General features: G+C 35.1%; 1 protein-coding gene and 1 long non-coding RNA gene across 3 annotated transcripts; both read right to left on the bottom strand.

Moving 5' to 3' along the window:
* Nucleotides 1–11,502: 11,502 nt before the first annotated feature.
* Nucleotides 11,503–12,323, bottom strand: LOC141680997 (uncharacterized). Its single transcript, XR_012558466.1, has 3 exons — nucleotides 12,229–12,323; nucleotides 12,052–12,123; nucleotides 11,503–11,725 (listed from the first exon to the last, which is right to left on the bottom strand). It is a non-coding gene; the product is annotated as an uncharacterized LOC141680997 (long non-coding RNA).
* Nucleotides 12,324–32,654: 20,331 nt separating this feature from the next.
* LOC141678807 (aberrant root formation protein 4-like) lies at nucleotides 32,655–34,665 on the bottom strand. Of its 2 annotated transcripts, XM_074485210.1 has the most exons (6): nucleotides 34,357–34,665; nucleotides 33,784–33,933; nucleotides 33,612–33,684; nucleotides 33,094–33,452; nucleotides 32,934–32,999; nucleotides 32,655–32,808 (listed from the first exon to the last, which is right to left on the bottom strand). In XM_074485210.1, exons 1-4 carry the CDS (start codon nucleotides 34,438–34,440, stop codon nucleotides 33,439–33,441), a joined length of 321 nt encoding a protein of 106 aa, XP_074341311.1. In that variant the 5' UTR covers nucleotides 34,441–34,665; the 3' UTR covers nucleotides 32,655–32,808; nucleotides 32,934–32,999; nucleotides 33,094–33,438. The 2 variants fall into 2 exon arrangements, with proteins under 2 accessions (XP_074341311.1, XP_074341309.1); XM_074485208.1 differs by having other exon boundaries at nucleotides 33,094–33,684.
* Between the last annotated feature and the right edge of the window lie 37,424 nt (nucleotides 34,666–72,089).

The raw sequence follows: 72,089 nt of genomic DNA on the forward strand, positions 1-72,089 counted from the left end.
TCGGGATGACAGAATTCTGTTTCTACTTGGAGTTTGAGATTTTGAAGCCTTGGTTGATTCTATAGCATATATATTAATAACTTATGATTGTTTTTTATATCAAGACGTACCAAAGCTTAAGGATAAGGTGTAAGAAGACCGTATAGCATAATTTAACCAAGACGAAGAGGATCTAGTTTATTCTTGTGATTCTTTGTTTTAAGTTGTAATCTTGGATGCTAGTTTTCTTATTTTTTGAACCTATACTCTTATTTAACGTACTTGGTTTTATTATTTATTCAGTATAAAGACTACGTTTATTATACCATGCTTTCATTGGAACCCACCTTCGTGATGAGTCCAACTATGGGCTAATCATTGTCGTGGGGTTCTAGCGGATTTACTTATGTATTTATTTAGTTAAATTGTTTTGATGCCTTAGTGTGTGGTGATTGTATGATATCCTAGTATTGGTTGTGCTTATTCGTCTTATGAGGATTACGAACTTATAAGATAGCGTGTTAATCTCTATTGAAGTGAAAGTGAATTTAGGGGTTTAGAACTTACCATGCTAGCATAGGTTCATGTATTTGATATGCATGATTCATAGGTAATTTTAACCATCTTACTTGCCCAATATAGTCATGATAGATAACTTGTGAATTAAGCCGTTATGTTGTCAAATTCTATAGACATATAGGGTCTCAATATACATGGTGTATATTCAAGTTCTGTCTATTTTGTGAATGTGTGGTAGTAGGGTATTCGTACAATGAAAGTTGGCGTTTACTAGTTTCGTGTTATCTGATTAGTGTCATCACCATTGCATGCTAAGGTTAAGAACAAAAAGGCTATTGAATGAAGTAGTAATGAAGTTAGAATCCCATCTTTGTGTCATATAGTAAAACAATTCCTTTTAAATCTCTTATTTAATATTCTTTAGTATAATCTCTTAGTTAATCATAGTTATAAAAATTCTCAATTTGTTAATCGTCTTAGCATTGAATAATAACTATATCATTGTTGCATAAGTGCATTGATTAAAATTAACATAAACCAGTCTATTTGGGAATGAACTAAAAATAATTATATATTACTTGCGATCGTATATACTTGCATGAATATTAGCGCATGTTTTCGTCCTAACACCTGACTGCATCATCTTTCTAAAATTGCAGAGGGTTCCATCTAATTTTATTGATAGATTTCGGAGTAAACTTCATTCCCAATTACATATAAAGTGCAAGGTAATTGTTTGGAACGTGAATTATGATAAGTATAGAAAGAAATTTTGCGTACTTCAATAATTTATGAGACTTTATGATTTAAAAATGTATTTTGTTGTTGTTTTTGAATATTAAGGGTATGGGAACTTTACTATCCACTGTTTCAACCATATGGCGCTTTCAATTATGCATCCACCGGTTGAGCCACTGGTTTTTTCAACAAAGATAACTATAACAATTAGATGATGGATGAGTTTATATATTATCGTAATCATGATGTCAATGAAAGGTACATCGCTTGTATTCACTACAATGCTATAAGACTTGATCATGAACAATCCTTGATGTTGATCCGACAATATTCAAGTATGGAGAACTTGGAGAATATGGTGACCACTCAAACCATCTATCTGTTAATTATTAACCTCATATTTATAAACATTGGTTTATATCCTTAAATGTAATATTTAATATTTTCAATTGAACAGGAATTGCGTACTCATTTGGAAAATGTATATAAGTGATGGAAAGGATTGTCCAAGATTTGTTTAAAGCATGAATGCAGAAAATGGGATGTACTCATCCATTGGGTTGAAGATAAGTGTTTGTTTGGGAAAGGATGGTATGGAGTTCTGAAGGAGTTGGATATTTGCGTAGGTGATGTTATTGCTATGAACATGGTTGAACAACTACCAAAGATTGTTCTACTTTTTATTTTTAAAAAGAAAGATGTGGAAGCTGAGAAAAAAAGGTATCTCATAAATTTTTTATTATTGTTATGAGGGTGCAACATTTTATGTGAAACATTAGGTTGTTATTTCCTAGAAGATAAAAATATATTAACTAATAAATTTAAATTTGATAATTAACAAAATGGGGATAGGAATGGAAAAAGATCATTTTATAAGATTCTTTTCGAGGGCCCTTTAAAGCATGGATATGTTGTGAGTAAATTATTGTTTTATATAATATTCTTGTAGCATTTTTAGTAAATCATCAATATTTCTCTTTTATTTCAACATTGTAGACAATCCCGAGGTTTGTAGGCCAGGAGACTGAAAAATAGCTCATTGGTGTTACACATAGTTTAATCAACGGGATTCAGTGGAAGTGAGATACTATGCTAAATTAAGAATCATTTTATGGGTTTAAATAATTGATTAAGTTTTTCGGTCTGGTGGAAAATGATATGATATTGTTTAGTTTTGATGTGAATGGTGGCTTGTGTGGAAGGATTTTTATGTGTAAAGGAATGGAAATTACACGTTCCACAGAAGAAAGTAGCGGGAGGAGTTTGCTGAGTGGCAATTTTTTTCTTTTTGAGGATACTGGTCCAGATCCAGTTCCCGAGATGGGTATGAAATATGTTATGTTTCCTTTATTAGTTTGCAGGCTCCATTTAGATACGCATGAGTCATATTTCTAACATTATCTTATATTTGTACTTAGAACAAAATGTGAAAATTGTGGATGTGGCAACTGGCATGGAGGTTGAAGAAAATGATAATTCTACAGAGGCCAATGTTGGAATACCATATATGGAGATGATTGAAAACCACAATCCATATGTTGCGCAAGACGGAATGATTCTTCAGTTTTCTAAAATATTGGCTGGAAGTCTCTTGAACTCTAGATGTTATGGAGTGGTAAATTTCATTCTATAAATTATAATATAACTATCATGATTACCTTGTTATATTTTATTCAGGAACAGACAAATAAAACTCTGCTAACATTTGAACTGTCTGTGCAGCATATTCCAAGAAATATAAGATTTCGAGTGTTATTCCCAAACAATCTAATAAAGAATTACAGAAGGGGGGTTGAATGTAGTTATGGTTATTTTTCGATTTTAAGAAAAGTATTCTTTGAGGTAATCAAACACGAAGTAATTAAACAAAAGTATTTAAAAACTTTCTGGTGGATTGAACTTTTTGACCAAAGATATATATAAATGATTGAGATGCTGTGATGCAAGGTTTGCACATAGCTGCTTACAAGTAGAATTACAAGAAATAAAGAAATTCTTCACAAATACAGCTTTTTCTATTTCTCTTGTTAATTTCTTGATTTACTACTAGCTACTCTTGGTTTATATACTACTAAGATACAAGTGAATAAGACAAACTAATAAAATAAAATGTGTCTTTGTCTAATCACATGCTTCTTCATTTCTCCATCCAGTATCTTTGATTTTCTTCAAGTAAGTATGAAAATGGAAATATCTCTTTGTTCTCTAAAACTTGTAAATAGGCTGCCACATTCCATTTGCATCTAATCAACCCATGTGACTGTCAAGTCACTATCAACTGCAATAGAACATCCGTTGAAACTTCATTGAATCATCCGTTGAGACTTTGTTGGATCATCCGTTGAAATTTTATTAGATCATCCGTTGAATGTGATTTGGATCGTCTGTTGAAACCTTGTAGAATCATCCATTGAAAGTCTTCCAAAGCAGTTAACTCTATTTTACTTATGCAAAATTACAAGGCATCTAATATATATATAATTGGCCAACCTATTTTGCATATCAATATAGTAGTCAACATGACTTCAATATCCTACAACTTCTAGATCTGTAAGGTATTGTAGTATGCGGGAATGTGTTATCAAACTTATTAAGACATAAGCTACTCTCTCAACGGATGTTAAAGTACGTCATCTGTTGAGAGCTACAAAAACACTAAATTAAATCTACCAAGGTGTTTTGGTGAACTTATCAAGCCTATGACATATTCCTAACAATCTCCCCCAATTTTTGTCTACTGGAATTGTAGGCATAAATTAAGAGAAACTTGATGATAACAAAACAGCTTATAAATACAGACTAATTAATGGTAGATAAAATTGATAAGTGCTGCAATTTATTAAAAATTATACAGAGGAAGGTTCATAGAAAATCTCACAAGCCATTTTCAAGGTGCTCCTTTAGACTGAGCAAATTTATCTAATTTTTCTTGAATATCTAGTCTTCTTTCCCAGTTTCTCATTGTTCTCTTCAATCTAATGTTGAAGTTTCCTGTAGAATTTAGATTCATCTTCATTGGTCTGATCCAGCATCTCTTGCATCTCCATGAGAGTTTCAGTGCTTGAAATCTTTAACTGATCTTCTAATCTGTAGAATCTTCTGGTGTTCTTCTCATCCTTGAACTCCATCATCCAGTATGGCCTCAAATGCATTCTATTTCCATTGTAGGGAATAGTTAAGACTTTTGGGAGTGCATTTGGGTCTCTCCAGCTATTTCATATCTTTTCAATTTTGTTCAGTATCTCCCTTTTGGCAACAATGTTGAACCCAAAGTTCTTCTTTATTGAGGAGAATATCTTCACTAAGATAGAATATCCCTCATTGAGAATTCTGTAAAGAGACCAAGTTAGATCTTTTCCACCTTTGTACCTGAACACCAATCTCTCTGGAAGCTTCTTGTGAGCATCAATAGTTCTTGCTTCATCTATCTCATTCAGATAGAGATTGAGGTATGAAAACTCCTTGATGTTACAAATCTAGAATTGATCTCCCTTGTTGACATTTTTTTGGGTTTGACTAAGGCTTTGGATTGAAGTCTGACAGGTTTGGCTTGTTTGACTGCTCTTTTCTTTGTTTTTCTTGGTTTCGTTGGGATTGGGATGTTTAGATCAGGGATTGGTAGGCTTTCCCAATATATGGGTTCAACCTTAGGAATTATGGGTTCACCATGGAAATTTGTATCAGAATAAACCTTGAATTCAACCTGCTCCATTGTGGGCAAGGTTGGTTGACTTGTAGTGGTAGATTGGATTGGCATGTACTCTTCCTTTTCTTCATCAAAATCCAGATTCCTCTTTGCTCTAAATTTTTGTCTTGGTACTTTTATCTGCTTTGGTTCATCTTACTTTTCTTCATTCACAGACTCAGCTATCACAGTAGGAATTTTAGTTTCTATGGTTGCAGGCTTCTTAGCTTGGTTCTTGGCATCTAAGGCAGCTTGCCTTTTCTGTTGTTTGAGCTTCACCTTTTCTTCTTTCTTAGCTTCTGCAAATTGTGGATGTCCCGCCATCACATAGATCAACTTTCCATGCATGTAAACTCTAGCAATTCTCTTCTTCAAGACTAAGTCTCTTGGATCTTTGTGATAAGCAATAGATCTACCAAGCAGCTTCTTTTCATCAAGCCTGGGAGTTTCATAGACTAGGTCCAATGGATTTTTGCTTGAATCCTTTGAGTAGTTTTTTGTTGTAAAATAACATTGGCCTGTAGAGGTCTTCTTGCTGGGGGTTGACCTTTTTCCAAATTCCCTAAGCTCATTTCATTGACTGAAATCGGTCTCAATTGAGTGAAGTGTTTCACTGTTTTATCAGGTTTTGCAATTTGACCAAAATTCTTCTCAATCTTCTCATCAATCTTTTTCTATTTCTCTTTCAGCTCTAGTCCAGCTGTTGCTATCTGTATCTAGTAAATGCTTTCTATCATTGGTGGCTTTGTGAAAGTAATTTCTGGAACAATCACCTTACTGACTTGAATGTGAACTTTCTCCCCCTCACTAGCTGTGTCCCCTATACTAACCAGAATGATTGCATTATTCTCCCCCTTTTTGTTAGCATCAAGTTAAGCAGGGTTTGAGGTTTGTGCAGCCACCAACTGCTATAGCAGACTTATCTGAGCTTCCTGATTTTCAAGTATTTTGGCCATGGATATCTCCATATTTGTAAGTCTTGAATCCATGGCCTCAACTTTTCTGTTCAAATCAACTTCCCTTCTTAGCTTCTGGATTATTTCTGTCATGGTTGTGTCTGGAAGCCTAGCATCCAATCTTGCAACAAAATCATGTTTAACTTCAACAAGTTCTTTCTTTAGTCCATCCACATCTTGGCTTTGTTTTAGAGATTGAATCTTGTGCAATTGTAGAGACACCAGATGGGCTTTGAGTAGACTTTTAGTGCTGGCACTTGTGGTTGCTTTAATTGTACTTTGGGTGTCATGAATTAACTTGAAAAGTGTGGTTTGGAGATGTGGGAGTGCATTCCTTATGCATTATCCATGGAATTTCTACATCTTCCCCTATGTCCATGCCTTCTCCTTCATCATCCTCACCATCATCCCCAAAATAGTCTTCAGAACCACCAGAGGGATACTCAAAATCATCACCAGCTGTGGAGGGTATGGCATTGATTGCATCCTTGGCCCTTATCATAGATGATGTAGTGTGCACCAAATTCAGAATCTGCTCAACAACCTCATTGCCCTGTCTAGCAAGAACTTGATATGCTGGATTAGGGTGAGTAAATGTCTCAGCATCATAAGTCACAGAGTCTAAAACAACTTGATATTCTTGCTGAATTAGCTGTCCCTTTTAAGCCTCATTGACATCTATTAACTCACTAATAATGGGAATTTTCCATTCATCTGTATCTGCTTTTCTCTCATTTTCTCTTTGTTTTTGCATCAAGGGATCCCCTTGGCTTCCCACCCTCACACCATCACCTTCACCATCTAAGGTGGGACTCCTCTCACTCTCTTTTGCCAAGCTGAAAGATATAGCTTGCATTTGTTCACTCTTTTCCTCTCTTTTTCGTGAGAGCAACTCAGCCTCTCACTCTATTCACTCCCTTCCCTCAATCCTAATAGTGATTATACAACTACTAGATCATTTGCACTTATAACAATTGCTAAAATTTCAAGTGGTGCAGTGACATTCAACGGATGAGAGACATCCGTCGAAATAATAGTTGAGAAATTCAACGGATATTTGCTGTTAAGCATATCCGTCGAGAGACAATCACTAGTCGACGGATGAAGAATATCCGTCGAGAGAGTAGAAATAATAGAGTTTGGAGTTGAAACTACTGTAGAATCTGTGGTGATAAATTTGAGATTATGCACATAAATCTCAGTAGAATCAGAAAGAAATGGCAAGTGAGCCAACAAATCATCCAAAAGATGATGCTCACTTGTTTGAGATTTTGGCTTATCCATGAGAGTTAGAGATGGGGAATCAGGAATCGATATGTTTATCATGTCTACATCCAGTGAGTTTGTGGGAGAATTTTATGTGTGAGGTGTTTCAATTATGAGAGATTTTGGCTGTGACTCCATATTTATTGGAGCCACATCAATCTGACTTTGAGATGGTGCATTAACTGAGTCTTTGACTGCAGTTGGCACTGTGTATGCACCCTGTGTATCCCCAAGTATTTTAGATTTCTTCTTTCCATTATAAGTTTGGGGTTGGTCTGTGTCTCTAATTATTTTGGCATGTACTCTTGGTTGAGAACTTGTTTCAATAGTCACATCTTTTTGGGAGGATGCAACTAGCAATGAGCTTGAATCCTTATTAAGCATTATAGTCTGTTGGGAGACTGCAATGTGGCTGGTTTGGGTTTCACTTACCTCACCCTCCTTATCTTCAGGGTTTCTTTGATTTTCACCCTCTCCCTCACCTACCTCACCACCCTGCACACTCCCCTCTTGGTGTTTGGTAGATTTTAAAACTATTTTCACTACACCATTTTTGACCTGTAGCAACACCAAAAAAAAGTGTTAAAATGGCCAAAAAGTGTTACCTAAAGAAAAAAAATGGGCTATGGTTACATTTTTTGAAAATTTGGGGGTGTTGGATTTGCCCCTACTACAATAGGTGTCTACGGTTACACTTTTTGAAATTTTAGTAACACCTCTCAACGTGTTACAATAGAGTACCTATAGTTATATTTTCTATTTCTATGGTAACAAGTTGAAGGTATAACAACAGTTCTGTTGCAACACACATTACCCTTTATTAACACCAAAAATATGTTGGAATAGACTCTTTTGTAACACAATATTTACTATTGTAACACTCAATTCAATCTTTTGGTAACATTTTTATATTTTATTGTAACATTCTTTTTTAAAACTCTGGTATTTATTGTAACACTTTTTCCAATTTTTAAAATATATCAATTGGTCACACTTGGAACACTAAAAAATTAAATACATTTAATTAAAAACTCAAATAACGTTTAAATTCAACATAATACAAAGTTCCTTCATGTGGTTGTGATATGGGTGTTTCCTAACTTTGCTAGCTGGACAATATAACAACTCGTGTATTTTGTATTATTTAAATGAGTAATTATGGAAACTATTAAATAAATAAATATGCGTATTGGTTTTGACCACTATGTGTTGTTTGATTATTATTTGTGTGTGATTTATGAGGCATAGGGTCGTTCGTGTAATTAATTACGGACTTGTATTGAATTGCTTTCACTTTTAAAAGTGGATTTAATTCAAGTTTATTTGTGTAAATATATGGATTATCTCTAAAGTTGTTTTTATGACTTTATAATCTTAATATTTATTTTTGCGACTTTATAAAATTGAGAAATCAATATTTCATTAATTATTTATCTCTAAATGATTTTCTGAGTATGTTTTATTGTAAAATCCCTATTTGATTATGGAAATCTTCAAAAATCATGAAACTTAAATTTTATTAAGTTCGTAATATTCTGAGAATTTTAAAATTATTTTGGAAATTTTCGAAGTTAGTTTCACCCGCGCGTCGTTTCGTTATTTGTTAAAAAGCGGGTATAAAGTGCGTTTTAAAAATTGTTTTAAAATTTCGGAATTTATGTTTTTATAAACTTCGGGATATTTGTGACATTTTAAGACTAATTTCGTAATTTTCCGAAGTTGTTTGCAAGGGCGCCTCGGCCGATAATTTTGAATTTCGGGGCAAGTCAGGCCTTTAAATTTTCGTATCTATCTTCGAATATAACGTGTCAAAAGCTGGTGAAATAAGCAGAAGTGTGGCATTTGCTGATTGGCTAATTTATGTTGTATTGAAACAAAAACGCAGGAATATATATACATATATTTACATTCGCGCGGGGGGGGGCTGAATCGATCAGATACGGGATCCATTTATTTTTCTTTCTCTGTTATTCTTTCCCGTTATCCCCCTGTGGTTCTTCCTTGTCTCTCCGGTAAGTTGCGCCGCCTGTCTTTTCGGTTCCATCGCCGCCCTCCTCCGATTTCCGGCTGGGATGGTGGCGTATGTGGTGTATACGCGTGTGTATTGTGTGCGTTGTTCTCGTGCTGCTCTGGTCGATGTTCTGTGTTTGGCCGCCTTCGGTTTTTCCGATTGTTGTTTGATTCTTACTTTCCGGCCACACGCGAGTGCGTGAGCTGGAGGTTGGTTCGAATTTCAGGTTTTCTTTTTCACTGATTTATGATGAAAATGATTTGATAATTACTATATTATTTATTCCAAATTGTTTTAGAAAATTCGAATAAATTTTGTTGGTTATTCGAACGATTATTTTCATTATTCGAGAATTAATTGGCGAAGTTTATTTGGAAACCCGAATAATATCGGGCACCAATAAATTTTGTCGCCGTCGGCGATGAGCCTCGGTGAGCTGACGGTGGACCGTGATGAATTATTCTGAGTCCTAATATTTTAAAATAAACAAATATGAAATACGAATAATAATTAATAAGTGTACTTAAGTTGAAACTTGGGATTGTGTGGAATTTTGATTGAGTTGAATCGGAGGTTGGGAATCGCATTTGGATTAATTGTGGATTTGTTGTTGTTAATTGACGTCGAGTTATTCGACGGGAAGGCCGGTAAATAGAGGAGGTGTTGTCCAAATTTTTGGAAATTAAATTCGGAAATTCGGGACGTACCCTGTAATTATCGGAACGTCGAATGAGTGTAAATAAGTCTACACATATATTTGTGCGGAACCTGATTGTATGTTGAGATGAATGTTCTGTCAAAACCCAATAACCCTGATTTCGTAAAATTACGAGTATACGTATTTTCTGAAAACGAACACTAAATCGATTTTGAAAATGTGAACCCTAATTGTTGTGTGTGTTATTATAATGTATATAATTATGAGTCGAGTTTGATATCGAATGGGTAGATGTGTTATCGAGGATATGTCAAGCATACCTAGACGTCTAACGTAGGATATTTCGACTCTGTAGGTTCTGGTCGAAGGACTCAGGAATTGATATCGAATTAAGATAATCTAGTGATCAGTCGGCAAGTGCCTCGAGGTTCTAAGCGAAGAACCCTGAGAGTCTTGGATACTATCTTGAGATAGATTACGGCGAAGCAGAGATGCCTTCTGGTGAGACAGTCATTTTTTCATGAGAGCCCGAACGTTCATGTTTATCAGAAACAGTCAGTGATAGTCGTAACGCTCTGCAAGGCAAGTACCCTGACCATTCTTTTATGGTTCAGTGCATATGAATAGCTAAATGTTTTATTCTCATAATGGAACGGAAACGTTTTAAGTTACGTATCCCTTATAGTTATAAATCACTGTTTTTAAATTGTTTTGGGGAAAAGTAACTTCTGAAAATACCTATCTCTAAATGCGATTAAAACAAAAAGAGGATTTGAATAGTGTGCTGTGACATAATTGATTTTGAAAAGAGATAGGTAAAAGTGATGATTTTGAAAAAAAACTGGATTAAAACGATCAGATGTGGGATACGTTGGGGCCAGAGTAGGCCTATAGAGGTGGCGTAAGAGGCTATTCGGTTGTGCGCACTGTATAACCGATTAGTCCAGCAGGTCAGAGACCTAGCTGGTCTCTGAGTTCCGGAACAGCTAAATGAGATGGCAGTTGGAGCCACAAATGAGATGGCAGTTGGAGCTGTCTGGTGTTAATAGCCTGATCAACTGTCTTCACATATCCATTACGTATCTGATTTGGTTTTGTGATACCCGTAAGGGTACGAATAGTTGATATAGTAATTTTATAAGTGTGACTAGCATGCTAAAATTTGACTCTGGTGTTTTTACAGCACACTGCTATGTTGTTTTGATGAGGCATGCTAGTCAGTTATATCCAGTTTTCTCTGATTTTGTTGCATAATGTTGATATCATGATTACAGCTCTGTTCCTATTATTGTTACATTATTGTTTTATTCTGTTATTCATATTTTGGTACTGCTAAGTGATTATGCTCACCCTTGCAGAATATTTTATATGTATTGCAGATGCCTAGGTGATTCTTGCGCGGTAGTCAGAGCAGAGTTCCAGCTCCTTTCGAGTCAGACTCCTCTGAGGTAGTTGTGCTCAGACCAGATTAGGTCTGTTAAGTTGCTGCGTTAAATTAGTGGTCAGGATTGTGTAAGGTAATTTGGGTTGTATTAGTTGAGTAACCTAAATCATACTTAAACCTGGAAAAGGTCTTGGTAAAAGGGGTCGTAGTTATGTATTATTAATGATAGGGATCAAATTATAATTGTTATTATTGTTGTTGATAACGTCAACTCCTGACCCCGGGGTTGAGGCCGTGACAGACAACATAGTGTCCAATACAAACTCAATAACACACACTTGGACCACAACATCGTACTTTCTTCCTGATGGACTGATCAAAGCTTTTCCTTCTGGAGTTTTGTAGTAGAGAATTTCATTAGCCCATAGACTCCTTACGAAAACATCATTGTGAGCGCCATAAATGGCTGTGACATGGGTGTTTCCTAACTTTGCTAGCTGGACAACATAGTATCCAACACCTCCTGAAGCTGATGTGACAAGAACATTTATCGGTAGTCAGCTTAATCATAACAAAAAGAAAAATACCGCAGAACCAAGAAGGTATGCTGACAATAATGTATTTATCCTCCATAAGCCAGTGCAATATAAGTTCACATTATAATTTCAGCTTAAATCTTCTGAACACCTAATATTTTATAAAAATACAAAATTGGGGATCCAAGGAAAGTCAGAGGCCAATCATACCCTTTATGTCGCCTTTCCTGCATAACTTTGGCATAGTTTTTTTACTGACCAATGAATAAATTGTGAGACATTAATAAGGTAGATCAATAGATAGATATAAATTTCTTACCATTTTGAATGCATCTAAAGCCATTTACCGTATCACCCTATCTGATGCATACATAATGACCATTTAAATAGCCTGAAAAGTTTATTATAGATTAAAGAATGTGCTTCAAAAAATGATATGTACAAGATATCTGCGGGAAAATATTGACCTGCAAAGAAGCACATAGACTCAACATACCAACTGAGTTGTCTTCGTGTTCATCATGCCTACTGTTGGGGACTATGCCTTTCATTATATCGAGCAGGAATTGTATGGGATACTTCTTTATTATCTGTTGTGAATATGTTGTGTACTTGATGATCACTTAAACAAAACATCTAAGTAGATTTTACTTAGTGAAATAATGTAGCACTCGACGGATGAGAATTATAGTCCCGACGGATAACTCATTATAGTCCCGACGGATGATTAACTTATTATCCATCGAGTGAGTAGCTTATATAATAATAAGTTTGTAGCACAGTGATGTATGCACCTTTGTATAGAATCTGTAGTAGCATATAAGTCATGTTGACTTTAACTAGATATGCAGAATAGGTTGATTAATTGTACATAAGTAATGTCTTGTAATTCTGTATGAGTGAAATGAAGTCAAGTGCCAAAATAGCTACCGACGGATGATTAACAAAGCCTTCGACGGATGATCAAATGACTATCAACGGATGTTTAACATAGCAGTCGACGGATGATCAACTAAGTCATCGACGGATGATCTGAAAGTCGACGGATGATCATATCAAGAATTCAAACATTAGTTGAACAGTGAAAGCTGACACACGGCCGTCGAGTTGTATACAAACACATTGTGGAAGCCCATTAACTGGGTAATAGAGGACGAAAAGCAGCAAAGATTAAGGCTGTTAGATTTTATATTTATTCAGTATTTTTGACTTTGTAATCTTGGTATTATATAAACCAAGAGAGTAGCAAATAGAAAAATAACTGAGATAACTGAGAGAAATACAAAAACAGAGAAATCTTTGTAAGCAAAATCTTTAGCATTTCCTGTAAACTCAGTAGTTCATTTGTAAGCAGCTGTGAGCATTTCTGCACACAGAGTCCTCTCGATATATTATATATCTCTCTGGTGGAATTGTTTAAATCCACCAAAAAATTTTAAAGACTCTTGTTTTTAATTACTTATGTTTTGATTCATTATATTTCTATTCCGCATTGTGCCAATCAAAACATTATATCTATATTTGAGTTGAACTTTTTTTATTTCAAGAAAAAGGTTCAAGAATTCCATGTAACCCCCCTTCTGTAATTCTTGCTGTATTGTTAAGGGACTAACAATTGGTATTAGAGCAAGCTCTTAATCTACAAAGAGTTTAAAGATCAAAACAATTCAGCAAGATAAACAAGAAAGATGTCGGAGTCAAGATTCCTTTTCTTGATAAAGATAATTACCATCATTGGAAGGTAAAGATGCATCTTCACATGCTCTCTCAAGATGAGGCCGATGTGGACTGCATAGAAAGAGGCCCTCATGTTCCAATGAGAGCTGCAACAGGAAATGAGCCATCTGTTCCAAAGCCAAGGCATGAATGGTCTGATCCTGACATTGAACAAGTCAGGAAAGATAAAAAGGCCATGAACATTTTGTTCAATGGTGTTGATACAGACATGTTTGATAACATCATCAACTGCAAGACTGCCAAGGAAGTTTGGGACACAATACAGATAATCTGTGATGGTACTGAGCAAGTAAGAGAAAATAAAATGCAGCTCCTGATTCAGCAATATGAGCATTTTCACAATGAAGAAAGTGAGTCACTCACTGATATTTTTAGTAGATTCCAAAAACTACTAAATGCTCTTAAGTTGCATGAAAGAGTCTATCAGACTAAAGACTCCAATCTGAAATTTCTCAGATCTCTTCCAAAGGAATGGAAAACAATGACAGTCTCATTGAGAAACTCACAAGATTATAAGGAGTTTACTTTAGAGAGACTGTATGGCATTCTGAAAACCTATGAGCTTGAGATAGAGCAGGATGAAAGAATGGAGAGAGGAAAGAGGAAAGGAGAATCCATTGCACTAGTTGCTGATCTGGAAAAGGAGAAAGAAGTGAAGATGGAAGCTGTGGAATCAACTTCAAAAGTCTGTGAAAGCAAGGGTAAGGGGCTAGCTGCAGAAAGTGAAGATTCATTGAGCCAAGATGACATGGAGGACATTGATGAGCACCTAGCATTCCTTTCAAGAAGATTTGCCAAGCTCAAGTTCAATAAGAACTTTGGAGCAGCCAAGCCAAATAGAAACATGGTGGATAAGTCAAAATTTAAATGTTTCAAATGTGGCTTGGCAGGGCATTTTGCAAATGAGTGTAGAAAGTCAGATTCCAGTAAGAAAAGGTTTGAGTCTATAGATTACAAGCAAAAATACTTTGATCTACTCAAACAAAAGGAAAGGGCTTTTATTACACAAGAGAATGACTGGGCAGCTGATGGTTTGGATGAAGATGAAGATGTCAGCTATGTCAATCTAGCCCTTATGGCCAAGTCTGATGAAACAGAGACAAGTTCCTCAAGCAATCAGGTAATCACTACAAACCTTGCACATTTATCTAAAGTTGAGTGTAATGATGCATTAAATGACATGTCTACAAAATTGTATCATTTGCGTGTTACACTTAAGTCTCTCACTAAAGAAAATGCTAAAATCAAAGAAAATAACTTGTTTTTAAGTGAGAGGAATAATGTGCTTGAGTCTCAATATGTTGAGTTTGAGAAATTAAAAATTGAGTGTAAGATTGCCAAGGAGGAATTAACTGAGTCCTTGAAAAAGGAAGAAATTTTGAAGAAGCAGCTCGATCGTGAACAAGAGGTGATTAAAGCATGGAAAACATCCAGAGATGTTCATGCTCAAATCACCAAGGTTCAAGGAATTGAGTATTTTTGTGATGAAGCCTGGAAAAAGAATAAGGAGAAACTAGAACCTATTTTGGTAGATGGGTTGCTGACAGATGTAGACTCGACGGATGATGAGGACTATTCGTCGGATAACAAAAAGTGTTATCCGTCGAATGATAAAAATCCTCATCCGTCGGCTGTAAGCAAACCCATTAGCAAAGCCAAATTAATCAAGCTAAATGAAAAGTATGGGTCTGTTTCCAAGAACTTTGTTTCAAGAGAGTCAAGTCAAGCTAAGAAAGGGAAAAAGGCTAATGTTGGTCACATGACTGTCAAACAGTTAAGTGACAAACTTGAGAAGATAGAGGTAAAAACAGAGACTAAAAAGAAAAACAATAGGAATGGTAAAGTAGGGATTAACAAACACAATAACTACACACCTGATAAATATGCCCCCAGAAAAATCTGTGTCAAGTGTGGTAGTGTAAATCATTTGTCTGTTAATTGTAAATCTGCCATGCCTACTCCCATGTCTGTTCAGCCTCAATTTCCTAACATGAATGCCATGCCTCCCATGCCTGTTAATGCTATGCCTACACAGAATATGAATGCACAGTTTGCTAATATGCCATTTGCACCTAATCCATACTATGCTGCATACAATATGCCTCAAATGCCATTTAGCATGCCTTACTGGAATAACATGTTTACACTAAGCATGCCATTTCCTGTTAGCCATAACATGCATGATAATTCTGTTGCATTTAGTGGTTTCAAAGGTACAACCCAATTGACTAAGGAAGAATCTGAAATTCCTAAGTCAAATGAGATAAAACCTAAGAAACAGAAGAAGAAAGCTAATAAGGCAGGACCCAAGGAAACTTGGGTACCAAAATCAACTTGATTTGATTTTGATGTGTGCAGGGAAACAAAAAGAATCTTTGGTACTTGGATAGTGGTTGTTCAAGACACATGACTGGTGATTCTACCCTGCTCACAGAGTTTAAGGAGAGAGCTGGCCCAAGTATTACTTTTGGAGATGACAACAAAGGTTATACTGTGGGATATGGCTTGATTTCAAAGGACAATGTCATCATTGAAGAGGTTGCCTTAGTGGATGGTCTCAAACACAATCTGTTGAGTATCAGCCAGCTTTGTGACAAAGGCAACTCAGTAACCTTCAACAAAGAAGCCTGTGTTGTGACTAACAATTAAAACAACAAAGTGGTTCTCACTGGTGTGAGAAGAGGAAATGTGTATCTAGCTGACTTCAACTCAACTAAAGCAGAATCTGTAACTTATCTTCTCAGTAAAGCAAGTCAAGATGAAAGTTGGCTATGGCACAAGAAGCTATCCTATTTAAACTTCAAGACCATGAATGAGCTGGTAAAGAAAGAGCTAGTTAGAGGCATTCCTCTAGTGGAGTTTACAAAGGATGGACTGTTGGATTTTTAAACGCAGCGGGGCATGGCAAAACACTTTTACACATACAAAATCCAAATAAAAGCATATAAATCGTGAATAAAAATTCGAGGGATCGAATCTAACCTTTAAAAACAATTCGGAGACAATGATCAGAGATCCTTAGCAGTTGCTCCTCAAGTGTGAAGCACTCCACCGGTATCCACCAAGAAAACGACTTTTAGGAGGAGGAGGAGGAGGAGGAGGTGGAGAGAATTTGGTTTTCTAAAACTTTTTGGGTTTCTGGGGTTAGAATAAAATAGGGTCTATAATAGTGTATTTATAGGCAAAATTTTCAGCTGAAATTTTCCCATAAATATTATTATTATTATCCCATTTATTATTCTCATTAATAATTAAAACACCTTTTAATTATTAATCCTTTTTCTAAACACTTTAGAAATAATTCTCTCTCTTGATTTAATTTCCAAAAATTAAATCCTTAATTAATAATATTAAGAACTTTTCTTAATTAATTTATAATCAATTAAATCTCATTTAATCAATTATTAAATTTGCCAATTAATTATTTATTTCACAAATAAATAATTATTAGCCATTATTAATTAATTCCTCCACCAATAAATCATTCTCTTTTAATGGTGTGACCCTGTAGGTTCAATATTAAGCCGGTAGTAGAAATAAATAATAATAAAACTATTTTATCATTATTTATATAAATTCTCTAATTTATTAAATATGATTAATTAATTAATCACATTTATTCTACATCGTGAGTGATGCTTCTCAACATATCGCGACTATCCGGATAATATGAATTCACTGCATAGAATACCAAGAACCTGTCAGTGAATAGTTACCGTACAATAAACTCCTTATACCCTACAATGTCCCGATTAAATACAAGGCATGGATCTCGTGTCAAGCCTATCTAATTTAATCACTTGCTTACCATTTATTATGCGTAGTTCTATGCAAATCAGAAACTCCTTTCTAATTTCATTTACTCTGGCCAGAGATTCCTAAACTAGCATAAGTGGATCAGCCTTGAACATTCGCTTCCTTCACTGGAAGGGGTAGATCCTTTATTGATCATACACTATCTTCGTGTACAAATTCCTATACCCAGAAGAGCCCTAATAATTGTCCTTGGAGACTAAGAACTAAACCAAAGCATAGTTCAGTGTACACAAGATGACTATGATGACCTCAAGTCTAAGGATACTTGTACAACTATCACTAAGCGAACAACTGCTGACACGTGAGTGAACTCCATCAGTTGTTCAGCTGTGCGAGTCATGTTCAGTGAACTTATTCTATAATAAGCACGTACATACTAGCTATAGTGTCACCATACAAATGTCTATGAGAACAGACATCCTTCATAATGAAGCAAGCATAGTATGTACCGATCTTTGCGGATTATTAATTACCAGTTAGTAATCCTATGACCAGAAACTATTTAAGTTTAGAGTTATCATCTTTCTAGGTCTCACTATTATGATCTCATCATAATCCATAAAAAGCTTTATTCTAAACTATGGTATATCTTATTTAAACACTTAAATAGATAGAGCCCGTAATAAAAACAAAACAAGTCTTTATTAATATCAATGAAATTAAAACAGATTACATAAAGAGTTATTCCTAAATCCTAATACCTGATTGGACTTAGGACATATTCCTTTCAATCTCCCACTTGTACTAAAGCCAATCACTCTGGTATCTAATACCCATCTTGTCATTATGACGATCAAAGTGACTTTCATAAAGTAGCTTTGTGAGTGGGTCTGCTATGTTGTTATGTGTGTCAACTCTATTTCAATACAATACAAGAAATGTTATCGCGCTCCCACTAACCCTTTTGTAGACACATGGTTCATCTACGGTTTTGATAAAATCAAATTCTTTGATTGTCTCATCAAAACAGATGTTCCATCTTTCGAGAAGCTTGCTTTAAACCACATATGGTTCGCAGCAGCTTACACACTAGGTTTTCATTTCCCTTGGAAAGAAAACCATCTGGCTATATGCCATATCTCATAGTCGTAGTAAGCAGCAATCGCAAGCAAAATCCGAACTAATTTTAACAGGGCTACAGGTAAAAGTTTTCATCAAAGTCAATCCATTGCCTTTGTTTGAATCCTTTTGCCACAAGCCTGGCCTTATAGGTCTCCACCTGGCCATATGCTATAATCTATCTTTTGTATACCGTATACATAGATTCCATTCTGGATTTCATGGCACTATGCCATTTCTCTGAGTCAACACTACTCATAGCCTCATTATAGGTCACAGGGTAGTCATCATCAATGATCGACAACTCATTGTCATTCTCAATGACAAGGCCATATTACCTCTCAGGTTGGCGAGACACTCTCCCTGATCTATGAATGGGCTGTTCCATAAAAGGTTGTTCAGTCAGAACAGGTGTTTCCACTTGATCTGTAGTAGTTTGTGCTTCTTGAACTTCATCAAGTTCAAATTTTTGCTCCCACTGTTTCCTTCAAGGATAAACTCCTTTTCCAAGAAGGTAGCATGTCTGGAGACAAACACCCGATGATCGGTGCAAAAGTAAGACCCTAAAGTCTCTTTAGGATATCCCACAAAACTACATTTTACAGATCGATATTCCAGCTTATCTGGGTCAACTTACTTGACATAAGTTGGACATCCCCAAATCTTAACGTGTTTAAGACTCGGTTTCCTTACTTTCCATATCTCATACGGAGTTTGAGGAACAGATTTGGAAGGCACCATATTCAGTAAATATGCTGAGGTTTCCAATGCATAACCCCATAGGAATACTGGAAGATTTGCATAGCTCATCATGGACCGAACTATGTCTAACAAAGTTCGATTTCTCCTTTCAGATACCAATCTAGAGGAGTCCACTGGGAGACTATACCATTTACTTTGAGATAATCTAGAAACACTCCATTAAAGTATTCACCATCTCGATCTAATCGAAGAATTATAATACTATGTTTGGTTTATTTCTCCACTTCATACTTATATTCTTTGAACCTTTCAAAGGCCTCAGACTTGTGTTTCATCAAACACATATCTGAATCCAGATCTATCATCTATGAAAGTAATGAAGTATGAAAATCCACCCATGGCTTGCGTAGACATTGGTCCACATACATTTGTGTGTACCATTTCTAGCAAATCTGCAGCCCTCTCTCCATGTCCACTAAATGGAGACTGCAGTGCCACTATAAAGTGAGATTTTCATCATCCCTTTTCTTTTATTAGTTTGTTCAATCTGAAGTAAATTATGTCACATATATACAGACCATTATTTAAAGTACCAAGTCCATAAAGAATATTATCTCTAAGAATAGAACATTCATTATTCTCAATAATAAATGAAAATCCAGCCAAGTCTAACATGGGAATAATATTCCTCACAATCGAGGGAACAAAATAACAATTATTTCAAACAATAGTCTTGCCCGTAGGCATATGTAAATGAAATGATTCTACATCTTCAACAGCAACTCTTGCTCCATTTCCATCAGTAGAATCACCTCCTCTTCCTCAAGAGTCCTACTTTTCCTTGGTCCCTGCAACAAATTGCAGATATGAGAACCACAGGCGGTATCTAATACCCAAGTAGAAATGACATATTCACTTCTATCATGAACATACCTGAATCAGAAGCGGTAGTCTCACTACCCTTCTTCTTCTTCAATTCTGCAAGGTAAACCTTGCAGTTCCTCTTCCTGTGCCCCACCTTGTTACAGTGAAAGCAAACAACTTTGCTCTTGGGGTCTTCAGCTTTTGGTGGAACCGGCGTTTTCTTCACCTACTTTCTTCTTCTTGGAAGAGTTCCTCTTCCTTTTCTTAGGATTGGAACCTTCACCAATTAGAAGAACAGAACTCTTCTTAGGGGGAAAATTCGATTCCGCAGTCTTTAACATGTTGTGGAGTTCAGGCAGGCTGACATCCAACTTATTCATGTGAAAGTTCACAACAAACTGCGAGAACGAACTCGGAAGCGTTTGCAAGACCAGGTCTTGGCTCAGCTCCCCATCCATGGCAAAACCAAGTTGTCCAAGACGTTCAATCAAATTGATCATCTTAAGTACATGGTCATTCACAGATGATCCCTCAGACATCCTACTTCCGAACAGCTCCTTCGATATCTCATATCGAGCTGTCCTCCCTGCCACATCATACAACTCTTGTAGATGCACGAGGATAGTGTGAGCATCCATATGCTCATGTTGCTTCTGTAGCTCAATGTTCATGGAAGCTAGCATAATGCATTGAGCAACATTTGCATCATCTATCCACTTATGATACACAACGTGTTCATCATTATGCGCATTGCTAGCAGGTTCAGTAGGCTTAGGTGAGTCAATCACGTATTCCAGCTTCTCAATCCTGAGAATAATTCTCAAGTTTCGAAGCCAGTCAGCATAATTAGGACCAGTCAATTTGTGAGCATCTAGTATGCTCCTGAGTGATAGTGCAGAAGACATAACGTACAAAGTAAATCTGTAAATGATAAACACATAACAACACTTAGCAAATATTCGATTTCATTTCAAAACACTATATGAATCGGGTCTTTATTCATAAATGGCTCCCACTAGTTTTCCTAATTTATTCAACCCCCTACATGAAAAATTAGGCATTCATAATGCTAGTGGGAATAGGGATCCTACATTCCATTACACAACCCCGGCTGTGGCACGAAACGCCATGTAATGTCCAATAGGCAGACAACTCTTGTCAATTACATCTAATGTTATTCCCTAATCAAACTTTAGCCTCTTGAATAATTGAGTCACGGCTGTGGCACGACAAACTCAATATTCTAAGTCAAGTCTAACCCAACATTCCGTACAATTGAATCAGTCCCCAAAAGCCCACGGCTGTGGCACATAACGACCTTTAGATTCTTATTCAATGTACACATCTCTATGTAATAGACAAGTATTTCTTATTTCAAAATCAAAGCCCTCGACTGTGGCACGAAACGACAATGATTCAAAAATAAGAACTACTTTCTATCATGTTGGAAGGCTATGACCGACACAAGCCCGTTGTATCATTGGCCAATTACTACTTGATATTATTTAATTTTAGAGGGATTATATTACGTCACAATCATAATCATATTATAAAGAGATTCTTCCTTTTAAATTAAATATTTCAAATCAATAATCAATAATCAGATGATTCTCAGATCGGGTGGAGCATTGTCAAGAGGCGTCACTTAATAACCCTTTCTTACAGATAGAAATCTGTTGTTGACAGAATCATCCTTTCTCTCATATCGAAAATTCATATTCAATTACGTGTTTCACAAACACAAGAATTTCATGATTGTATTCATAATATTATTCTTAAGGTTATGAAACAATTTCACTATACTAGGTTGTCTAACAAACGCCTTATGTTCATTTAAGTTCACCTAAATCTATCATCGCATGATAAACTAAGCATATATCACATATATCAACATGAATAAACATCAAGGTAGGCATGTTATATCATCTAGTACATTAGTCTAAGCATTATACATCTCTATGTATCACATAAAGCATTTAAAAGCCATTTAAACAGTTAAAAACAGCTTAAAAACACTTCTGTTAGCTATAAACAGTTCGAAACAATTTCATAAAATATCATATAATATACCATTAGAAGCGTCTCGAAAAGACGAATCCAACGGCACCAAAATTGCCCATTTCTGAGTTGGCACGCGCCCACACGCGCCTAAATAAACTTTTCCACGCGCGGCCACGCGCACACGCGCCTGACAGCGCGTGTCTGACTTTCCACCACGCGCACCCATGCGCTCACGTGCTCCACGCGCCCGAACCCTGATGCTGACGTCACCAGCGCGTGTCTTCCACGCGCCGCGCGTGGCACGCCAGCGCATAAGCCCCACACACGCATGGTCGACGCGCGGTCCTCCCCTTTACAGCGATTCGCCGCCGCCTTTTCTTTTCTTGATCCCCGTGCCGCCGTCTGACATTCTCTGCATTATTCTATCTTTTTCTCCCGTGCAGCAGACAGCAGTCCCAACACAGCAGAGTAACAGATGCAATATATACACATACAATTTATATATATATATGGTTATTTAATTACGAATTTAATTGTTAGAACTTCAAAAATTCATAATAAAAAATCTATACATCCTAAAATTATGGAAAAAATACCCAGACGATCTACAACACTTGTAGAACCCAGATCAACATTCAAAATTATTCTGAGAAACGATTTCTCATCAGACAAAATTAATCCATGATATAACTTGTAAAAATCATAATTAATTCATACAAGCACATAAAATTCTGAAATTTTTCCCACAGATCTATATGCATACAACCTGGCTCTGATACCAATGTTGGATTTTTAAACGCAGCGGGGCATGGCAAAACACTTTTACACATACAAAATCCAAATAAAAGCATATAAATCGTGAATAAAAATTCGAGGGATCGAATCTAACCTTTAAAAACAATTCGGAGACAACGATCAGAGATCCTTAGCAGTTGCTCCTCAAGTGTGAAACACTCCACCGGTATCCACCAAGAAAACGACTTTTAGGAGGAGGAGGAGGAGGTGGAGAGAATTTGGTTTTCTAAAACTTTTTGGGTTTCTGGGGTTAGAATAAAATAGGGTCTATAATAGTGTATTTATAGGCAAAATTTTCAGCTGAAATTTTCCCATAAATATTATTATTATTATCCCATTTATTATTCTCATTAATAATTAAAACACCTTTTAATTATTAATCCTTTTTCTAAACACTTTAGAAATAATTCTCTCTCTTGATTTAATTTCCAAAAATTAAATCCTTAATTAATAATATTAAGAACTTTTCTTAATTAATTTATAATCAATTAAATCTCATTTAATCAATTATTAAATTTGCCAATTAATTATTTATTTCACAAATAAATAATTATTAGCCATTATTAATTAATTCTTCCACCAATAAATCATTCTCTTTTAATGGTCTGACCCTGTAGGTTCAATATTAAGCCGGTAGTAGAAATAAATAATAATAAAACTATTTTATCATTTTTTATATAAATTCTCTAATTTATTAAATATGATTAATTAATTAATCACATTTATTCTACATCGTGAGTGATGCTTCTCAACATATCGCGACTATCCGGATAATATGAATTCACTGCTTAGAATACCAAGAACCTGTCAGTGAATAGTTACCGTACAATAAACTCCTTCTACCCTACAATGTCCCGATTAAATACAAGGCATAGATCTCGTGTCAAGCCTATCTAATTTAATCACTTGCTTACCATTTATTATGCGTAGTTCTATGCAAATCAGAAACTCCTTTCTAATTTCATTTACTCTGGCCAGAGATTCCTGAACTAGCATAAGTGGATCAGCCTTGAACATTCGCTTCCTTCACTGGAAGGGGTAGATCCTTTATTGATCATACACTATCTTCGTGTACAAATTCCTATACCCAGAAGAGCCCTAATAATTATCCCTGGAGACTAAGAACTAAACCAAAGCATAGTTCAGTGTACACAAGATGACTATGATGACCTCAAGTCTAAGGATACTTGTACAACTATCACTAAGCGAAGAACTGCTGACACGTGAGTGAACTCCATCAGTTGTTCAGCTGTGCGAGTCATGTTCAGTGAACTTATTCTATAATAAGCACCACATACTAGCTATAGTATCACCACACAAATGTCTATGAGAACAGACATCCTTCATAATGAAGCAAGCATAGTATGTACCGATCTTTGCGGATTATTAATTACCAGTTAGTAATCCTATGACCAGGAACTATTTAAGTTTAGAGTTATCATCTTTTAGGTCTCACTATTATGATCTCATCATAATCCATAAAAAGCTTTACTCTAAACTATGGTATATCTTATTTAAACACTTAAATAGATAGAGCCCGTAATAAAAACAAAACAAGTCTTTATTAATATCAATGAAATCAAAACAGATTACATAAAGAGTTATTCCTAAATCCTAATACCTGATTGGACTTAGGACATATTCCTTTAATGGACTGTGTGATGCCTGCCAAAAAGGGAAGCAGATCAAAGCATCATTCAGGAAGAAACTTGATTCAGCAATTGAAGAGCCTCTGCTACTGCTTCACATGGATTTGTTTGGACCAGTCAATGTATTGTCAATTTCAAAGAAAAGATTTTGCCTAGTAATTGTAGATGATTTCTCAAAGTTCTCTTGGACATATTTCCTAAAGTCTAAAGATGTGGCTAGTGAAATCATCATCAATCACATAAGGCAAGTTAACAATCATCCTGATTTCAAAGTAAGAAGAATCAGGAGTGACAATGGAACTGAGTTCAAGAACCATGTCATGAGAGCATTTTGTGAAGAAAATGGGATCTTGCATGAGTTTTCAGCAGCAAGGACTCCACAACAGAATGGAGTAGTGGAAAGATAGAATAGATCTCTTATTAAAGCTGCAAGGACAATGCTTGAAGAATCAAAATTACCAACATATTTCTGGGCTAAAGCTGTAAACACTGCATGCTACACTCAGAACATCTCTCTGATTAATCAAGCAAGTTGCATGGCACCTTATCAATTGTTCAAGAACAAGAAGCCAACTCTAAACTTTCTTCATGTCTTTGGCTGTAAATGCTATATTCTGAGAAATCAAACTAATCAAAATGGGAAGTTTGATGCTAAAGCAGATGAAGGAATTTTTGTTGGATATGCTGTTGGTAAAGCATATAGAGTCTACAATCTAAGAACCAACATTGTTGTCGAATCTATACATGTTGTGTTTGATGATAAAAAGATTGAAGGACTAAAAGATGGAGATTACCATGAGAGCCTCAAATTCGACAATGTTGAGATGGTCAGTGATGAAATTGATGATGAAAGTGATCAAGAAACAGTGTCTGGGGATAATGCAGACAAATCTACCACCAATGAAGCACATAACTCAACATCCATCGAGTTACATAATGCTTCATCCGTCGGAAGGAAATCTGTGTTATCCGTCGGAAGACAACCTGCCTCATCCGTCGGTACTCAAAATTCACCATCCGTCGGGTTATCTAAAGGAGCTGGAAATCAAGGAAGGTCACCCATAAAAAGTACCCCTTTCTCTAATCAAAAATCCACAAACTCAGGGGGAGTTTCTAGCAATCAAAACTCAATCACACATCAAGACAACATTGAGGTCTCTTCATCTAGAGATAATCTACCTCAACCAAGGAAATGGATAAAAGATCACCCCTTTGAACTAATTATTGGATTTTAGCTATGCAGGAGGAGCTAAACCAATTTGAAAGGAATAAAGTCTGGAAGCTGGTACCCAAGCCTAAAGGAAAGAATCCAATAGACACCAAATGGGTATTCAGAAACAAGATGGATGAAAATGACATAGTAGTAAGGAACAAAGCCAGATTGGTTTCTAAAGGATATTGCCAACAAGAAGGAATAGATTTTGATGAAACATTTGCTCCTGTTGCAAGACTTGAAGCCATCAAAATCTTCTTAGCCTATGCAGCCCATGCCAATTTCAAGGTCTATCAAATGGATGTCAAAAGTGCCTTTCTGAATGGAGATTTGGAGGAAGAAGTCTATGTTAGTCAACCTCCTGGCTTTGAAGATCCAAATTTTCCAGAATATGTCTATTATCTACTGAAAGCACTTTATGGACTAAAGCAAGCACCTAGAGCCTGGTATGACACTTTATCAAAGTTCCTTTTGGAAAATCACTTCACAAGAGGTACTGTAGATAAAACTTTATTTTTCAGAAATGTTAATGGCTCTAGCATACTTGTTTAAATTTATGTAGATGATATTATCTTTGGCTCTACAGATGAGAAACTTTGTAAAAAGTTTGCCAAACTGATGCAAAGTAAGTATGAAATGAGTATGATGAGAAAACTAACTTACTTTCTTGGTTTACAAGTTAAGCAAGTTAGTGATGGAATATTCATTAGTCAAACTAAATATATTTTTGATCTTTTAAAGAAGTTTGATCTAATGGATTGCACATCTGAAAAAACTCCCATGGCCACTGCAACTAAGCTTGAACTAAACACTACTGAAAATCTGTGGATATTTCAAGCTATAAAGGCATGGTTGGCTCACTTCTGTACTTAACAGCTAGTAGGCCAGATATAATGTTTGCTACATGTTTATGTGCTAGATTTCAGGATGATCCTAGAGAGTCTCACTTGATAGCTATTAAGAGAATTTTCAGATATCTCAAGGGAACACCAAAACTTGGCATTTGGTATCCTAGAGATTCTGGTTTTGATCTAACTGGTTATTCAGATGCAGATTATGCAGGTTGCAGAATTGACAGAAAAAGCACAATAGGAACTTGTCAATTTCTAGGAAACAAGCTTGTGTCCTGGTTCAGTAAAAAGCAAAATTCAGTTTCTACTTCTACAGCTGAAGCTGAATATATTGCTGCTGGAAGTTGCTGTGCACAGATTTTATGGATGAAAAATCAATTGCTAGACTATGGTTTACAAGTTGAGAGGATTCCTATTTTCTGTGATAACACAAGTGCAATTGCCATCACTGAAAATCCAGTGCAACATTCAAGGACAAAGCACATAGACATCAAGTACCATTTCATAAGGGAACATGTAATGAATGGTACTGTAGAATTACATTTTGTTCCAAGTGAGAAGCAACTTGCAGATATATTTACCAAGCCACTGGATGAATCCACCTTTTCTAGGTTGGTAAGTGAGTTAGGTATGCTTAATTACTCTTGAATCTATCTGAGTTATTTTGCAAGTTGAAAAGTAGCCAGAAATTTAACTGATTTTTTAGTCATGGATGAAATTTTGGCTAAGTCAAAATTTGCATCTCGACGGATGACCATTATCCATCGAGTTAAGTCATCCGTCGATATACAATGTGCAAATAAAAATCAATTACTTTTCTGGAATCTTTTAAAACTCGACGGATAACAGTTTATCCTCATCCGTCGAATTGTCTAAGTCTTAACCGTTAATTCCCTGAACATTATCCATCGAGTATACTTACAGTTTGTAAGTATTACACGACGGATAATGGGTGGAATTTTTACAGTTTATTTTTAAACGGCTATTTTAGGCAATTTCTATTGGGTAATTTACTTTTCTTTATTATTTTCATCCGTTGTTTTTGAGGGAGTATAAAAGCTTATTTCATTCCAATTATTTTCTTTTATCATTCTCAAATTCAACTGCTTTTATTTTATTCTCTCTCAAGCAAATATCCTCTTTCTCTTCAAGCTTTCATTCTCTAACAATGGCACCTGTAGTAAAGATCATGTCTCAGACTGGGTTCATTTATGAGAAGAACAACTTCACTGCTTTGGTCAATAAGGGTATTCAGCAATCAGAAGACTATCACAAGATGATGGACTTCGTGAAGAACTGCAAGTTAAGTTATGCCATGCTTGAATCACCCACAGTTTACTGTGAAGTTGTTGAAGAGATGTGGACCACTGCAAACTACAACTCTACTGACAAAACCATCACTCTAACTATCAAAGGTAATGAGTTCTGTATCAATAGTGATGTAATAAAAGCATGTTTCAAAATTCCTGATGATAATGTAACTTCACCACACACTGACACTGATATTATCAATATGCTTAATTCCATGCATTATGCACTTCCTACTAATAAGCTAAGTGAGATTAGAAGACTAGGTCTTAGGAAGGAATGGAGTTTCATGTGTGATGTTGTGACTAAAGTTTTCTCTGGAAAAGTCAGTAATTTTGATTCTGTGAACATTTACATGCTTAACATGCTATACATGCTAGTTACAGATTAATTTTACAATTTCAGTGACCTTGTCTTGTATGAGTTAGGTTTTAAATTGGGTGAGTTAGCCAAAAGGGGAAAGAATGTATATTATGCTAGATTTTTCATGGTATTGGCTAACCATCTTTGTCAAGAGATTGTACTTGAGAACCCAAACAACAAAGTAGCTTGTTGGGTTCAAGAGAGAAGAATCATTGCAGATTTGAACAGAGCCAACCATCATAGGGATGTGCCAATGTTCTACTTTCCTGTAATGCAGACACCTCAGGTAAGTGAGGTAAGTTCATCCATACCCTCAACTATTCCAATCTCCTCAATTTCTTTGAGTTCAGGAGTAGCTATGGCAACTGTGACAATGACCAAACAGTTGCCTACCAAAGCTGCCAAATCAACTACAATTTCTAAATCCAAGTCAAAGAAAACCCCCTCTGGTATCTCTCAAAAGGTACCAGTTGAAAAATCTACCAAAACCAAATAGGGGAGTGTGAAAGAGGGTCAGTTAGGTGAGGGAAGGGGTTAACATCAAAGAAACCCCAAGGATAAGGTTGGAGAGTTGAGTGAATCCCAGCCTAGCCACACTGCAGTTTCCCAACAAACTGCAGTGCTTAAAAAGGACAAAAGCTCACTTCTAGCTGCATCCTCCCAAAAGGATGTGGCTATTGAACAAAGCTCTCAGCCAAGAGCACAGGCCAAAAGGGTTAGGGACACAAGCTCACCCCAAACTTACACAAGAAAGAAGAAATCCAAATCAACTGGGGATGCACAGGGCACACACACAGTGCAAACTGGTGCTAAAGACACAGTCCCTGCACTTTCTCAAATTCAGATTGATGTGGCTCCAATAAATGTGGAGTCACAGCCAAAATCTCTTATAATAGAAGCCACTGAAACACCATACTCACCAACTAACTCACTGGAAGTGTATATGATCAACACTTCAATTCCTGATTCCCCTTCTTTAACTCTGTTGGGGAAGCCAAAATCTAGTGCAAGTGAGCATCATCTTTTAGATGATTTGTTGGCTCACTTGCCAATTCTTTCAGATACTATTGTGACATCTGTGCCTCAAATAACTTCAATCAACGCAGAATCAACAATAGTTTCTCTTCCCACCTCATTTATTTCTACTCTCTCGATGGATATTGCTCATCCATCGAGTAGTGATTGTATCCCGACAGATAAGCTTAATAGCAGTTATCCGTCGGATAGCTTTACCACTCACCCGACGGATATCACTTATCTGTCGAGTGTCTCTGCACAACTTCAAACTTCAATCATTTCAAGTGCAGAAGATTTAGTGGTAATACAGTCACTCTTAGGACTGAGAGAGGAGAGTGCATTGAGTGAGAGGTTGGGTTGCTCCCAGGCAAAAGGAGAGGAAAAGAGTGAATCTCAGCAATCCATTTCTTCAGGATTGGCAAAAGTGAGTGAGAGGAGTCCCACCTTAGTAGGTGAAGGTGAGGGTGTGAGGGTGGGGAGCCAGGGTGAGACCCTGATGCAAAAAAAGAGAGAATATGAGAGAAAGGCAGGTACAGGAGAAATAAGGGTGAATCCAGCCATTGCTAATGAGTTAATGATTGTGGATGATGCTAAAAAGGGAAGACAATTTCAGCAACATTACAAAGCTGAAATTGATAACATTTCCTTGGATGCTGACACTTTTACTCATCCTATGTCAGCCTATCAATTGTTGACTGCTCAGGGCAATGTGGAGGCAGAGCAGACTTTGAAATTGTTGCACACCACGGAATCTCTTCAAAGAGATAAAGCTGCTGTTAACAGGATGCCTTCTCAAGCGGGAGAGCCATCTGAAGAATTTGGAGTAAATTCTAATGATGATGACTCTGGTTCTTTGGATGGAAGCATGAACTTAGGGGGAGCTGAAGGCCCAAGTTCTGCTTTAAGTTTACCTGAATGGGCATGGGCAAAGGAATCTACACCAGGACAATTTGAGGTGTCTTTGGTCAAACAAGTAATGGCTATTCAACAGGCCCTTCAGGAAACTTCAGATGCTGGTACCAAGGTTGTTCTTCAAGCTCACCTAGACTCTCTACATCTAATGAAGATCCAGCACTTAAGACAGAATCTCAGTGTGGATGAATTGAAAAGAGATATAGCTGACTTGAAGACATATAACTCTGAGAAGCTGGATTCAGTAATGCCATATGGTACCATGCAAGATCTACTACTAAGATTGAGGAGAGAATTAGACTCTGAAAAGAAGATAGCCAAGCTGGAAAACAGAGTTCAAGTTATTGAAGATTCAGTGGCTATTCTTCTTCAAAATCAACAGACTCAGACAAATCTTCTCATGCAACTGGCTAAAGTATAAGGCCTAACTCCTCAACTTGATGATAACAAAAAGGGGGAGAGAGAATCAAGTAAGGGGGAGAAAGGACCAACAGAAGGGGAGAAACTTCAAGTACAAATCAGCAAAGTAATTGTACCTTCAATTACTATCTCCAAGCCACCAGTTGCAGATGGTATAGATCTAATTGAAGCAGCAACAGCAAATTTGAAAGTTGCTGAAAAAGGAAAGTTGAGTTTAATCAACTGGGAAAAGATTGATGAGGAAATTCAGAGAAAGTTTAAACTAGTCAAGGAGCCAGTTAAGTCAGCCATCCATCACTCTCATGTCAAGCCAATCAGTGTGAATGATATGAGCATGAACTATCTGGAGAAAGGACAATCTTCCTGCATCAAAGCATAAAAGGCTAAAATAATTCTCAAACCAAGGGCAAATTATCCAAAGTCATCTTTGAACAATCCCTTGGACACTGTGTATGAGACACCCAAGCCTGATGAAAAGAAGCTTCTGTCAAGATCCATTGTCTTCTATAAAGATCCAGCTGATTCAGCCTCAAAAAGGAGAATTGCTAAGATATTCAGAAATGGAAAGGAAATTTGTGTGGTAGCTGGACATCCACAATTTGCTCCAGCAAAGAAAGAAGAGAAAGCAAGATTAAAGAAGGAAAAGAAGCAAGCTGCTCTAGATGCAAAGAAATCTAAACAGAAGAAAGAGCAGATTGTCATCTTGGCCAAGCTACAGGCTGTAAACTCTTCTCAACAAATTCCCTCTCAACCATCTGAAGCTGCTGAATCAAAGAAGAAGATTGAAGAACAGAAGAAATCCCCAAGAAAGAAAGAATTGGCTAGAAGAACAAAAAGGAAACTGGATGTTGTTGACAAGGAATTGGAAGATCAATTTCCTAAGGAATCCACACCAGCTAAAACTCAAGCATCAAAGCCCTCTATGGTATTTGAAGACATAAGGGTGGTGGACCCCTACAGGAACATACATGAAGAGCCTATTGTGCCAAAGGATGAGCTAATAGAGTGGGATAAATTACCAATTCCTGACTTCAACTTGCCAATCCTTACCAAGCCAAAAAGGACAAAATCAAGGGCAGTCAAGAAAGTGAAGCTGTCACCTCTCAAATCCAAGTCAGTAGTTAAAGCTCAACCCAAGGTCAACAGGGGAGACTACTTGTACTTGTGTGACATCAAAGAATTCTCAGATCTAAACCTTTATCTGGATGAACTGGATTAAGTAAGGGCAATTGATGCATACAGAAACCTACCTGAAAGGTTGGTGTTCAAGTACAAAGGAGGAAGGGAGATTCAGTGGCCTCTTCACAGGATACTTCAAGAAAGCCAAGCTGTGTTGATCAAAGTCTATTCATCCTTCCAGAAAAACTTTGGGTTCAATGTAACTGCAAGAAGCCTAGTATTGAAGAGGATTGAAGAGCTGAGGAGTGTTAGAGCTAAAGATGCACTCCCAAAGACTCTAATCATCCCATACACAGGGAGAAGAGTGCATCTAAGGCCCTACTAGCTGATGGAATTCATGGATGACAAGGGTGTGAGAAGATTCTTCAGACTAGAAGACCAATTGCGTATCTCTAGCAATGAGACTCTCTTGGAGATGCAAGAAATGCTAGATCTCTCAGAATCTGATGAACTAGAATTCCACAGGCAACTCCAGAATCAAGAATTCAAACATCAGTTGAACAGTGAAAGCTGATACACGGCCGTCGAGTTGTATACAAACACATTGTGGAAGCCCATTAACTGGGTAATAGAGGACGAAAAGCAGCAAAGATTAAGACTGTTAGATTTTATATTTATTCAGTATTTTTGACTTTGTAATCTTGGTATTATATAAACCAAGAGAGTAGCAAATAGAAAAATAACTGAGATAACTGAGAGAAACACAAAAACAGAGAAATCTTTGTAAGCAGAATCTTTAGCATTTCCTGTAAACTCAGTAGTTCATTTGTAAGCAGCTGTGAGCATTCTTGCACACAGAGTCCTCTCGATATATTATATATATCTCTGGTGGAATTGTTTAAATCCACCAGAAAGTTTTTAAAGACTCTTGTTTTTAATTACTTATGTTTTGATTCATTATATTTCTATTCCGCATCGTGCCAATCAAAACATTATATCTATATTCGAGTTGAACATTTTTTATTTCAAGAAAAAGGTTCAAGAATTCCATTCAACCCCCCTTCTGTAATTCTTGCTATATTTTTAAGGGACTAACATTATCCATGAGAGGTTCACACATAAAAATATGTGCCTCAGCAGGCCCACAGCCAGCCACCTTTCTGTCTGGTGGTTTTTCAACTCACCTTTGACTTTAGCCAAATCCATCTCAGCAGACAAAGGGGCCTCACTGGACATCTGACCCCAAACCACTGCATTTTATTTACAGAAGTATAAAGTACAAGAAAATCAAGAGGCACTAGATTTAACATCTGTAATGTATACAGAATCATATGACCTGCAAGGAACTTGGACACTAGAGAGACTAATGATATACCTACAAGTGCTGCTCCAAGGTTGACATTAGAAAAGCAGATCATAAAATCCTCGTCATCATCCATACCTTAGTAGAGCAGATATAACAGTTAATCTCAAAAATCACAATACAAAATAAAAGTGTAAAACTCAGTAAAAATCTAGGGCAAAGAGGTAACTACCTTGAAGGACAATGCTGGTTAGCTTGTCAACACCAGCACCTGCTATCAAATTAAGGCAATGTGTCAGTAGCAAGGCAGTAGACACGGGCGATCAATCTTGTATGGTAATTAACAGTACTGAAGATACTGAAACAACTGTAACACCAATGAAAAACATCTTGAATTCGCATGCCCCAAGCAAACAGAAGTAGAAGCCCGTGAACCAAGATAGAAGTTAAACAAAAACTAAATCATTAATCGTAGCATAAAAAATAGCAACCAAACAGAGGTTATTTGATGTAACTCCATGCAGGGATGCCTTTGAGATGTTACTGGAATTAAAGCTCATTTACTCAATAGAAGCCCTCACATAACTGATTCTGTGAATTCAACACTTAAACCAATCAAAGGCTTGTCATATTTACATTTACTCAATAGCAGCTATGCATAAGCAACTTTGTTTATTATCACAGTGGTTTATATCAACAATGTACTCTATAGTTAGATATTAGTCGATTCAACTAGTAAACAACTAATACCTTTTGTGAGTTCACTAAATACAATAGCGTAATACCAACAACTATTGCACATTGCGACTTCACAATCTAATGCCTGGTTAAAAAAAATGAACGTGAAATATCAATACCAAAACTAGACACTCGCATAAAAACTTAACAAAACTTCCCAAAATTATACGATCAACAACAATACCTCGCAGAGAACGGAGAGCATATCCCGAGGACTACAAGTGGCAATAAACCTATCGATAATACTCTCACAAACATCTATACACCTCTTTGAGCCACTCGAAAACCTAGCAACAACTTTCGGCAACTCAAACGAAAGTGCATCCATAACATCCTACATAATAATAAACAGTTCAACAATATAATACACCAATCAATCATAAACTTGTAAAAATCGCAGTAGATTCAAGTCCAGCAAACTAATATGCGCCTAAATAATCACTTATTATCGAAAATCAAAATCATGATATACAGACTCTAGTGAATTCACAGAGTAAAACCTGATCGATTGAAGTAGATGAGATGTATGTATGTATTTCAAAAAGTACTTGGGAAAGCAGTGTTCTCAATTTGTGTATTTTCACGATCTTCCTCAACTGAATCAGATAAAGTGTTGAGAAATTCGACTAATTCGGTTGTGGAGATTGTCGACTAGCTCGAGTTTTGAGGCTCGATTGACTCATGGAATTAAAAATAAATTATACAGAGTTATGAGTGGGAGTGTGTGTGTGTGATTAAAGGTGAAGAAGAGACTTACTATGGCTGAAGAAGAGAAGGAAGCTAGAATTTGACGGAGGTGAATCGCCGACGGAGTGTTGAGATTTTCCGGTGTGATTGACATGGTTGAAGATTCAGGGTTTAGACCCAATCTCTATAAACATAAACCCTAATCTCCAAGCTCTAAGCTCTAGGTTCCGACCCGACTAAAGATCCTAATTAACAAACCCTAATCTCCAGGCTCCAAACTCTGACCATCTGGGAACCCTAATTTTGAACCCTAATCGTCGGCGGAGTATTGAGATGTTGAAGATGAGTGCTGGTTAGTGTTTGAGTGATTTTTAGTAATTTTAAGTGAGTGTATTTTATTTTACTATGGGAAAAAAAGCAGGTTAAATTTTATCTTATGGGCGCCCAAATTTTGGTTAAAATTTGGCCAACGACTAAAATTCCGCCAAAATATTTAGTTATATGGTAACATTAATTATAGTGTCAATGCTAACACTATTTTTTATGTTACAAAATCAATTTTATAATGTTTATGGTAACATCTAGTATTCCCTACTGTAACATTAAAAAAAATGTTACCTCAGATCAAATTTTAGTGAGTATAGGTAACATTTTTGCTTTTAACACCAAAAAAGTGTTGTTACAGGCCATATATGGTGTAGTGTTTCTTTTAAGACCACTAGAGTGGGTTTTCTTTAACTTGGATTTAGAAATTCTTTATTTTGTTGCTTGGGTAGGCACCTGTTTGGTCACTATAACAGGTGTCATAGCCACAGTTGTTTGCAAAGAAATTTGTGGTTAGGTAGAGATTGGAGCAGAAGAAATTACCTCATTTACATGTTGTGCCTCCATGATTGGAAAATAGATGAGGGGAACCTCACTGTGGTGATTTTCCCTGTTTAAATCAATAATAACTTTCTTTTCTTGAACCCAACAATCAAGCTTGTTGGTTGAGTTCTCAATGACAAGATATTCAAAAACAAAATTAGCTAGCAACATAATGAATCTAGAATAATATATGTTCTTAGACCTTTTCTTAATGTCTTCTAGTTTGTACCCTAGCTCATACATTACAGAACTACTGAAATTAAAATACTTATCACTCAGAAGCATGTAAAGCATGTTAACAATAGAATAGCTAACAGCATCAAAATTACTAATATTTCCATAAAATGCCTTAACAAAAGAATCACATAGAAAGATCCACTCCTTTCTAAGGCCCATTCTCCTAACCTCACCTAAATTGGAGGGATTAAGAGAATAATTTATAGAAGTAAGCATGTTGCTCACATCTGTGTCTGTATGTGGAACAAGAGTGTTATTATTAGGAATTTTAAAGCATTCTTGTAGTGTTTCACAGTTAATGAAGTGGTCCTTACCTTTGAGAGAGAAGGTAATGGTCTTATCTTTTGAATTGAATACGGCTGTAGTCCAAATCTCCTCAACAACTTCACAATAGATGACCGGAGATTGAAGCATATCATAACTCAGTTTGCAGCCTCGAATGAAGTCCATTATTTTATTATAGTCCTCAGAAGCATCAATCTCCTTGTTCACCAATGCTACAAAGTTGTTCTTCTCATATACAAACCCAGTTTGAGACATGATTTTGACTATTGGTGCCATTTCTATAATTGAAAGTAGTTGCAGAAAGAGGGTTTTTGCTTTGGAGACGAAATGAGTTAGTAGAAACTGCTTTGAGAAAGATAAAAGCAAAATAGAAAATGAAATGGGGCTTTTATACTTTCTCAGAAACAAACAAGAAAAAAATTAATATAAAAGTAAAATAAAGTAACCAATGAAATTTGCCCAAAATAGCCGTTTAACAAAAAAATGAAATAAACTATCGAAATTCTAAAGATTATATATCGAGATATACTTACAGGTTGTAAGTAAATTTGATGGATGATAAATAAGATTAACGGCTATGATGAAAGCAATTCGATGGATGAAGATTACACAGGTATCCATCGATTTAAAAAGTACCCGGAATAATACTTGATTTTTCAAAAGATAATAAAATTCAACGGATATTCATTTTGGATGGATAATGAACATCCGTCGAGATGTAAATTCTGACTTAGCCAAAATTTTATCTTTGACAAGAAACATCAAATTTTATTCTAGCTGCAATTCAAATTGCTTAAAAATCCGTATAATTTATAAATAATTAAAACTTACAAACTAGTAAAGGTGGATTCATCTATTGGCTTGTTAAAGATGTTTGCAAGTTGCTTCTCACTTGGAACAAAATGTAGTTCCACAGTACCATTCATGACATGCTCTCTAATGAAGTGGTACTTGATGTCAGTGTGCTTTGTCCTTGGATGTTGTACTGGATTTTCAGTAATTGCAATGGCACTGGTCTTATCACAGAAAATAGGAATCTTATCCACCTGTAGACCATAGTCCAATAATTGGTTTTTCATCCATAAAATATGTGCACAACAACTGCCAACAACAATATATTCAGCATCAGCTATAGAAGTAGAGACTGAATTTTGCTTTTTACTGAACCAGGATACTAGTTTATTTCCTATAAATTGACAGGTTCCTGTTGTACTTTTTCTATCAATTTTACACTCTGCATAATCTGCATCTGACTAACCAGTTAGATCAAAACCAGAATCTCTAGGATACAAAATGCCAAGTTTTGGTGTTTCTTTGAGATATCTGAAAATTCTCTTAATAGCTACTAAGTGAGATTCCCTAGGATCAGCCTGAAATCTAGCACAAAGACAAGTAGAAAACATTATATCTGGCCTATTGGTTGTTCAATATAAAAGTGAGCCAACCATTCCTTATATCTTAAAATATCCACATACTTTTCAGTAGTGTTTAATTCAAATTTAGTGGCAGTGGCCATGGGAGTTTTTGCAGATGTGCATTATATTAAGTCAAACTTCTTTAAAAGACCATAAATATATTTAGTTTGACTAATCAATAATCCATCACTAACTTGCTTAACTTGTAAACTAAGAAAATAAGTTAGTTCTCCCATCATGCTCATATTATGTTTACTTTGCATCAATTTGGAAAACGTTTTGCAAAGTTTCTTATCTGTAGAGCCAAATATAATATCATCTACATAATTCTGAACATGTATACTAGAGCCATTAACATTTCTAAAGAATAAAGTTTTATCAACAGTACCTCTTGTGAAATGATTTTCTAAGAAACACTTTGACTAAGTGTCATACCAGGCTCCAGGTGCTTGCTTCAATCCATAAAGTGCTTTCAAAAGATAGTAGACATATTCTGGAAAGTTAGGAGCTTCCAAACCAGGAGGCTGACTAACATATACGTCCTCCTCTAAATCTTCATTCAGAAATGCACTTTTAACATCCATTTGATAAACCTTGAAATTGGCATGGGGTGCATAGGCTAGAAAAATTCTGATGACTTCAGATCTTGTAACAGGAGGAAATGTCTCATCAAAATCGATTCCCTCTTGCTGACAATAGCCTTTAGCAACCAATCTAGCTTTGTTCCTGATTACTATGCCATTTTCATCCATCTTGTTCCTGAATACCTATTTGGTGTCAATAGGATTTTTGCCTGTAGGTTTGGGTACCAACTTCCATACCATATTTATTTAAAATTGGTTTAGCTCTTCCGGCATAGCTAAAACCCAATCAGGATCCAACAAAACTTCTTCTACCTTTTTAGGCTCTTCCAGAGATATGAAGCTGCTGTATAGACATTCTTCTTGAGTTGCTTTCCTAGTATGCACTCTTGAAGTTACATCACCAATAATAAGTTCAAATGGGTGATCTCTAGTCCATTTTCTCTATTGTGGTAGATTAGCTCTAGATGAAGAGGCCTCATAATTGTCTTGATGAGTGACTGAGTGTTTATTAGAAGAGACTCCCCTTGAGTTTGTGGATCTTTGACTTGAAGTTGGGGTCCTTTTTTATTGTGATATGTTTTGACTTACAACTCCTATTGATGGCTCAACGGATGTTGATCTTTGCCTTTCGATGGATGACATAGATAGTCTCTCAACGGATGATGCACTTGGTCTTTCGACAGATGTTGAATTATGCGCTTTATTTATTGCTGACTTTCTGCATTATCCTTAGAGATTGTTTCTTGATCACTTTCATCACAAATCATCTCAATATTATCAAATTTGAGGCTTTCATAGAAACCTTCATCTTGTAGTCCTTCAAACTTCTTATCATCATACACAACATGTACAAATTCCATAACAATGTTGGCTCTGAGATTGTAGACTCTGTATGCTTTTCCAACTACATACTCAACAAAAATACCTTCATCTGTTTGGGCATCAAAGTTTTCATGCTGCTCAGTTTGGTTCTTTAAAATATAGCATTTACAGCCAAAGACATGAAGAAAGTTTAATGTTGGCTTCCTATGCTTGAACAGTTGATAGGGAGTCATGCATTTTGCTTGATTGACCAAGGAAATGTTTTGAGTATAGCATGCAGTATTTACAGCTTCTGCCCAAAAATATATAGTAAATTTAATTCTTCCAACATTTTCTTTGCAGCTTCAATAAGAGATCTATTCTTTCTTTCCACCATTCCATTTTGTTGTGGAGTTCTTGTTGGTGAAAACTCATGCATGATCCCATTTTCTTCACAAAATAATCTCATCACAGGATTCTTGAACTCAGTTCCATTGCCACTCCTGATTCTTCTAACTTTGAGATCATGATGATTGTTGACTTGCCTTATGTGATTGATGATGATTTCACTAGCTTCATCTTTAAATTGGAGAAAATATGTCCAAGAGAACTTTGAGAAATCATCCACAATTACTAGGAAACATCTTTTCTTTGATATGGCAACACATTGACTGGTCCAAATAAATCCATGTGCAGTAATTGTAAGGGTTCTTCAATTGTTGATTCAAGCTTCTTTTTGAATGATGCCTTTATTTGCTTTCCTTTTTGGCAGGCATCACACAATCCATCCTTTGAGAATTCCACTTGAGGAATGCCTCTTACCAAATCTTTCCTGACTAGTTCATTCATAGTCTTGAAGTTAAGATGGGACAACTTCTTGTGCCATAGCCAAATTTCATCTTGACTTGCCTTGCTGAAAAGACAAGTGATAGATTCTGCATTTAATGAGTTGAAGTCAGCTAGATACACATTTCCTTTTCTCACTCCAGTGAGAACCACTTTGTTGCTTTTCTTGTTGGTCATAACACAGGCTTCAGAGTTGAATGTTACTGAGTTGCCCTTATCACAAAGCTGGTTGATACTCAACAAATTATGCTTGAGTCCATCCACTAGGGAAACTTCCTCAATGATGACATTGTCTTTAGAAATCAAGCCATATCCCACATTATAACCCTTGTTGTCATCTCCAAAAGTGATACTTGGGTCAGCTCTCTCCTTCAACTTAATGAGCGGGGTAGAATCTCCAGTCATGTGCCTTGAGCAACCACTATCCAAATACCAAAGATTCATTATGTTTCCCTGATTACTGGATGAACTGACCTCTATTTCATATGATTTGGCCATAAGTGCTAGATTAACATAGCTTGTATCCTCATCCCCATCTAACCCATCAGCATCCCAATCATTTTCCTAAGTTAGAAAAGCACTTTCTTTCTGTTTGAGCAACCCAAAATATTTCTTCTTGAAATCCAAAGGCTCAAACTTCTTTGGTCAGAATCAGGCTTTCTGCATTCACTTCTTAAATGACCACTCAAGCCACACTTGAAATATTTGAATTTTACTTGTCAACCATGTTTCTGTTTGGCTTGGATACTCCAAAATTCTTCATGAATTTGAGCTTGGAAAACCTTCTAGATAGAAAATCCAGATGCTCATCTATGTCATCCATATCATCTTGACTAAGATGGTCTTCATGTTTATCTACTAGCCCTTTTCCTTTGCCTTCACAAACTCTAGGGTTTGGTGCAGATTCCACAGCTTCTACCTTCATCTCTTTCTCTTTTTCTTGCTCAGCAACCAATGCAATGGATCCTCCCTTCTTCCTTCCTTTTTCCAGCTGCTCATCCTGATCTATCTCAAGCTCATAGGTCTTTAGAATGCCATACAGTCTTTTCAAAGTAAATTCCTTATAATCTTAGGACTTTTTAAGAGAGACTGTCATAGGCTTTCATTCCTTTGGTAGAGATCTAAAAAATTTGAGATTGGAATCCTTTGTCTGGTAGATTCTTCTATTGCATCTTTAGAGCATTTAGCAGTTTTTAAAATCTACTTAAAAAGTCAGTTAATGTTTCACTGTCTTCACAATGAAAGTGATCATACTGCTGAATCAAGAGTTGTATCTTGTTTCCCTTACTTGCTCAGTTCCATCACATATAACTTGAATTGTATCCCAGACATCCTTAGCAGTTTTGTAATTGATGATGTTGTTAAACATATCACCATCAACACCATTAAACAAAATGTTCATGGCCTTCTTGTCCTTATGAACTTGCTCAATATTTGGATCAGACCATTCTGCTCTAGGCTTTGGGATAGACTGCTCATTTCCTGTAGCAGCTCTCACAGGAACATGAGGACCTTTCTCAATATAATCCACATATGCTTCATCTTGAGAGAGGACATGCAGGTCTATTTTCACCTTCCAGTGGTGATAGTTGTCTTTGTCCGGAAATGGAATTTTTACTCCAACATCTTTTCTGCTCATCTTGTTAGTTGTTGTGATCTTTAAACTCTTTGTACTTCAAGAGCTTGCTCTGATACCAACTGTTATTCCCAAATAATCTAACAAAGAATTACAGAGGGGGGGTTGAATGTAATTCTGGTTATTTTTTGATTTCAAGAAATATTTTATCTCAAATATATAACAGTGTTTGATTAAGAAACAATGCGGAATGAAATTATTGAGGTAATCAAACACAAAGTAATTAAACACAAGTATTGAAAAACTTTCTGGTGGATTGAACTTTTCCACCAGATATATATATATATATATATATATATATATATATAAGATCGAGAACTCTGTGATGCAAGGTTTGCACACAGCTGCTTACAAGTACAATTACAAGAAATAAAAAAATTATTCACAGAAACAGCTTTTTTCTATTTCTCTTGTTAATTGCTTGATTTACTACTAGCTACTCTTGGTTTATATACTACCAAGATACAAGTGAGTAAGACAAACTAATAAAACAAAATGTGTCTTTGTCTAATCGTATGCTTCTTCATTTCTCCATCCAGTATCTTTGATTTTCTTCAAGTAAGAATGGAAATGGAAATGCTTCTTTGTTCTCTAAAACATGTAAATAGGCTGCCACATTCCATTTGCATCTAATCAACCCATGTGACTGTCAAGTCACTATCAACTGCAATTTGATTTAGAACATACGTTGAAACTTGATTGAATCATCTGTTGAGACTGTGTTGGATCATCCGTTGAAATTTCATTAGATCATCCATTGAATGTGACTTGGATCATCCGTTGAAACCTTGTAAAATCATCCGTTGAAAGTCTTCCATAGCTGTTAACTCTATTTCACTTATGCAAAATTACAAGGCATCTAATATATACAATTGGCCAACCTATTTTGCATATCAATCTAGTAGTCAACATGACTTGAATATCCTACAACTTCTAGATCTCTAAGGTATTGTAGTATGCAGGAATGTGTTACAAAACTTATTAAGACATAAGCTACTCTCTCAATGGATGTTAAAGTAAGTCATCCGTTAAGAGCTACAATAACACTAAATTAAATCTACTAAGGTGTTTTGGTGAACTTATCATCAAGCCTATGACATATTATAGATGTCATGGAGCAGTAAATTTTAATCTATAAACTGTAATATAACTATTCTGATTACCTTGTTGTATTTATTCAGGAATAGACAAATAAAACCCTGCTAACATTTGAACTGTCTATGCAGCATATTCCAAGAAATATAAGATTTCGACATCAAATGTGGAAAAGCGGAGACATAGTAAAGTTCAGAATGGCCCAAGGAGTTTGGGATATAAAAATAGTTCTAAACGATACAACTGCCAGATTTTTGCGTGGTTGGAGCAAGTTTGTCAAAGAACTTGAGTTAAAGGAAGATGACAATCTGCACTTCACATTACAGCAAGACAGTGATATTCCAACTTTTAACATTGAAGTCAATCCTCCTAATTAGTAATGGATTTCAATATAGTTGATAGAACCTGATTCTGCTACTTAATAATATCAAGATATTTTGGAGATTGAGACATGATATCTTGATGTTGTCGGAATACTTTGTGTATCAATTTGAACGTGTTCCATGTGGTTATGCTTTAAATTACTTTCAATGATTATTGTAATTTCCTGTTTCATATGCGACTTAGGTTTTGAAGGCGGTCATGAGACATTGAACCGAATCCTTCAAATTAGTATTGGAGTGCCATTTTATTGTCAGTAGCAGATATGTTGTTATATATTTTAGATATATTCTTAAGTGGATGACACATATGCGTAGCATAAAATGAACCTTTTTCATTTTGTTATGTTTAATAATATATTATGTTCATTCTCTTAATACTGTCTATGTTTGAATTGATTTGGATATTGTAATGTAGAAACATTTTTTTTTGGAAGTCACTTAAGGTTAATATTCAATTTAAAGTATTTGTTACACTTTTATTTTTATTTTCTTTAATTGGCATGTATTTTTGGTAGGTAAATTACAGTACCTACAATGTGAAAAAATATATTTTAAAGTTAAGTACATCACGAACATTGTTAAACTACAATATATAAATATTTATAAAAAATGCAATATATTTGTAGGTGAGAATAGATGATTATTATATAAGAAATTGAAGAAGATGACAGAGTGAAGTGAAATATCAATGATCTTCATTTGCTATCTAACTTTAATTGTGTAGATATAAGCAGATGCAAGAATTATGATAATGTGATAAATGTAAAAAGACCCACTTCCATTTTTAATGTCGTGCTACTAAGGTTTAAGCTGATATTACATAAATCCAAATTCCAAAACATAATGATACCGACAATAATAGATAATCCACAAAAATACTTTTATGTGGCTGATTACCGATTTGAAATCTGCCTTTTTAGTAAGGACATCGAGTTATAAATGTTTTTTAAAGAAAGAATTATTTAGAATCCATTTATATCAACTAAAATATTGGTAAATTGGAAATATTAGTATTATTTGCCTTGGCTATATCAAAATGAGAGATTAAATCAAACTTGTGGCATGCTATTATGAGAGTGTCCACAGGCTCCACATTGACAATGGTCATGGGAAGAAACCATATGCACTTTACGGACCTTACAGGACTATAAAGTCCAGCTGGTGGCATGATATCGATGTTCCTGATACGTTATAAGATACCTGGATTTATAAGTCTAGCAAACTGATTCTAAGTAGTTGATGGCTTGATTGTAAGTATATGTGTATTCTGCAAATGTTTTTTAAAAAAGTTGTCAAAAAACAAACTTTTAAAACAATATACTAAGCATATTCACATCCTGATTAAATTCGTGATGCTCAGAAACTCTTATGCATATCGTGATCTGCATTCATAGACTGATGAATGAGTAATCCAAAAGCATATCATGATCCTGATACAGATCCTGTTGCAGGAGAAATGAGGATCTCTCAGCATCAGGCTTAGAATAAGGATGTGAATATGCACAATATGCTCCAAAAGATGTGAGCAATGATTCGAATGCAACTGATACAATTAAATCACTGCTCACTGTCCAGCAGAATAAGATTTTTAGGTCACAATATTCTCTGTGGATTGTAATCAAAGATAATATAAATTTGAATTTAACAAACTTTCCAGATGAATATAGTCTCTAACACAGTAAGAAATGAAACAATGTAACTATTCACACGTAACTTGCATTCCATGGTGATGATTGTGATATAGGAAAACAAATGCGCACGTTGATAGCATAATCATCGGAATAGAAAGCATATTCATTAATTCCCCTCTATAATTGTTTTTTGAAAAGATTTATAAGATTGAATCTACCACTATAAGCTAAGAATGTGCATTGTTTAAAGTTATTTAACTTTTCCGTAAACCCAAAACATGTTATACAGATTGTACACGTGAAGAAGCTTAAAATAAAAATAAGTTTATAAAACATGAAATAAAGACAGATATACATTCCAGATGAATAAGTCCAATTCAACATAAGAACATTACATTGCATATTTTTATAGTTCATAGCAGAATCTAAAATCTTGAAAAACATCAGTTGAAGGGTGTATTTCTGACATTTTGAACTCCAAAGATGTGCCATCTTCAAACCCTCTAGCTATAATTTACCCTCTTCCTGATAATTTCCCTCGACTGCTCTAGTGTAAAGGGAATTCCATATGTCTACCTCAAACGGAGGTCCATCTAGCAAGCCTAATGGTCTGCTACTCCGTATATTTGGACACATTATTTTTGCTTTGAGTAGAATATCATTTCCGAAAATGTTACCGTATATGTCTAAGAGCAGAGTAATCATCTCTTTCACTCTTCCTCTCATATCAGAATTGGTCACCACCATATACATTTCATTAGCGGCGCTATATATTTCAGCTGGTCTGTAACGACCGAGAATTTTCCGTCGAAATTAAGAAAGTAAAGTATGTGTTATGTGATGAGATTATGTGATTAAGCGTTGATTATTTGTCTTATCTGTATACTAGAGTTAAGGAGCGTGGATAAAAACGTTCCAATTTAAAGAGTTAAAGAATATATAAAAGGGGAATTATGTGTGATTGAATGAAATGAATGTGTCAGTAAAGTGTTTTGTCCTAAGTGACGTGTCAGTCGATAATGATAATGAGAAGCATAATCGAAACGCTGAGCGTCGGGCCGTCAGGCTGAACGTGACCCGGTACGCGTAAAAGAGGATAAAGATTTAAGAGTGATATATTCTATGATCAGACCTAAGTCGTTATATGATCGTATATGTGTGATTGCTTGCCTGTGTGCATGACTGTATGATCTGTGTCAATTTTTGTTAATTTTAAAGGAATTATGTGATTTAAGTAAAGGTTTAATTAACCTTCGTGCATTTTTATAAAATCATCTGAGATGGATAAAAACATGGGATTTGTTCTGTTATCTTTGTAGAGGTCTTAGAGACTTTTTAAAAATGATAAGTGAATTTAATTGTTGATCTTTGCATTTTTAAATCGATTTTATGTGGAAAAGGTATTCATTAAAGCGAGTTTGCGAAATTCATATAAAATCAACCGCTCGCACAAATTCTTATTATGAGTAATGGATAAAAAGCTAATTTCGAGGCCTACGCGTTAAAAATGTCATTTTCAATAATTCTTGACTTTCCGAGAGAGAAATATTTTTATTTTGAATTTCGTTGCAATTAAGTAAAAAGAGAAAGAAAATGCAAACTAAAAAGGGAGTTATTAGATTACTATTTTGCCCTTAATCTTGGTGGAGTATAAATACTCCCTTCCTTCCTCATTTTCTTCTCCTTGCCGAACATTCACTCTTTTCTCTCTTCTTTTTCTCTTCTCTCTCTCTCGGACACTCTCTCTCTCGGCTCTCTCCCCATCTCTTTTCTCTCTCTTGCATGCAATAACAAATACTCATCCAAATTCAAAGATATAACCATCTATAGCTTCCATTTTCGGTATACTTCTTAGATTTCACTTGCATGTAAGTGTTTGTATAAGTGTTTATGGTTCCATCTCTATGGTTATGTTCAAGGAAATATAATTTCTTGATATATGATCATAAGAGTAGATTCAAGTGATTTTATGGTTTAAAACTCAAGAGGAGACCCGTTATGGGCACTCTCAAGTTTGACCACCACCGGCCATGATCCAAAGGAGAGCCGGTGGGTTTTCCATGATGTGATTGTTGGATTTTAATGTTGCATGTTATGGTTTCTTGAAATCTTGAAAAAGGGTTTTGTTTCTTTTGTTGAAAATTGAGTATGTGATTGGTAAAATGATTTCCTTGATTGTAAAATGAATGTGTGCATGTGATTGTTGCTTAGAAAATCAAAATTGATGATTTGCATGTGAGTTTTTGCTTCGGCTTTATGCTAATAAAAAGGGAAATTGAATTTTGTGACTTGATCTTGGTATGAACTAAGCTTAATTAGTAGGAAATAGAGTTGCATGTTGATTTAAAAAAGGAGTTAGTGATGCATGTCAATGTTTGGTTCTTGGATTGTAAATTTTGAATGTTTGCCGAATGGAAAATGGGTTTAAAAGAGATTGATTTGTGATTAAGTGAATGCATGCATTGAATAATTTGATTAAGGTTGAGTCATTAGGTGATGTTTGGCTTTGTGCTTCGGAAATCTTGATGAAAATGAGTTAAATGACTAAGTTAAGGCTTAAAACAAGTTAAAAATGTGATATAGGACTTTGCATGTCAAGATTGATCTTTGTATGTGTGTTTTCTTGATAAACCCGAATGGGTTGAATCTTTAAAGTGGTTTGTTGTGAGTAGACTTGATTAAAGTAATGATGGATGGTGATTAGATTATTAAGGAATGAATTATTGTTGCATGCTAAGTTTAGGTTCGAATTTTTGAGTTAATAAGAAAGGAAATTGAATTTGATGAGATAATCTTGGTAAACACTAAGTTTGTATGATCTAAAAGCAATTGCATGATAGTTTTAAAGGAGATCAATGAGTGCATGCTAGTAATTAGTCTTTGAGTTGAAAATTATGTTCTTGCCGAATGAAAACAAGATAAAAAGGGGATAACTTGGTGATTAAGTGTATGCATGTTGATTTGATGGATTGATTAAGTTGAAATCACTAAGTAGTGCATGGTTTGGTGACTTAATGAATGGAATGATTTAATAGGGGATTAAAACAAGAAAGAAATGTGGTATATAACCTTGCATGTCAAAATCTATTTTTGATTGTTTGATTCTTGATTGTGATAAGTGTTAAGGCCGAATAGGCCATAAGAAATAAAGGTCAAAACTTGATTTTGGTAATTGAAAGAATGATTGAGTGTTATATGTGAAAATCTTTGATTTTGCTTGATTGGATTGTTGTTTTGGTTCGAAATAAGGAATAAAAGAAAAGGGAATTAAGTCGATTGATATAAGTGATAGTATGCACGTAAATGTTTGGTTGTAAATGGGTCTAGTACTCGTAAAAGAGTCGTGTTAGTTTGATTTGAGAAATAGCCAAGATCAAGCGAGTACGCTTTGATTGCTAGGTATATAAGGATATAAAAAAAACTTCGAGAAAGGATTGTGTTATGTGTTATGTGCTTATGTGTATAAGCTATACTCGTATAGTTCGAGTCAAGAATATAATCGAGTTATCGTATAGAGTGATCGTTCCGGGAACGAGAGTTGGGAATCTAATTAAGATTTTGGTTTTCATTGTAGATTCGGAGCGTGAGGGCATTCGGGCTAGGAAAGGGAAAAGTATACTAGCTGGCAGTAGTTCAACCCTCAGGAAAGCAATTTCAGGCAAGTAACTCTGATTACTTGTGTAAATGATTATAAAGGAAATATTGTTCATACCATGTAGAGTATAGAACTGTTAAAGTATAAAACCCTTGCTTTATGAAACCCTGATACTGATTTGAAGTACCCTTTGTTCTTGATAACCTGTTATTGATAATCCTATTTATTTCACCCGTTGATAATCTGCCTTTCTGTTTAAGATTCCTATAATGCCATGAATCATATTGAACCTTTAAATTATCTTGGATAACTCTGTTAATGATACCATGTTTCTCTTGATCGCCCTAATGATCCCTAAGTTAAATCTGATCCTTCAAATTTAGTGCCTTGTTATCCTTGATACAGAATTCTTGAGAATTGTTCTTTGCGTATCGTTGATTCACTCCCTGATCTTTGTTTCTTTAAAATCTGAATTAAGAATGAGTTTCGACTTGAAAGAGTCCGAATGATTTCAAAGGCTTGGTAATGATAAAATGAATTTTAGAAAACCTATTGTTTTCCAACTCAAGGTTTTTCAAATGAATTCCTGATGGATTGGATTGAGACGTAAGAGGCTAGTGGGACTAGTCTAGTCATGGTAAGAGGCTAGTGGGACTAGTCCAATTTAAGGCTGAAATTATGCCGAATGGTACCTTAAAGACCGGAATGGAGGTCGATACGGGCTGATCACCCGTATATAATGAAATGGAAAGATAAGTGATCCAATCAAGGGTTCTAAATGATTATTTAAAAAAAAGGGAACTGAAACTTTTATTCAGTAAATTGATTTTTGGAAATGAAAATGGTTTATATTTTTTTGAAAAGAGTTGCTTATGTTATTGTGGAGTTTAAAGCTCAGAACCCTATCCCTGAAATTGTTGATCATATGAATGATTCTATATCTTGAATACTGTTGCTTTCCTCTATCGAAAGATCTATTTTGATCCTATAATGAATTGTGATGAATGTCGGCTTTTGTCCTGCTTCGAGCTTTGTTTCTTGAAAGCCCAACTATTCTTCGGATACCCTTTCCTTATCTCAAAGAAAACAAAAAAATAAATATATGGAAATCTGCCACCTAGATTAGCTAAAATAGAATGCCCTAGTTTGTTCAAAGTATATTGAGAATTGATATTGTAGAACTGCTATATAGTTACTTGCTGAGTTTTCTACTCACTTGTTTTATCTTAATCTAACCATGGCAGTTAAGCAAGAAGATGGCCAGGCTTAGGCGCACTACTCGTAAGAGCGTACCTGGTGGTCCCTACCGTGGTGAGGGCTTCCAGTTGCCAGAGCAGGTAGTACAGATTATGAGTGAGCTCGCGCCTAGAAAGTGGTGTTTAAAGATACAATGGGTTATCTGTCGGTTCCCAGCCGGAATCGATATTAATTATTTAATAATATTTTGGGTTTGTAAGTTATATTCTGTGATTGGTAGTTATAATCTTGTCTCATACTTTATCCTGTTGATCCTATTAGTAGTTAATCGGGGTTTATGCATATTTAATTAGTAGATTAGAGGTGTGTGAGTCCTCATTTCCTAACCCCGAGATTGAGGTCGTCACAAGTTGGTATCCGAGCTACAGGATCTAGTCCCTGAGACAAGTTAGGTTTTTTTTAAAAAGGGGTATTTTGGGAATATATCTATATCGCGAGAGAGTTCGACTCATGTAGAGTTGAGTTAGACTATTAGGTATAGTCTAAGGAAAGTGTTTGATTGGTAAAGCAGAAACTAGAATTAGGGTGTGAGTTAGCTGGAAGCTTTATTTGACCCTAACATTGTTTCTTGGTTGCTGTTTTATGTTTTCTCAGGATCCTAGTAGTGGTAGTGACTCAGACTCAGAGATTAGCTTGACTGGTACCCCTGTGGACCCTATTCCACCCTCTCCAGAGGAGCCTGTATATGTTAGTTCAGACCCAGAGGAGGACCCTTCTGAGAGTAGTGAGATCCCTATGCAGATTTCACCCTTGAGGCCTGATTCAGAGACCCCTGCCCCTGAGCCAGAGTCGGAGATGCCTAAGACTGTTCCTGTCAGTATTGGTGGCAAGTTAGCCCAGGACCGAGACTTTGTGTACTCCCGCATTCCTGAGTTAGGAGCTTTGGTGGATAGACTAGCCAGAGAGTCTAGGCAGAGTGCTTCTGTTATGGATGATGAGTGGCGCGTTCGAGTGAAGATGGTGGAGCAGGTTGCCAGGAAGAGATTGGATGAGGGACCATCCACTAGTGATGCTGATGCTGAGGCCCAGAGGCTGTATAAGATCATTCGCTGGATGTTGGTTGTATTGAGAGAGATCCTAGATGATTAGACGGGACTGTTGGTTGAGCCCGTAGATTGTTGTTGTTGTTTTCAGCGCCGGTAGGCTTTGGGATACTTGGTCAGATGCCGGGATCCCTTTTTCATTTATCTTGTTGTATTTCAGACCAGTGCAGTAGTAGTAGTAGTTGGAAGTTAGGGGTAGATAGGGGGATGTTTTCCAGTTTTTCCTCTGTTTAACCCTGCTATTTATTGTACCTTGTTTCAGAACCTTAAAATCCAGAATATTTCCTATGTAACCCTTGATTTAAATAAATCTATTATCTTGCTTTCCTTTGTGCACCTTGTTTATCTTATAAAATGTTCTCAATGCCATGTTTTAAATACAGCTATGTTTTCGTACAACCATGTCTAAAGATCGTAAAACCCTATTCCGTGCCATGATAAAACAACACTGATATGAGAATTATGTAGTAATAGGATTGCATGTGCAAATTGGGTAAAACTTAAAACCCACAAAAGAGATTTCATAAAAAAAATTGTTGTTATATATGCCATGCCATCGTATTGCTAAATAATTGCTCAATCAGGTTTGTAAGAAATGGCCAACTCACCAGATCACCAAGAAGAAGAAATTCCCACCCAAGACCCAGAAATAAACTCAGAAACCACTTTGATGAGCAGACTTGCTCAGCTTTTGCAACAACCTGTGGCCCCAAAAGTTGGAAATTTCAAGCACTTTCAATATGTTCACCCTCCAGAGTTCTTAGGTTTTCCAGATCTGATTAAAGCACAGTGGTGGTTGAGAGAGATGGAAAAAGCCTTTGAGCTAGCCGAAGTTAAGGACGATAAGAAAGCTCAGTACGCTAGTTATTATTTGAGAGATGAAGCAAGTTTCTGGTGGGAGTCTTCTAAGGCGTTGTTGGAAGGCAAAGACTTATCTTGGGAGAAGTTCACTGAGATGTTTCTGGAAAAATATTTGCCAAGTTATATGCAAGATCAGTTGGAGATGAAATTTTTGGATCTTAGACAAGAGGAAATGTCGGTAGCAGAATATGAGGTGAAGTTTTCGGAGTTGGCAAGGTTCATGCCAGAGTACGTGAATACTGAAGCAAAGAAGGCTAAGAGGTTCCAGCAGGGACTTAAGCCGTGGATTAGGAGTCAAATAGCAATGTTGGAGATCAAGAACTATGCTTCTTTGGTTCAGAAGGCAATGATAGTGGAAGGTGAGTGGGAAGCTGCTCGAAGAGAAAATGAAGGAAGAAAGAGGAAGTTTGAAAGCTCTGAGCAAGAGCAAGGAATTCAAAGTTCAGAGGAAAGTTTGGAAAGAATGGTGGAGATCAGAACAAAAAGTTTCAGAAGTTTAGACCCGGGAATGGAGCTCAGAAGAACCGTTTCCAGAAAGCTAGACAACCGGGAAAGGAAAACAGACCCCAGATGCAAGAATGCAGGAACTGTGGAAAGAGACACCCGGGGAGGTGTAATAAGCTGGATATAACATGTTTTAAGTGCAACCAGAAGGGGCATTATTCTTCGAAATGTTCAAATGAAATAAGGAAGCCTGATTTGGCTTGTTTCGAGTGTGGCAAGGTAGGCCATATGGCTAGAAATTGCAAGGAGCCTGTGCAGAAGGCTAATATTCTCAGAATTGCTGGATCGCCGTCTCTCCCAGCACCATCAGCTCAACCCAGAGCTAGGACCTTTAACATGACAATGAAAGATGCGGTGCAAGATGTGGATGTGGTAGCAGGTATGCTTGTTATAAACTCAGTATAAGTAAAAGTTTTGATGGATTCTGGAGCAACCAGATCTTTTATTTTTGAAAGCATTCTTGATAAGTTAAATTGTGTTGCGTACCCTCTAGAGCCTAATTTGATTATAGAGGTAGCCAATCAAGAGAAAGTTCTTGTTAATAAGTTTTGTCCTGGCTGTGATATGTCTATAGAAGGTCGGCACTTTTCTGCTGACTTAATTCCTTTTAAGTTAGGAGAATTTGAGGTTATTCTAGGAATGGAGTGGTTGTCAAATCATGAGGTGCAAATAGAGTGTAAAAGTAAGAAAGTGAAGTTAAAAACCAAGAATGGTGAGGAAGTGATATTTAAAGGAAGGAGGCAAGAAAAGAAATTTCTAACGGTTATTGAGGCGAGAAGATTAATGCGTCAAGGATGCGAGGTTTATTTGGCTCATGTCGTGGACGTGGAGAAAGAATCTGTAAAGGTCGACGATATTCCGGTAGTAAGAGATTTTCCGGACGTGTTTCCTGATGAATTGCCTGGAGTACCTCCAGACAGAGAGATCGAGTTTACGATTGAATTGGCTCCTGGTACGGAACGAGTGTCGAAAGCTCCCTATCGCATGGCGCCGGTTGAAATGAAGGAATTGGCAGCTCAGTTGCAAGAGTTGTTGGACAAAGGAGTAATCCGACCGAGTGTATCCCCGTGGGGCGCACTGGTGTTGTTTGTAAAGAAGAAGGATGGAAGTATGCGATTATGTATCAATTACCGTGAGCTGAATAAGTTGACAATCAAGAATAAGTACCCTCTACCGCAGATTGATGACTTGTTTGACCAATTAAAAGGAGCTTCGTGCTTTTCAAAGATTGATTTAAGATCTGGGTATCATCAACTAAAGATCAAAGCGGAAGATATACCCAAGACAGCGTTCCGAACAAGATACGGACATTATGAGTTTTTGGTGATGGCATTTGGCTTGACGAATGCGCCAGCTGCATTTATGGATCTTATGAACAGAGTGTTCAAGCAGTATTTGGACAAGTTCGTGATTGTGTTTATCGACGATATACTGATTTATTCCAAAACGGAGGAAGATCATAAGGAGCATTTGAGGATTTCCTTGGAAATTCTGCGAAAAGAGAAGCTGTAATAAATTGGGAAAGGCCCAAAACTTTGACGGAAGTCATAAGTTTTCTGGGATTAGCCGGATACTATAGAAGATTTGTGCAAGATTTCTCAAAGATTGTCGTTCCATTGACAAAATTGACAAGAAAGAATGAGAAGTTCGTTTGGACAGAAAAGTGTGAGGAAAGTTTTTACGAATTAAAGAAGAGGTTGGTAACCGCCCCTGTGTTGGTATTACCAGATGATAAAGGTGAATTTGTGATATTCAGTGATGCTTCCTATAAAGGACTTGGATGCGTGTTAATGCAACACGGGAAGGTAATAGCATACGCGTCAAGGCAACTCAAACCGCATGAGCAAAAGTATCCAACGCACGATTTGGAATTGGCAGCAATTGTATTTGCCCTTAAGATTTGGAGGCATTATTTGTACGGGGAAAAGTGCGAGATTTATACGGACCATAAGAGCTTAAAGTATATCTTTACTCAGAAAGAACTAAATATGCGACAAAGAAGGTGGTTGGAATTGATCAAAGATTATGATTGTGCGATAAACTATCATCCTGGAAAGGCAAATATGGTAGCTGATGCTTTAAGTCGAAAGGAAAAGTTGAATATGTTAACGTCATCAGAAGAATTAATCAAGGACTTTGAAAAGATGGAAATAGTGGTGCAAACTCCAGAATGTGGAGGTGAAGCCATTTATGCAATACGGTTTCAACCTGAAATTTTGGAAAAGATTAGATGCTGTCAAGAGCAAGTGATGAATCGCGAAAGGAATAAGTTGAAGGGAGAAGAAATTAAAGCTCAAAAGGATGGAAAAGGGATATACCGTGTTAACTCACGTATTTGGATACCTGATGTTGTGGAACTAAAGCACGAGATTTTGCAAGAAGCGCATAACTCAAGATTTTCAATTCACCCTAGGAGTACAAAGATGTACCAGGATTTGAAAGAAAATTTTTGGTGGCCAAACATGAAAAAGGAAATTGCGGAATGGATAAGCAAATGTTACACGTGCCAAAGAGTTAAAGCGGAACATCAAAGGCCAAGTGGATTGCTTCAGCCACTGGACATACCTGAATGGAAATGGGAACATATCGCGATGGATTTCGTGGTAGGATTACCTAAAACCAAGTCTAATCATGATGCGATTTGAGTGGTAATTGATCGATTGACAAAGTCAGCACATTTCTTGCCGATAAACGAAAGGTTTTCATTAGAAAAGCTGGTCAAATTGTATCTGGATGAAATCGTGATGCGTCATGGAGTTCCTGTATCTATCGTGTCTGATAGAGATCCAAGGTTTAATTCGAGATTTTGGCGACAATTCCATGATCATTTGGGAACGAAATTGAAAATGAGTACAGCATATCATCCGCAGACAGACGGACAAAGTGAAAGGACAATTCAGACAATTGAGGATATGTTGCGAACCTGCGCAATAGATTTCAAAGGAAATTGGGACGATCATTTGCCCTTAGTTGAGTTTTCCTACAACAACAGTTATCACGCAAGTATTGGCATGTCGCCTTATGAAGCGTTGTATGGAAGAAAGTGTAGATCCCCTACTTATTGGGACGAAGTTGGTGAGCGCAAGTTAATTGGCCCCGAGCTAGTGCAGCAAACGAAGGAAAAAGTTGAAATGATACGAAAGAGATTAATTGCAGCTCAAGACCGACAGGCAAAGTACACGAATCAAGAGCGGAAAGATGTGCAATTCGAAACTGGAGACAAGGTCTTATTAAAGATATCTCCTTGGAAAGGTTTAACTCGATTTGGAAAGAAAAGAAATCTGAGTCCAAGGTACATTGGACCATTTGAAGTATTGCGACAAGTTGGGAAAGTAGCGTATGAATTAGCGCTACCGCCGCAAATGCAACATCTGCACAATGTGTTTCATGTATCTCTCCTGAAAAAGTATAATGCCGATGCGAGCCATGTGATCGAGTTGGAACCAGTAGAAATCCAACCAGATTTGTCCTATGTGGAACAACCAGTACGAATTTTGGATCGAAAATAAAGGACGCTTAGAAATAAAGTTGTACCTCTAGGTAGAGTGTTGTGAAGAAATCCACTAGTCGAGGAATCGACTTGGGAATTAGAAAGCGAAATGAAAGAAAAGTATCCCCATCTATTTGCTTAGATTAGATTCTGGGGACAGAATCCTTTTAAGGAGGGTAGATTGTAACGACCGAGAATTTGTCGTCATAATTAAGAAAGTAAAGTATGTGTTATGTGATGAGATTATGTGATTAAGCGGTGATTATTTGTCTTATCTGTATACTAGAGTTAAGGAGCGTGGATAAAAACGTTCCAATTTAAAGTGTTAAAGAATATATAAAAGGGGAATTATGTGTGATTGAATGAAATGAATGTGTCAGTAAAGTGTTTTGTCCTAAGTGACGTGTCAGTCGATAATGATAATGAGAAGCGTAATCGAAACGCTGAGCGTCGGGCCGTCAGGCTGAACGTGACCCGGTACGCGTAAAAGAGGATAAAGATTTAAGAGTGATATATTCTATGATCAGACCTAAGTCGTTATATGATCGTATATGTGTGATTGCTTGCCTGTGTGCGTGACTGTATGATCTGTGTCAATTTTTGTTAATTTTAAAGGAATTATGTGATTTAAGTAAAGGTTTAATTAACCTTCGTGCATTTTTATAAAATCATCTGAGATGGATAAAAACATGGGATTTGTTCTGTTATCTTCATAGAGGTCTTAGAGACTTTTTAAAAATGATAAGTGAATTTAATTGTTGATCTTTGCATTTTTAAATCGATTTTATGTGGAAAAGGTATTCATTAAAGCGAGTTTGCGAAATTCATATAAAATTAACCGCTCGCTCAAATTCTTATTATGAGTAATGGATAAAAAGCTAATTTCAAGGCCTACGCGTTAAAAATGTCATTTTCAATAATTCTTGACTTTTCGAGAGAGAAATATTTTTATTTTGAATTTCGTTCCAATTAAGTAAAAAGAGAAAGAAAATGCAAACTAAAAAGGGAGTTATTAGATTACTATTTTGCCCTTAATCTTGGTGGAGTATAAATACTCCCTTCCTTCCTCATTTTCTTCTCCTTGCCGAACACTCACTCTTTTCTCTCTTCTTTTTCTCTTCTCTCTCTCTCGGACAATCTCTCTCTCGGCTCTCTCCCCATCTCTTTTCTCTCTCTTGCATGCAATAACAAATACTCATCCAAATTCAAAGATATAACCATCTATAGCTTCCATTTTTGGTATACTTCTTAGATTTCACTTGCATGTAAGTGTTTGTATAAGTGTTTATGGTTCCATCTCTATGGTTATGTTCAAGGAAATATAATTTCTTGATATATGATCATAAGAGTAGATTCAAGTGATTTTACGGTTTAAAACTCAAGAGGAGACCCGTTATGGGCACTCTCAAGTTCGACCACCACCGGCCATGATCCAAAGGAGAGCCGGTGGGTTTTCCATGATGTGATTGTTGGATTTTAATGTTGCATGTTATGGTTTCTTGAAAGCTTGAAAAAGGGTTTTGTTTCTTTTGTTGAAAATTGAGTATGTGATTGGTAAAATGATTTCCTTGATTGTAAAATGAATGTGTGCATGTGATTTTTTCTTAGAAAATCAAAATTGATGATTTGCATGTGAGTTTTTGCTTCGGCTTTATGCTAATAAAAAGGGAAATTGAATTTTGTGACTTGATCTTGGTATGAACTAAGCTTAATTAGTAGGAAATAGGGTTGCATGTTGATTTAAAAAAGGAGTTAGTGATGCATGTCAATGTTTGGTTCTTGGATTGTGAATTTTGAATGTTTGCCGAATGGAAAATGGGTTTAAAAGAGATTGATTTGTGATTAAGTGAATGTATGCATTGAATAATTTGATTAAGGTTGAGTCATTAGGTAATGTTTGGCTTTGTGCTTCGGAAATCTTGATGAAAATGAGTTAAATGACTAAGTTAAGGCTTAAAACAAGTTGAAAATATGATATAGGACTTTGCATGTCAAGATTGATCTTTGTATGTGTGTTTTCTTGATAAACCCGAATGGGTTGAATCTTTAAAGTGGTTTGTTGTGAGTAGACTTGATTAAAGTAATGATGGATGGTGATTAGATTAATAAGGAATGAATTATTGTTGCATGCTAAGTTTAGGTTCGAATTTTTGAGTTAATAAGAAAGGAAATTGAATTTGATGAGATAATCTTGGTAAACACTAAGTTTGTATGATCTAAAAGCAATTGCATGATAGTTTTAAAGGAGATCAATGAGTGCATGCTAGTAATTAGTCTTTGAGTTGAAAATTATGTTCTTGCCGAATGAAAACAAGATAAAAAGGGGATAACTTGGTGATTAAGTGTATGCATGTTGATTTGATGGATTGATTAAGTTGAAATCACTAAGTAGTGCATGGTTTGGTGACTTAATGAATGGAATGATTTAATAGGGGATTAAAACAAGAAAGAAATGTGGTATATAACCTTGCATGTCAAAATCTATTTTGCATGTTTGATTCTTGATTGTGATAAGTGTTAAGGCCGAATAGGCCATAAGAAATAAAGGTCAAAATTTGATTTTGGTAATTGAAAGAATGATTGAGTGTTATATGTGAAAATCTTTGATTTTGCTTGATTGGATTGTTGTTTTGGTTCGAAATAAGGAATAAAAGAAAAGGGAATTAAGTCGATTGATATAAGTGATAGTATACACGTAAATGTTTGGTTGTAAATGGGTCTAGTACTCGTAAAAGAGTCATGTTAGTTTGATTTGAGAAATAGCCAAGATCAAGCGAGTACGCTTTGATTGATAGGTATATAAGGATATAAAAAAAAAACTTCGAGAAAGGATTGTGTTATGTGTTATGTGCTTATGTGTATAAGCTATACTCGTATAGTTCGAGTCAAGAATATAATCGAGTTATCGTATAGAGTGATCGTTCCGGGAATGAGAGTTGGGAATCTAATTAAGATTTTGGTTTTCATTGTAGATTCGGAGCGTGAGGGCATTCGGGCTAGGAAAGGGAAAAGTATAGTAGCTGGCAGTAGTTCAACCCTCAGGAAAGCAATTTCAGGCAAGTAACTCTGATTACTTGTGTAAATGATTATAAAGGAAATATTGTTCATACCATGTAGAGTATGGAACTGTTAAAGTATAAAACCCTTGCTTTATGAAACCCTGATATTGATTTGAAGTACCCTTTGTTCTTGATAACCTGTTATTGATAATCCTATTGATTTCACCCGTTGATAATCTGTCTTTCTGTTTAAGATTCCTATAATGCCATGAATCATATTGAACCTTTAAATTATCTTGGATAACTCTGTTAATGATGCCCTGTTTCTCTTGATCACCCTAATGATCCCTAAGTTATTTCTGATCCTTCAAATTTAGTGCCTTGTTATCCTTGATACAGAATTCTTGAGAATTGTTCTTTGCGTATCTTTGATTCACTCCCTGAACTTTGTTTCTTTAAAATCTGAATTAAGAATGAGTTTCGACTTGAAAGAGTCCGAATGATTTCAAAGGCTTGGTAATGATAAAATGAATTTTAGAAAACCTATTGTTTTCCAACTCAAGGTTTTCTAAATGAATTCCTGATGGATTGGATTGAGACGTAAGAGGCTAGTGGGACTAGTCCAGTCATGGTAAGAGGCTAGTGGGACTAGTCCAATTTAAGGCTGAAATTATGCCGAATGGTACCTTAAAGACCGGAATGGAGGTCGATACGGGCTGATCACCCGTATATAATGAAATGGAAAGATAAGTGATCCAATCAAGGGTTCTAATTGATTATTTAAAAAAAAGGAACTGAAACTTTTATTCTGTAAATTGATTTTTGGAAATAAAAATGGTTTATACTGTTTTGAAAAGAGTTGCTTATGTTATTGTGGAGTTTAAAGCTCAGAACCCTATCCCTGAAATTGTTGATCATATGAATGATTCTATATCTTGAATACTGTTGCTTTCCTCTATCGAAAGATCTATTTTGATCCTATAATGAATTGTGATGAATGTCGGCTTTTGTCCTGCTTCGAGCTTTGTTTCTTGAAAGCCCAACTATTCTTCGGATACCCTTTCCTTATCTCAAAGAAAACAAAAAAATAAGTATATGGAAATCTGCCACCTAGATTAGCTAAAATAGAATGCCCTAGTTTGTTCAGAGTATATTGAGAATTGATATTGTAGAACTGCTATATAGTTACTTGCTGAGTTTTCTACTCACTTGTTTTGTCTTAATCTAACCATGGCAGTTAAGCAAGAAGATGGCCAGGCTTAGGCGCACTGCTCGTAAGAGCGTACCTGGTGGTCCCTACCGTGTTGAGGGCTTCCAGTTGCCAGAGCAGATAGTACAGGTTATGAGTGAGCTCACGCCTAGAAAGTGGTGTTTAAAGATACAATGGGTTATCTGTCGGTTCCCAGCCGGAATCGATATTGATTATTTAATAATATTTTGGGTATGTAAGTTATATTCTGTGATTGGTAATTGTAATCTTGTCTCATACTTTATCCTGTTGATCCTATTAGTAGTTAATCGGGGTTTATGCATATTTAATTAGTAGATTAGAGGTGTGTGAGTCCTCATTTCCTAACCCCGAGATTGAGGTCGTCACATGGTCTATATATGGCCTTAATAAAATGTAAGCAAATCTGGATGGGAAATGTGTAGAAGACAGATTCGATAAAACATCAAGACTGAATTGAATATTATCCCTCAGAAACAGTCTGATAGATGAGTTAAAAAAGCTTTCCTGATGAACATTGTGTCTAACACAATAAGAAACGAAGCCACATAACTCGTCACATGTAATTTGCATCTGATGCTGATGAAAGTCATATAGCCTCTACCAGTTAAGAGATTCAAGGACATGCTTGATATGTTTCCTCGGTTGTTTACACTCCCATACTAACAGAAGCTTGACAAACAAACTGAAGCTTTCTGTTTGGAATATGAGGTGAGAAAAAATAAGTGTGATCAACTCTAGTGAGACATTGATAACAGTTTGATCTGCCATTTGAGAAAGTTTTGGTAAAAAATAGAGTTCACTTGGTATTTTTGATATTTGAAGAAAGGAAATACGTAAAGACTTAATGAAGAACTATACCGTGCACTTGTCTTGGAAAAAACTATTGAACCTTTGAACTTCCTTTTGTAATATATTTTTCTTTTCTGGAGGGTAAGCCTATAAATATATTAATTTTTATATAATTCTTACATATTTAATAATTTCAATATTTATATATGCATTTTCATTCTAATTGGATAAATCTTTTTCTTTTGAAATTATTAAATATATGTACTCATTTTGCGTCACATTTAAAATAATTTTAATTTTAAAAATATATCCTAAATTTTTAAATAAATTTATTTATTCTTTTAAAAAAAGAGTCAATATTTACTTAATCCTAATACCATATTTTTATTAAATTATATCATTTAAAAACATGTATCGTGCATAGAATAACTAAACCAATCAACAAGCAACATCTCAACAAATGCAGTTACTCGCACAAAGATCAATCAAATCCCACAAATAAACTTACAAGCCAGAAACGTGTGTGTGTGCAAATGCTTACAGATATACTATCGCAACTAGATCAATAATCGTGACTCACTACTCATCAAGGAAATCGTAAGGTTATAAAAAGAATAAAAGCTAAACTCAGAATAACTTATAACACTTCAACTCTTATATCGGAGTTTTACATGGATTCATGCTTTTATTCACAACACAAAAACAACACAAATATGCTTATTTGACCGTGCAATGAGTGAGGTCCACAAAAGACTTATACACTAATACCCATGTAGCGAGCGTTAGGTTTGTGTATCACAGACTATAAAAAGCCTTAGGTCACTAGGCATAAAGTCCCCTAAAAATTTAATAACTCGAGTATTAAAGAGCCCACTCGTGCTCAATTATGCATTAACACATATTTATTTTTCTTTCTTTTCTTTTTTTCATATTTTCTTTTCACAAAATTATGAATGATTGCGTTTTGCTCCATCTCGTTCAACCCTATACCTCATATAAAATGAGCCGGCTACTAGCCATTTGACACCTAGCCACAACAACTAGCAATGAAATCCAATTTTCTCCAATTTTTAAATTTCGCTGTCAAAAAACCCTTAATTTAGTCAAAAACATGTGTCGCGATATGCAAAAAAATGTGTAAATATATAAAGAGTTTTAAATTTTTTGTTTTATGTATGTTAGAAAATCGAGTAGAAAGTAAATTATATTTTATTAAAGTAAGAGTGCAACGTGTTACGCTTCGTACGCTTTACTCAAAGTTGTCTAGTATAAGTTTGGTACTTTTTCTTACAATATTTTACGTTATTTGTTTAATAAATATATTTTAAAGATACACTGTTTCCAATTTAAATAGCGAATGAGTTGTTTTTTTGTGTAATATATTTTGGGTACTCTTTTAAAACCAAAATATTATATCAACATTTAAGAAATAGTAGATAAAATATTGTCACAAAAATATGTTTTTTTACTTTATTCAGAATTTTTGTTAAAAATTATATATTGGAAACTCCGTAAATAGTAATTAGTAAATTATTGAGATAGTAATGATTAATTTATCGGGAGAAATTAATAATTTATCGAGATAATAAATAGTATTTAGTAATTTGGGCCTAATCTATGTTGATCCAAACCATGGCTATTAATTAACTACCTATCATTTTTAAGCCCAAACTCCAATTCTAATAGATTCATAAAAAGGTAATTAAATTATTACTTATTAACTAATCACTACCAGCGAGATGAAGATGAGTAATGCAGTTACAGATGAGAAAGCAGTCAATCGATGGCAATCAGAAGATTACTTAAAGTTTATGGAGGTTAGTATATAGATGGTAATCCAGAATGAATATGATAGTACAATAATTTTAGAGGTCTATACTGGAGTTGGGTTAAAAATTTATGCAAGATCCAACTTTGTTATTAGGCTGTATATGACGATTGATGTGATATTTACCCGAGAATTCGAAGTTGTAATGTAATTTAAATGTGTAGGAAAATTAGTTATATGTACTGAATGGATTTGGTGTATCATTATAGTAGGAAAAAAAGAAAGTAATTTGAGATTGTATTACTACTACAATATTCCATATTATGTTTGAGTTTGTAATATGTATTTGCAGGAACTCAAAAGAAATCACATCTCATGGGATGTTGATTGGGATATGGGTAATACTTCAATTATTTTAATTTATTTTGTAATGAATTAATGGGTACTGAACACGGTATATAGGGTTATATAAAAAAACTTGTTCAATGTAGGTAGCGGACGGAAACCATTAGTGACCTTTATTTCATAGAATATAGAGACTGATGAAGACGTTGCATTTGTAAGTTGTCGTATTATTTTATTAAATTCTCATCAGAAATATGGTACATTTTTTGTTAACTGCATAATAAATTTAAATTTACAGAGAGTTCCATCATCATTTATTAACAAATTCGAAAGTAAACTTCCTTCCACTGTACATCTCAAGTGCAGGACAGTGGTCTGGAATGCAGTATATGATAAGTATAGGAAGAAGCTTTGTGGACTATTTGAATTAATGAGATTTTATGACCTGAAGATGTATTCGGTTGTGGTTTTTGAGTATTATGGAAATGGCAACCTTACTGTTAACATATACAACCGTATGGCGGTTTCGATTAACTATCCAACAATTGACCCATTTGATTTTTTCTGAGAAGAGTACTTTACTTCTTGGAACTTGGATGAGTTTATATATGGTCATAATCACTCTGTGACAGAGAGGTACATTGCTTGTGTTGACTATAATGCTCTCAGAGTTGACCTCGAGCATTTCTTCCTGGTGATCAGGGCGTGAAACAATAGAGGACTTAACTGTGATGCCCACCAAACCCTGGTTAGAAGTTTGAGGTTCACAACACACACACACAATATATAAACTTGTTTATGAAAGTAATAATATACAATGACCCTACTTACCATCATCCACGGATCGCAATAGGTTAAAGTATGCACACAAGCCACAACCTTACTTACATTACAAATGTTCCAAAACCCATCTACTTTAACTTACATCTGAATAGTAAACATTCTTACAACATTCAAACTTAAACTATTACAAAAGTCTTCAACTAGCTTTTTCCGTCTCAACCTGGAATCCTAGCTCGCACACTTGATTGGGGATCCTCGCTACCAACGGATTCCTTCTTAACTAGAAAAGAACATAAATAATTTGTAAGAGTGAGCTAACTAGCTCAGCAAGTCACACTGACAATACGGAGATTAAACAATGATCAAATGAAATGATTTAGGTTATCAAGTTTCTTAATAAGCATAGATTAGAACTAGATATTCATCCGATATCTGTACTAATTAATGCGGCAAGACTTTTTTATTTTAAAAACCAAGATTAGGTTATTGATCAGTCACGCACTAACCCCGAGAAAGGCACACAACTCTGTTATGTATACTGGATCCAAGGCATACATTGGCCTAATAAGACCACGAATCTGGTCCACATTTATAAAACAGTCAGGATTGCTATCACTCTTTCATAGTGCATCTCGTATATTATGGTACAGACCAGAACGAATCATAGTCTGGTGACCACTGGTCCAGTCAAGTCTGTATTGCTCCATTGCAGTAAATGCATAAACCACATATTGCTGCCATAAACGTCCTCCGAGATGTGGAGTCAGACCTGAGCATGCATGATTAAATCCACGGTAGTATGTAAATTTGAGAGGTTGTTGATAAATATTTACTAAAACAAAGTGTAGAAATTGAATATACCTTATGAAGGTCGTATCATGAGTTTAGAATTGTAATACTCTTTCATCATGATTAATTCTCTCTCTCCCTTTCTTCTGGATCCTCATTATCGGTATAATTAGTCTATTTGGGTTGTTAGTTATTAGGTCTATTTAAAGGGATTTAACGGTAATATCCAATATCACCATGGGGAAAAAGAATAGGATACTGTAGTTGCATAAATCGTGGATCAGTTTCAAAAACCCTTTCTAATCCATTGGTTCTTGAATGAATTATTATATCCCTGCATCATTTTGCATGTTTATATGTGACAATCAAACCGACCACTTCATTTGATGGTCCAATATGGTTAGGTCGACCAGATGCTGAAGAAGAAGCTATTAAAACCAATCTAAATTCATCAACTGCATTCTAACTAATCCTTTCACGTGCCATACGAAAACCCTTGACCAAACGATTATGTTCATCCAACATCTCTAACAACGACTGTACAATATCTTCATCCACGACATCGCTTCCTCTATTAACGGTGTTTATTCAGTTATTCACTTCATCTTCAATGTCATATATGTAGAGTTGTCAAAATTTGGGCATCTCACCATCAGGGGGTACAAAGCTTCCCATACTATGGTAATTGACACCTTTTACCTTGAAATAATAAGGAGCACCGCCGCGATTGATACTATGATCTATTTTTCCTCCAGTTGAAGACATTGCAAATATATAGTTGTACATTCTAATATTTTGCTTAAATTTCCTAAAACGGGGTCCACCAGTAAGGAGTGTAGCTAGAGGTTCAGGAGGTTGCTTTTCTTTCTCAAGAATTATCTGACCATTTTTACAACCAAGAGAGAAAGTTGGAGGCTTTCTGGGTGCCGATTTATTGTTCCTTTCTTGATTCCACATGATCGCCTGACACTTTGAACAAATTTGATCAGGAGCACCAATATCCAGTTACTCACTCCACTTAGTATTAGTATTGTCAAATTCATCTACATCAATATCCTCAAAATCTCCTACAAAAAATTTATTTCGTCAAATTGTGAGCAACGAAAAACACGTCTTCTTTCACAAGTTATTATGTCATTTTGCAAATTTAAAATCTTACCGCTAGATAAACATTTCATTGTCGCTGTTGTTAAAATCATCAACATTGTTAAAGTCGGTTAATAAGTTTTTAGATCCGGAACTTTCTCCTCATTCAACAGTACTATTTACGGTCGATGTATCATATGTCAAAGGACCTGGACTTATTTTTCCACAAACTTTTTTTGATAAATGTTAAACAAATTCATCGGCATGTGGATTTTGAGATATTTTTTTATCATTTCTCCATACTGGATGTGGGCAGTGTAAAAGTGACAGTAATTTTACCACTTTGACATGTGGTTGGAGTAGCTAGTTTTCATTGTTGACATGTTGTAACAACGGAATTGGTTATAAAGTTGTAGAGTAATCTATTTAGTTGCATATCTAATAGTATAGTGAAATTTTTGCACATAAATGTTGAACCACTCCTGAAAATCCTATGGACTTCATTTTACGAACACACGGAGTATTAGGAGTAGCGCATGTTTCTCCACGTATGTGTACTGTTACAAAACATATCAAAACATTAATAAATCATGAGATGCATTTTAGTTAACTTATGTATATGTTTGCGGAAATACGGACTTGAAATCAAATTGGACAGATAGTGTTCAATTAACAAAATTTAGAAGTATTGACCTGATGTTTGAGAGAAGCCTCAACGTAACGCGTTTCTCGCGGCAGTGTATATCATATTATCAACTAACCCCGTGGAAGAAGATGGCTGTGGACTACAAAATATTGCATACTTTCTGCTATGTTGAGTATCCTCACGCATCATACCATTTTTCCTATCTATAAAATAAACAAACATAATAATGACAATCAATATCTTTTAATTTAAAATGTTAACTTCTTTTCAAAAAATAGTTCATTAAGTTGTGCTTGATGTTTGAGAACCATCCGAAGGTGAAGCATTTTTTCCAGATGTGTGTAAAATGGTTTCGCTTAAACTTGTATCAGCCGACAGTGTACTGCAGAATACTTTGTGATCCTTGGAACTGTAATTCTTTCCGCGCAACCTCACCGGGCAATTTTGATCTGCAATTTGCAATTAAGGAATTTCTATTAGCAAATAGGAATTGTTAGCCTTACATCAATAAGTAATCAGTACTTATTGTTTACCAGGCTGTCTAAGGAGCGGTTTTAATTTTGGAACAAAACTGAGCCCACGTTGGTTGCTAGACATTTTTTCAAAACTTGCTTGGAAATTAGTGTCAACCTGAACGTCATGGAGATTTGGCAGTAATTAAGGTCTTGTATTTAAATGTTCATTACAACTGGATTTGTAATTAATGTCAACTGAATCTCTATAATCTACATGATCAACACGCATTGTTAGGTTTCATTCAGCTAATTCTGAATGATAAGTTTTGGAAAATTACCAGGCGTAGTAGCGTCAAGATTGCACCAACACTGATTACTTAAATTTTCCAAACTATTGGAGACCACGCCAGAAATTGGTTGACTACATATTTTAACATGAATATCTTGTAGTAAATTATTTTTAGGATCCTTATTTTCAATTCCACGGAATGCTAAACATGGTTTCGTATAAACACAAAACTATTAATACATTAAGAAGTAAATATAAACATGACAAAGTGGACTAAAACGATGTTGGTGATACATTAATACATTCAACACCTCTTGATAAAGGTTATAAATTTAAAGGTGTTTCATATGTCAATTTACTGTTAATTATTTGTAAAGGATTACGGCTGAGATGTACTGCATTCTTCGTCCACATACATTGCTTGAATAGTAAACATTTGCTACTTGTAACACACACAAAGAAACCACATTAACACTACTAAAATTCAGAGAGTGTTCGGAATGATAGAATTTTATTTTAACTACAGTAGACGCCAGATTTGGCTCTGCTTAGGATTCAATCGGCTTGAAGAGGAAGAAATAAAGATTATTTCTGGATCTTGATTCTCCTTGCTACTATCTGATTGTGACGATGCATTATAACACACATTTGGTGGATTAGATCGGGGTTTAACTAAAGAAAAGATTAAAGAAAAACTTATTAACATCTCAAACATAACTTCTAAATTTAAATAACAATGGTCAAATGGATTACGAAGCAAAAATTGAAATAACACATGTTACATAAATCATTGTGCACGGATTTCATCTGGTCATTTTCTGTACACTGGAGATTATTCATGTCTGTAAGAATAGAATTGACATTCATGCCACGAACGCGACATTTTTTATCTGGTTCAATGAAATCAATAAATCAGTAAGATCAAAAAAATACAGAAACTGTAACCACACCACTGAAACATGACAATTAATACCTTGATTATCTGAGGCATGAGATGGATTAAATAAAAAACCAATATTCCGTCCACGAACACGCTTGGATCCTACAATTGACCATAATCACAAGAATATCATGCTGGTTTTTTCACATAAAAACGTTAAAGAATCTAACCAAATAATTCATGATCAACCATGGTTTAGAAGCAATACCTTGAGATTTCATGATTTTGCTATCGTCTCTGTGGATGAATTCTACAAACAATGTTGATCCATTATAATGTCTCGATTGAGAGACAGAGAGAGAGGGTAAGATAGATTTGGAAGAGATTGGACCAAAGAGAAAAAGAAGGATGTAACAGACTAGAGACAATCATGCCAAGATTTGATTTGTTTAAATTATTTTCCATAGATAGTTTGTTTTTTTAATTCAAAAAAAATCAATCTATTAATTAAGATGTGTCAAATTAAGTATTATAGTCCATGGATATGGCAAATTATATAGGAATTGGGTCTTGGGTAAATATTTTTATCCATGGATAAATTAAGGAGTAATCATTAAGATATATAGATAATACAACGATAGGCAGTTTGTTGAGCAATTTAATTCATATGACTAATGCCTCTACATTAAAATCTTCATATAATATTTATTTAACACTTATTCTCACAATTAATATATATATATATATTAATTGACGCGTCATTAATACGCTTTATTAATAAAATTGTGTATTTAATTATACATATATATACTTTCATTAAAAAAATTAACTCATATATAAATGGTTAAACCCCTATAGGGCTGTAATTTGAGCCGAGTCGAGCCGAGTTCGAGTTTTTTACAGTCGGGTTCGAACTTTTTTTTATCGAGTCTAGTCGAGCCTGAAAATAATCGAGCCTGAATTATGTGTTCGAGCTCGGCTCGGGTAATATACGAGCCGAGTTCGAGCAGTTCGCGAGTTTTCGAACTTAACGAGTTTTCGAGTTTAACGAGTTTTTAACGAGTTTTCGAGTTTATCGAGTTTTTTCACATATTTTCGAGTTATCGAGTTTATCGAGTTTTTAACATGTTTTCGAGTTATCGGGTTCTTATCGAGTTATTCGAGTTTTATTTTTACCTTCGTAAAAATATTTATTTTTTGAAATTTTGACTTATAATTTAAAAACATAGTTTCACTATTAATAATAATAAATAAATGTTCAAAATAACATACATGTGTTCTGAGGTAAATCTAACAACATATTCAAATACATGTATAAACTAGAAAATAATTAAACAAATAACAACACCTTTGTTAGTATAATTTTTCAAATCATCTATTTTATTAATTTTGTTTAACTCTATCTTCATATTTCTTAAAAATGTACTTATTTTTCTATATTGTATATTATATATCTTATATATATGATAAATAAAGTAAAATGATAATTTTATTATTGTCGGGACTCGGGGGAGAAAAGTAATTTTTTATCTTTTAAAAAAAATACGCAATAGACATTAAATCTTTAATAAATAATAATTATAAAAATTATAATTTTAATTAATAGCAATACATCATAATAAAACTTTTTTTGGTGTAATTTATATCATAGTTGTATAATATACCTATTAACTTATCACTAAATTGTAAATTTAGATCTAATTAGTTGACATCTCAATTAGAATTTAGACAACTATCAAAAGTATGAATCGAATTTATAATAAAATATCGATATAGTAGTAATACATTATTACTATAAAGAACCGTTAGATTTTGAAATAAATCATAACTTTTGAATCTAAAATAAAGGAATATTCTATAGATTCATGATTAAAACAAAAAAATAAAAACCCTATATTGAATAGATTATTTGATGTAAAATTTGTAACTGTCCATTTTATTTTAAAATAAAATCAAACGAAACTCGATAACAATTTTACTTGCTTCAACTCCAACTTAATTCTTTTTTGTTTTACTCTTTCAAATTAATAAATTCTTATTTTTCTATAAAATATTAATAATTGATGTAATACAAATCTAATTCAGTTCAAAACAAAATTAGTTTTGAAACAAAATAACCGTTACATGAAAAATTGTTAGACTAAAAATGTGACCAGAAATTTTTAATTAAACAAATTAGTATGACAAGAAATCTGAGTCAACAAGTATTTATAAATGATATGCTAGAATGAAATTAAAATATTTTTTTGATAATCATATTAGCCCTATTTTGTGTACAATAGCAATAAAGAAGGCTTTATAATGTTGGTAGTTAAAATATTTTATAATTTATATGTATAATGAAATAACACAATTACATATATATTGAGAAAAATTAAAAAAGTATATTAAGGTTGGCCAAAAAAACACCATTGGGTAGAAAAGGGACTATATATATAGGAAGACATCTGAACTTTGAAGCAACCGATTGAAAAAAAAAACAAATGCAAATATTTTCAAACAAATAAAAGTATGGAAGGGGTCCCCTCAAATATACACAAAGTGACAAATGACTACCAATATCAATATATATATATATATATCCAGAAAAAATTATCAATCATGTAAATAACAAATATAGAAAGACATAAGTCATATTAATAATATAAGTAAAATAAAATATCATTAATCATGTAAATAATAAATAAAAATAGCATCAAGTTATATTAATGGAAAAAAATAAAAATATAGAAAAATATAAGTAATATTAATAACATAAGTAATAACATATATAAAAAATAAAAATATTAATAAAATAAAAAAAATTAACCGAGTTCGAGTTCGAGTCGAGTCGAGTTCGAGTTCGAGTTTATCGAGTCGAGTTCGAGTTCGAGTTTATCGAGTCGAGTTCGAGTCGAGTTCAAAAAAACTCGGCTCGGCTCGAGTTTTTAATTGAGCCTAAAATCTCGATAACGAGTTCGAGTCGAGTCGAGCCGAGTTAATCGAGTCGAGTTCGAGCCGAGCTTTTTTACAGCCCTAAACCCCTATATTAATGTACATATAATTGTTAGGTCCCGAAGTATCGTAGAAAAGGGGTTGAATACGACACTCACTAAATTAAAAAATTCTTTCAAATCTTTTGCGGATATAAAATTTAGTGATCGGTTAGTGGTTCCGTGTTTTTGAGGTGAATAGTGTTTGGAACAGTAAAACGAGAAACACAAGATATTCGGGGAAGTATATATTCATATATAAATCTGCGAGGGGTGTTTCTATACTCCGGTAAATAAATTAATCGACTACAATCTAAGAACTACAAAGTTCCTAACTTCTACAAAGATCAAAAAATTAAATCCTATACAATGATCTAACTTTTCTTCGTCTAAGGATTTAATTATCGGGTAACGTTTATAATGCTCCTATGAATATACAAGAGTTAAATCGGGCATTATAACGTTACTCTGGTGAGAAGTTAAACGGATATTCAAGAAGCTTGATCTTCTCTGTATTTTTCTTTATTGCTTGTTTCACCAGCTCTCGTGGGAGAAGATGATGAACAAAATAACTCAAAATTAATTGTTAAATGCTTCTGCTGCTTTGTGTAGACTTTATATTCAATTGAAATACGTGGCTAAATACTTACCACATAAATCAATTTAATGTTCAACAAACTTGTGGCTGAGGAGTAATATGCGACCAGAGGGAGTAGTTTTGGCACTTAGAATTATTCAACAAAACACTAACTGGCGACCAAAGGGGGGCTTTAGTACTTAGAAAATATTCTGCAATTCCAACTGGCGATCACAGGGAGGTGTCTTGTACTTAATTTATTTTCTCTTGTTTTATAACCCGCGACCAGAGTAGTACAGGTAACCTTGTACTTGAACAAAATTCATATACAACATGCGACCATAGGTACTTGTACTTGGTATGGTTCTTTTTTTTCTTTTATTTTTTATTTCTTTTCCTTTTTCTTTTTCTTTTTCTTTTCCTTTTGTTTTTCTTTTCCTCTTATTTTTCTTTTCTTTTTCTTTTTGATTAAGTTTAAATTGTAACTAAATTAATTTATAAACTAAACTTAAATATAACTAATATAAATAAATTAATTTACATTTATAAAAAAAATTATTTAATGTTTATAAAATAAATCATTTAAAGTTTATTGAATAAATTATATTAAAGTCCATTAAATAAATTTATTTAAGTTAACAATTAAACGTTGAACTTGGCTAATCCCTCGAGCTGTTTAGCTGTATACCTTGCGCACCTCTTCTCGTACTTTCACAGATAAACATTCAATCCAAGTACGTTCCTCAACTTAACAATTCTTCTATAAATTATAACCAGATTCCTTTCACGAGATGTTGACACCTAGTACAACTGGTCTGGTTCACAGACGACTAACTTCGATTCAGGTCTTCGTATTATGGCATTGATTACATTGTTAAGCTTGCAATAACTTTATCGCTTCGAATACTGACTGTTAATAAACAACTGTACTTTCACTGGAATCCTTTTTGTACTTTAGACAATATCTTCATTGCTACTACAATCTTGAATACTTCATTCACTGTTCTTCACCGACGCTTGAACATATAAGTGAAATCCTGTCAGTGAGTATAACTTCAAGACTGCAGATGTCTTCTTTAACCTATGTCTATACCTTGTCTTCAATTCTTCAGATTCTTATGTTTCGAATACGGTCTATCTTCAATCAATGCTAATACACTGAAATCTCCTGGTAGCACTTATCCACTGAATCTTCAACATTTCTAAAGCTCTGAAAGTCTTTAATCTTAATTCTTCACTGAGCCATGAACATATTAATGAGCTTCTTTTAGTGACCTGTAAATAGACTTCAAGCCTTCTTCTTATCTTCTAATTCTTTGTATTTTCCTTGTCTTCATTTCTTCAGATTTCTTGTGTAGACGTAGTAGTATTATTAACCTGTCATGTTCTAGTGTTGTTCTCGTGTTGAGTTATCACGTAACTGTTCATACAGTTACGTAGTCTCACCAAAAATCTCCCTGTATTTAATTGTTAAACCTAACAAACAAATTAAATAGAGAGAATAACTCAACTAACAACTTGGAAAAAGTAAAGTACCGGGACTTGTAAATAATGCTACTGATTTTCTGGATCAAATTCTGCATTTCCAAATTTCTTGAGTAACTGAAATGAAAGATGCTTGTTCCTCTAACACTGAACTGATCTTCAAGTAGCTTCATCTTCAT

The sequence above is a fragment of the Apium graveolens genome, chromosome 8 (assembly GCF_009905375.1).
Source record: "Apium graveolens cultivar Ventura chromosome 8, ASM990537v1, whole genome shotgun sequence".
Classification (NCBI taxonomy): Eukaryota; Viridiplantae; Streptophyta; class Magnoliopsida; order Apiales; family Apiaceae; genus Apium; species Apium graveolens.

Bases quoted from the DNA above. Each gene is read 5' to 3' on its own strand.
- LOC141678807 (XM_074485208.1), bottom strand. From the start codon at position 34,440: ATGTCAATCACACCGGAAAATCTCAACACTCCGTCGGCGATTCACCTC. The intron at 33,934-34,356 runs GTAAGTCTCTTC...ATTATTATGTAG, and splicing joins CCTTCTCTTCTTCAGCCATA to GATGTTATGGATGCACTTTC. The intron at 33,685-33,783 runs GTATTGTTGTTG...TTTTTTAACCAG, and splicing joins TGCTCTCCGTTCTCTGCGAG to GCATTAGATTGTGAAGTCGC.